The 72,089-nt window shown below is 40.6% G+C and overlaps 2 protein-coding genes and 1 long non-coding RNA gene across 3 annotated transcripts; 1 reads left to right on the top strand and 2 right to left on the bottom strand.

Annotated features, from left to right (window-relative positions):
* Positions 1-13,111: 13,111 nt before the first annotated feature.
* On the top strand, positions 13,112-24,220 carry LOC307006111 (meprin A subunit beta-like; the record flags this gene model as incomplete). Its single annotated transcript, XM_079626750.1, has 6 exons — positions 13,112-13,259; positions 14,412-14,567; positions 14,761-14,982; positions 15,093-15,527; positions 15,654-15,827; positions 24,108-24,220. The coding sequence occupies exons 1-6, from the start codon at positions 13,118-13,120 to the stop codon at positions 24,218-24,220; spliced, it is 1,242 nt and encodes a 413-aa protein (XP_079482876.1). The 5' UTR covers positions 13,112-13,117.
* Positions 24,221-53,878: 29,658 nt separating this feature from the next.
* On the bottom strand, positions 53,879-62,743 carry LOC307006155. The gene is made up of 3 exons (XR_013799409.1): positions 62,299-62,743; positions 61,472-61,524; positions 53,879-53,972 (listed from the first exon to the last, which is right to left on the bottom strand). It is a non-coding gene; the product is annotated as an uncharacterized lncRNA (long non-coding RNA).
* Positions 58,228-60,041, bottom strand: LOC307005669 (uncharacterized protein; the record flags this gene model as incomplete). Its single annotated transcript, XM_079626039.1, has 2 exons — positions 58,228-58,977; positions 59,718-60,041. 2 exons carry the CDS (start codon positions 60,039-60,041, stop codon positions 58,228-58,230), a joined length of 1,074 nt encoding a protein of 357 aa, XP_079482165.1.
* Positions 62,744-72,089: the final 9,346 nt, after the last annotated feature.

Genomic DNA, 72,089 nt, shown 5'->3' with positions numbered 1-72,089 from the left:
GAAAAATTCTATAGAAATCAAATCAATATCTCCAAAGAAAGTCAAATGTCAGAACCCATCAGAACAAAGCACTAGAGACTTTGACAGGGTAGGGGCAGTGAAACCGCAATTAGGCGACGTATGTTTATGTAAATTAGGGACGCAACAAGGGGTAATAATGGCTGGTACAGCACACTGTAAAACCACGATAATCATGAATAATAACAAATGTATAACATATTATTTGAAAATATGCAAAATGTTAGGAATCTCTTGTTGTTTGACTGACGTCTATCAAAATATATCAGACATAATAGAACACATGAAAATGGCCATAGCCACTCCAGATGAAATGTCATCTTCACTAGATAATTGGTTCTTGGGCCTGCAAGGGGTGGACGAAATTGTTAATAAGTACCATTATGCCAAGCGGATGTTTGATTTTGATTTTTCTTTTGATGAATCCATGTTTAATGAATTGTATTTCTAGAATCACTGCTAAGGCAGTGACTGTAACAATGATGAGAATGAATCCAGGGGAATACACAACAGTGATACGTAGGGTACCAGAAGATGAGGTTAATGTTTCAGTGGCTGATGATGATGAGGATTATGAGAACGAGAGCGAACATGAGTTTGACTAGAAAATTAAGTAACCATGGGAAAATTTACCTGTTGTGAATTACTATGATTATGGAAAAGTAAATGTCAAATTTTGTGTATGTTCTTTGAATGAACATATGGGGGATTGTTATGGAAATTTTACATTTAGATGTGTTTCTTTTACTTTTGTATGGGTACAACTTTTATTAGCATTGAAGATGTATTGTTTACTCATGAGAATTTAAAGGAATATAATCATATAAGCAAAAAGCACATTATTAAAGATATAAAACCAAGCTTTTAGAAATGTTAAAAGTTAGGACAAACTTTCAGGAACGAAATGTTCTCCGAGTCATGTGAAGGCTGACAATATGTGTGTGCGCAGTTTCGATCAGCACACGAGATCTGTAGCAGGAAACTTTTGCTGACATGACAAGTTGTTCTGTCTGATATAAATAATGTTGGACATGAGATCATGAGCACATGAGACCATGAGCTAAGAAGTCTGGGTTTAAGGTAACAAAAGGTTTTTTTACACAGGATGTGTTAGGGTATATAACATTGGCGAAAGGGACTAGCCTTCGCCTTCTCATGTCAGATGCTCTCTGCGTGAGAATGCCATGGGCCTTCTCATATCAGACGCTGTCTGTGTGGGAACGTCTTATTTCATGCATGAAATAAAAATACTTTGTTTAATCTTTTGAGAAACGACTTTGTCTCCTTCATCCAGGTTTTTGAATATTGATAATTTTCCACAACACCTTCTGTACATGAGACACCTGCAGTGGTGGCTCAGGACCAAGGGGTTTTCTCCGAGGGGAAATCCGTTTTCGCATGATCAAGGTCACGCGGCTATGCCTACGTGCCTCTGTCATGTGAAAGAACCTTGGTTCCTCGCCCAGGCCCAGTGTTGGGGGCTTCTTGTCTACGCTTATGCTATCGACGGATGCTTCCCTCACAAGTGGGGGGTGATCATGAGTGGTCACTCGGCGAAGGGTCTTTGGCAGGACCATCTCCTTTTGGCACATAGTTGGCTAGAAGTGATGGCGGTATTCCGAGAATCTCAATACTTCCTGTCAGAACCGAGAGGTCACCATGTGCCTGATTCTTCTGGACAGCACACTGATGGTCTCGTATATCAGAGCAGATATCCTGTTGAGGCAGGGCTGAGCCCCGGGGAATGGAGACTTCACCCAGAGGTGGTGGAGCTTCTTTGGGAGAACTTCGGTTAAAACTTTGCCCTTGTGGTTATCCCTAATAATGTATTAGGTGTGGTCGAGGCTAAACCTGTACGCATTTCCCAATATCTTTGCTCCCGGGAGTTACCCTCATCTGGAGTTATGGATACTGTGGGCTCGGCCTCTGAGGGGGCCCAGCTCATAAATTCAGGTCTTTCGACTGAGGTCGTGGTTGTATTCCTTGGTCCATACTCAATTTGCGGGTCATTTGTGCTGCAGGCCTTCTGTCCTCCACCTAATCAGGAAAAGCTAAAGACAGATAATGAGCAAGCGAGTAGTTGAGGCTATCTCACTTGCTTATTTAGCGGCTGGACAGCCTTCACCTTTGACTGTCCAGGCCCACTCTACTGGGAGTATGGCTGCCTCTGGCTTTAGTTTCAGGAGTTTCTCTCCACGACATTTGTAAGGCGGCAGGCTGGTCCTCACCCCATACATTTGTCCATTTTTATGACTTGGACCTAGACTCCACTCCAGGGTCTAGGGGACTTGTTTCTTAGTGTGCGCATGGTCTTCATACAGAACAGGCATTTGTCATATGGCGTTGTGGGTATAGGGTTCCCACCGCGTCTTGACGCAGCTCGAGTTCCCTTGAAAGGGAACGTCTCATGTAGCCCTGGTTCCCTGAGAGGGAACGAGACGCTGTGATCGACTTGCTTCAGGCTTTTCCAAGCTAATGTTGTATGATCGCAAGGGTGCTTTATAGCTTCCTGGTCGATGACGTCACCCGCCTATGACGTCTCATTTTTCCATTGGACTGATTTTACACGTGCTTCATGACGCAATCACGCAAGACGTTCCCACCGCGTCTCGACGCAGCGTCTCGTTCCCTCTCAGGGAACCAGGGTTACATACGTAACATGAGACGTTCACAACACAACGAAATGAATCCACAACATAACGGAAACGAGCCACAACACAACAGAAAATGTACAACACAACGGAAATGGTTAGCTACATACTGTTACTTAAAACTAATCTTGGTGTTTATATATTTTTTAGACTGCTGACTCTCTAGGCCTATTGAACAAAGGCTAGGAAAACTAACTTTACCGCGCCCAGAGAGCCCTCTAGTGGTCGGGAGCATTTCCGTTGTGTTGCGGCTTTATTTCGTTGTGTTGTGGCTTATTTCCATTGTGTTGTACATTTTCCGTTGTGTTGTGGCTTATTTCCGTTGTGTTGTGGATTATTTCCGTTGTGTTGTAGATTTTCCATTGTGTTGTGGGCTCATTTCCGTTGTGTTGTGGCTTAATTTCGTTGTGTTGTGAACTCATGTTTGCTTTTTAAATTTTGTTTTGTTGTGCACTACTGGGCCGTAAAAAAAGGACCACTGTCAAATAAAAATAAAGAAAATAAGAACAAATAATCTAAACAAAATCAACAGCAAATACAATAGAGCAAAGATACAAATAAAATAAACAGTGCTTTTCAGGTTATTTAGGTATCTAACAGTATAGTGTTCAGGTCCAGAATTTGAAGAAAGTAATTAACCCTCTAAGTAATACACAGAGGTCACTTACAAAGTTAGGTTAAAGAAACAAACAAAGAGGGATTCAAACAAACAACATATAATAAGGTAGAATTTACAGACTGTGAGCTGAAGAGTAATATTCAGATTGTAATTGTTTTTAGGAGGTTTTTGAATGAGAGAACGGCTTGACGGATGTCCTGATGAAGAGCCACAACGTTAAAAGACCTGATGGCACCTATGGTTACCAGTATATTAAAACTGACTGAATATGGCACAGCCCCACCTAATATATTTTTCACCAGCCGCCACTGCGTATACGCAAACAGCCCTGGGCAAATAAGCATACGGCGTATACGTGCGTATGGCCCCGACTACACCACTGCTAATGGTCAATCACCTGTCAGATGATGTAACCCACATTTTTGTAAGACTGGAGAAACTGGAAGAACTGGAAGCTACTCTCTCTGAGAAAACAAAGGAAATGAACATTTGAACACTCTTGCATAAGTAACAACACCATCCGAGACGCACCACACCGAGCAGTTCACTCCTCACCCTTACAGTCTCATCATCACCCCCTCTTTCCCCATCTTTTCTCTCTCTCATGAGATTACCTAAAATTCACCAAAAATTTTGACATTTGATCATTTTCGTGATTCATAGCCTAGCCCTAGATCCAGTGAGTTTTTTAAACTCAGTTTAGGTATTGACTGCTTTCGAATGCTCCTGTGCGCAAATTTGTCTACACGTTTTTTATGAGAGGATTTGCAAGTATGTAGAACCCAATCAGTAAAGTTTCTAAATAACTTAAACACCTCTGATTGGGCAATGCTTTTCACAGACATACTACAATAGCTTACTCAATGCTGCAAAAACACATTGTAAATGGACATCAGAGCGTGCACACAAATTTGCGCACAGGAGCTTTCGAAAGCAGTCGAGTTCAGCGGGTAGCTATACCTAAACTGAGTTAATACTATTTTTACTACTTTCTACTCACAATTTCAAAAAGTCACTGGATCTAGGGCTAGGCTACATGAATCACGCAAATGATAAAATTATATTTTGGATTCAACATTTTTGGAACAAAATACCATGACCAGTTTAATTCTGGAGTATTATCGCTTTGTAACTTATATTAGCCTACCTATAGTTTGCTTTTAGACCTCTTTGTGTAGGCCTATTTGAGTGTACATGCATTTAGTCTTTTATAAAACATGCTCTAAAGATGTATTTGTAACTATATTTTGTATACATAATAAAGCAATGATAACTGAATGTGATGTGTTTAATAAATGATTAGCCTAACTTTAAATTAAATTAACCTACAGGCTAATTTATCTATTAATATCCGTTTCAATGTTATGTAAATAGGTCGATTTTATGTTGAATATGGATTGACTCTCTCTCCCTGTCATGATTCAGCCATCATGTCCTTGTTTTTCCTGGTCTTGAGGCAGGATCATGGCAGACCCATGTTTTGTGTACAAGCGCATGGCCTGTTGTTTGGGCCATGTGCTTGTGTTGTCTCGTTACGTAACCCCGCCCCCTTGTTATTCTCGTCTTGTCATTATTACCTAGTCAGTGTCACCTGTTCCCGTCATTAGTTTCTCCCTTTTTAATCCCCTTGTGTTTGCTGTCCTGTGCAGGTTCATTGTGTGTTAATTTCTCTGTCAGTCTTGTGAGTACTTTGTCTGAATCCTGTTTAATGAGAATTGTGAGTTTGTGTTGCTGTTTGTTTCCTGTCTAGACATCGTCAAGTCAGTATCTAGTCTTTATTTATCATCTGCCCCAGGGTGAGTGGATCCTGAAGAATTATGCCCAACTCTGGGATAATTTCTCCCGGAAGGAGCCGCTGGCTTCCACGTGGTCTTCACCTTCTGCCTGGCTGCCAGTTATTCCTGAGGGTCGTTTGATAGGCGTTGCGAAGTTTGGGAACCAGGTTAGCTCCTCCACGACACCTGAGACTCCATCGGCTTCCTTCGGTCTTCGTGGGAAACGAGGTAGACGGGCCTCGTGGGAGTCTCCTTCTGAGTCCTCAGCGACAGAGTCGACTCAGCCAGAGAAAGCCCCTCCTCCGCCTGTCACGGTTCCTAATGTGCTTCCCCAACCGGTCACAGATCCGGTCATGGCCTCTGCTTCCCGCCCCAGGAGAAAAAGGAGAAAGAAGGGGGCTTCCCGTTCTCCGTCTCTTCCTTCCCCTGAGCCCGCGATGGTCCCTGGACCAGCTGCTGAGGGCGCTGCTACAGCCAGCGCGGTTCCCGAGCCAGTCTCTGCCAGCGCGGTTCCCGAGCCAGTCTCTGCCAGCGCGGTTCCCGAGCCAGTCTCTGCCAGCGCGGTTCCCGAGCCAGTCTCTGCCAGCGCGGTTCCCGAGCCAGTCTCTGCCAGCGCGGTTCCCGAGCCAGTCTCTGCCAGCGCGGTTCCCGAGCCAGTCTCTGCCAGCGCGGTTCCCGAGCCAGTCTCTGCCAGCGCGGTTCCCGAGCCAGTCTCTGCCAGCGCGGTTCCCGAGCCAGTCTCTGCCAGCGCGGTTCCCGAGCCAGTCTCTGCCAGCGCGGTTCCCGAGCCAGTCTCTGCCAGCGCGGTTCCCGAGCCAGTCTCTGCCAGCGCGGTTCCCGAGCCAGTCTCTGCCAGCGCGGTTCCCGAGCCAGTCTCTGCCAGCGCGGTTCCCGAGCCAGTCTCTGCCAGCGCGGTTCCCGAGCCAGTCTCTGCCAGCGCGGTTCCCGAGCCAGTCTCTGCCAGCGCGGTTCCCGAGCCAGTCTCTGCCAGCGCGGTTCCCGAGCCAGTCTCTGCCAGCGCGGTTCCCGAGCCAGTCTCTGCCAGCGCGGTTCCCGAGCCAGTTACAGACAACGTTTCTGGATCGGTTTCCGTCAGTTCGGTTCCAGAGTCTGCTGCGGACATCGCGGATTCAGACTCTGATATGGGGAGCGCCACTTCTGAGTCCAGTCTAATGAGTGGCGTTACTGGTTCAGCTACAGAGTACACTGACCCCTTTCCTTCTCCGCGGCCAGCCATAGTGTTGCCCATCTCCACCCCACAGTCGCCTACGTCTCTCCCTGTCTTTTGTCCTGTACCGTCACCTACCCCGTCCCAGTCTGGTTTCCCCAGTGCTTCTCCATGTGTCACCACGTCCCAGTCTGGTTTCCCCAAGGCTTCTCCGCGTGTCTCCCTGTCCAAGTCTGCTCAGATTGTATGCCCTTGTTGTTATTTGTCATGTTTTGTTGGTTCATGTCTGTCTCAGTTAGTCTTGTCCCTTGTCTCCTTGTGGAGCGTCTGGTACCCGCTCCTTAAGGTGGGGGTTCTGTCATGATTCTGCCATGTCCTTGTTTTTCCTGGTCTTGTGGCATACCCATGTTTTGTGTACAAGTGCATGGCCTGTTGTTTGGGCCATGTGCTTTACGTAACCCTGCCCCCTTCTTATCCTTGTCATTATTACCTAGTCGGTGTCACCTGTTCCCCTCATTAGTTTCTCCCTTTTTAATCCCCTTGTGTTTGCTGTCCTGTGCCGGTTCATTGTCAATCATTGCGTGTTAATCTCTGTGACAGTCTTAGTACTTTGTCTGAATCCTGTTTAATGAGAATTGTGAGTTTGTGTTGCTGTTTGTTTCCTGTCTAGACATCAGGTAAGTATCTAGTCTTTATTTATCATCTTGTCTTAGGCAAGGTGTACTCTCCTCCTGTCCTGTTTTGCCCCCTCGTGGGTTTTGTTTTCTGTTTTGTGTCGTAATAAACCTTGAGTGTCTGCATATCGTTTGGCTTCTCTCCATAAACCTCATGACACTCCCAACTAAAATCTACAGTTTATTTTCAGTTAGTTTTGAAAGCTGTATATAACGTTGGTTTAATATTACTTCGAAGAGAAAAAACGATGCTGGATCGAAGTTGGAAATCAACGTTAACCATTCCGATGCCACAAAGTTGATTCTATGCAAGTTTGCTGTCTGGGATAAGGATTCATGAAGCGCAGCAGCCATAGCATGTAGGCCTACATGTTTGATAGTCAAGCATTAAATAACATTTAGGGGTAAACTAAATTATATATGATGTTCAACCGCACACCGGTTACATCACTTGCCCACCACAGCACCGTCGTTTTGATTTTCTTATAGTAGGCTAATAAAAATAGAGTTCAGTTAGAGAACAGACACTACAAATAAAAACTGAACGAGTCTGCTCAATTCAGCATGGACCGAACAAGAGTCACAGCACAGATCAACAGCAGGAGTCAGATTTCACCTCACTTCGCCCATTTCACCCCACCCTGTCTTGACTGACAATGCGATGGCGGAAGATTTGGTTTTAAAGCGAAGTGAAAAAACGCCTACACAAGAACCGTAAGTGATTTAAAAGCAGGTGGCAAAAACTCCAACAACCTTTTAGGTTTAATTAGTGTATTTAGTATTTTCTACATTTGATAAGGAGCATCAGTGAAAAAAAATGACAAGCTAATCCTGTACCATTAGTTTATGACAAAGCTGCTGATGTCAGTTGTTTAAATGACAATGATAAATTGTTTAAATTTATTTCAGTCAAAATATTTCTTATTCCTTCTTATTGATAGATTGATTTAGTTTAGGCTTCTCCTAAATGTTAATTACTGTGTGTCACACTAAGGTGTGTTGAATGAAGCACACGACAGGAATAGTCCAAAGAAATAGTATTTAAATAAACAATCCAAACACAGGAGAACACAACCACTTTAATCATAGATGAGACCAGACAAAGGACTTACACTCTGGATATGAATAGACAGGAACTAATGATATAATTAATGAGACAACAGGTGAATTAATAAAGCTGTTAATAATCTAAAATTAATAGTTTTAATTCAGATATTAGTACATGATTATTCATGGCTGTGAACTTGAGACAATTTTACCAATCATATGTACATTTAAAATGATACCAAACATGAAATGGGAAAAACAATATATTCACAATATACATCATAGTTGGTTGTTGTTTTTAGGACTTGAGTCAGGGTGAGAGCACTGGTTTTCCAGAGTTTTACAGCAATAAAAAAAAAAAAACCTGTAATATGTATGCATGCACAATTGATGAACTTTAGAGTTATTAAACTGAACTGAATCAACACTAAATTGACTTCAGCTGTATAATGAAACTATTGGCTTATTAGAGCTGATTTACAGCAGAATTTGAAATTGTTACTATTGTAAAGCTCATTTGAAACAATCTGTATTGTATAAAGCACTATAGAAATAAAGACAGCTTATATGTATATTCAAAAATGCAAGAGTAAAAATTTTCTTTGTTTCTCAAAACATTGAGTTTTGATTTCTAAGTGAACAAATGATGTAGCCTATTAGCTTTTTAATAGGCTCCATGATCATCGTGTGTCTGTAAATTAATAAATGGCAGTGTTTCCCAAATGAAACAAAAGAGCTGTTCGTTTTAAATGATCTGTCTAGGAACTGTGTTTAATGTTTTTCAAATTGCTTCTTTTTAAATTGCAAATTGTCTTAAATTGCAATATGTGTCTATGTGCTTGCAGTTTTTCAGACTTAATTGGTCTGAAGATAATAGGTAGGCCTACACAAGTGAATGGTTTTACTGAGTGGACATCAAGTAGGCTACCACTGGAAGCAATTAAAAAACGAATAATAATAATGCACTGTTCTGACATTTTGTAACGTGTGTGTGTGTGTGTGTGCGTGTGTGCGTGCGTGTGTGTGTGTGAGGCGTGCATGTGTGTGTGTGTGTGTGTGTGTGTGTGTGTGTGTGTGTGTGTGTGTGTGAGTTGTGCGCGTGGCGTGTGTGTGTGTGTGTGTGTGTGAGTTGTGCGCGTTGCGTGTGTGTGTGTGTGTGTGCGTGCGTGCGTACGTGCGTGCGTGTGCGTGCGTCTCGCTTCCAATGGGAGCTCAGTGCAAGGAAGAACAAAATAAAACTGCATGTTTAAATAACCTGTCAGACTTCAAGGGACTCTCACTTGATATTTACCTGCCAAGCTCAGTGGTCAAGCAGTTTTATGTTTTAACTTTAGTCGTTAATGACTGAAAACTGGTATGTATTTTTACTTTTATTTTTTAATTACATATTTGCATGGTCTTTAATGTAATTTAGATGTATTCAACGTTATTAAATACTTTGGATATCCCTTGCATTTTGCTTGCAATTTTTAAAGCAAATAATAAAACATCATTCATAATGTGATCATTATGATTCACAGTAAAAATGCAGCTATGTGCTTTTCTTCTGCTGAGTTTGGCTTTGGCACTTTGTCTTGCATCACCAATGGTAAGTTGGATAGTAGAAGGCTTATATTATAATGCATTGTCGCTGTATACTTTTCTTGATGTCTGAGTATTGTTTACATATCTCATGTTTTCAGCCACAACCTGATATAAATGGTAAGTACAGCACACTGACATGAATGTTGTAATGTTATTGTAATATGTCTCACTTGTGCAGTGTAAAATATCCTGTTGTGAATACGGTCTGAAATTTTGATTGCTCTTTTTTTCTCATATAACTTAAAATTATGTTTTTGTCTAGCACTCAATTCTATTTTCTGACTTCCTCTCTGTCTTCTTGTTTTCTTCATTATATTTTTATCCAAGGAACTCAGAAATGGAAGGACATTCCAGATATAAACAAAGGTAAAACTACAATATGAACTAAAGTACATTTATATTAGCGGTAAGCTAACATATTATCTGTTTTTGTTCATAAATCATTATTCTAAATTGAATGCTATTTACTGTAAACTGAACGCAAGCATATTTACTTTAAACTTAATGCTAGGTTTAAATCTCAGAGAAGGAGACATCATGGTGGTGAGTTCTGTTCTAAGGAATTCTTAAAGTACATTGAATATTAGATAATTCAGGAATGAGTCAATATAATATTTCTCAGGATACTTAAAAAATCTGCTTTAAAGCCTAATCAAAGGAGTGCCGTTCTTGAGAATGAGTTCCGGTGGGATATTCCAGTCCCCTATGAGCTGAGTGTGAATCTCAGTAAGAAAACATGGATTTCTCACTTACAGTTTAACAAATCAGCTTTTAAATTAGTTTTACTTTTATGTTTTTTCATCCATCATGTATTTTTGATTGTGTAGGTATGAACTATAAAGGAGTAATTTTGAGAGCTTTTGAGCAGTTCAGACTGAAATCATGTATTGACTTTAAACCCAGAGCAGAAGAATATTTTTACATCTCTGTGGAGAGTCTTGAAGGGTAAAGTATGCTTCCAGTCAGTAATACACTATTTTTTACGTTTTTATTACAGTAATTTCAATGGATGGTACCTGAAATCTTTGATAGTAAAGACAATCCACAATTGAATATATTGGCTGAAAAAAAGGAGAAACAGAAATTACATCTATAATAGTAGTAAAAATATTATACGAAAAAACGACAAAAGACTAAATTGTGGTAACAATACAATATGTTGCAAAGTAATGTTAGCTATTACAGTAATTCAGCCTTTTTTTGTAATTCAACAAACTTATATAACAATAAAACATATAGTGGTATATGTATTAATCCATCCATCAGTTTTGGCTTCTTATATTTTTTTATTAATTTTTTTATTATGTGATATTATACAGGCATGGTCAGAATTAATGGCACCCCTGGTAAATATGATCAAAACTGGCTGTAAAAAAATAAATCTGAATTGTTTATCCTTTTGATCTTTCATTCAAAAAATGGCCAAAATTCTAACCTTGCATTGAAGCAAGAGAATTGAAAGTGGGGATAAATCACATTATGAAATAAATGTTTTTCTAACAGATAACAGCTCTGAGTTTTCTCCTATAAAGCCTGATGAGTTTGGAGAACACCTGACAAGAGATCAGAGACCATTCCTCCATACAGAATCTCTCCAGATCCTTCAGATTCCCAGATCCATGTTGGTACTTTTCTTCAGTTCAGTCCACTCATTTTCTATAGGGTTCAGGCCAGGGACTGGGATGGCCATTGCAGATCTTGGTTTTGTGCTCAGTGACCCATTTTTGTTTTGATTTTGATATTTCGTCCCCTTGGAATTACAAGGTTCTATCTGCATTCTGACTGGTTTTGAGATATTGAGCTTTAAAGTTTTTGCATTCCATTCGACTGTGTAGAATGAACCTTTTTATTTTCTAAATAAAAAGTTCCAAAATGTACACAACTTAAAAAACAACATCACATAATGTAAATAAATTGTCACAGAATAAGAATATGTGATTAACTCAATTTTGACAAAAATGTCAGATAGAACCTTATAATTCCAAGGGGACGATTTGTTTTTGGATCACTGTCCTGTTGGAAGATCCAAACATGGCCCGTTATAAGATTTCTAGCACAGTCTGTTAGGTTTCGATTTTTTATCTGTTGGTATTTGATCCAATCCATGATGCCATGTATCTGAACAAGATGTCCAGGACCTCTGGCAGAAAATTAACCACAAATGTTTTGGTTCCTCTGTCCATAGAACGTTTGAAAAGTACCTGACACTACTGGAACTTCAAACGGGACGGGTTCTATGGTCAGATGAAACAAAAAAAATAGCTTTCTTGGCAGCAAACACTTAAGATGGGTTTGGTGCACACAGGGATAAAAAAAGTTCCACATGTGTAAAATGAAATACTCTGCTGTATATTTAATGCTGTGGGCCTCATTTTCTGCCAGAGGTCCTGGACATCTTGTTCAGATACATGGCATCATGGATTGGATCAAATACCAACAGATAAAAAATCGAAACCTAAGAGACTGTACTAGAAATCTTATAACGGGCCATGTTTGGATCTTCCAACAGGACAGTGATCCAAAAACAAATATCAAAATCAAAACAAAAATGGGTCACTGAGCACAAAACCAAGATCTGCAATGGCCATCCCAGTCCCTGGCCGGAACCCTATAGAAAATGAGTGGGCTGAACTGAAGAGAAGAAGCACCAACATGGATCTGGGAATCTGAAGGATCTGGAGAGATTCTGTATGGAGGAATGGTCTCTGATCTCTTGTCAGGTGTTCTCCAAACTCATCAGGCATTATAGGAGAAAACTCAGAGCTGTTATCTTGGCAAAAGGAGGTTGCAAAAAGTATTTAATAAAAGGGTGACAATAATTGTGGCCAACGTGTTTTGGAGAAACACATATATTTCATAATGTGATTTAGCCCCACTTTCAATTCTCTTGCTTCAATGAAAGGTTAGAATTTTGGCAATTTTTTGAATGAAAGATCAAAATGATAAACAATGCAGATTTATTTTTTTACAGCCAGTTTTGATCATATTTACCAGGGGTGCCATTAATTCTGACCATGCCTGTAGACTGTTCTCTGATACAGCCTAAACTATACTGAATTTATAGTATAAAACATTCATGAGTTAATGAACTCTTTTACACTACCAGCCAAAATATTAATGCACCTATGTGCATTAATGTGCTGTTATCTCTCGCTTATTTTGCAGGTGTTGGTCATATGTCGGCCGTGATCGTGCTGGAGGCCAGACTCTTTCCATTGGAAATAACTGTGGAAAAAAAGCCATTGTCGAGCATGAGTTTCTCCATGCACTAGGATTTTGGCATGAGCAGTCAAGAAATGACAGAGATGATTATGTGACCATCAACTTTAAAAACATCATAAAAGGTTGAAATGTATTTTTTTTTTTTTTTTACTTTATTTGTTTTTAAGGAAAATAGTAAAACAGTTATATATACTGTAGACATACACTAACATATTGATTGCAGTGCCCAATTAACTAATCAGCATTTACATGAACAATTACATTAATAACTCGATTAGTCTTTATTTTCAGGGCATGTATTTAATTTCAATAAATACAGTGAGAATGTGACCGCCTCCCCATATGATTATTACTCTGTGATGCATTATGATAAAAATGCCTTCAGTAACGGTAATGGATCCACGATCATCACCAAGCTTCCTGAGTTCCAAAATGTGATTGGTCAACGCCTGGACATCAGTGAATATGATGCGATTGAGCTCAACAAACTCTATAAATGCAGTGAGTATTTTACACACGTTGTTTTCATTTTGCAGTTTGTGGTTGTTAACCCCTTATCGCGCCCCCCTTTTTTTAATAGACATGAAAATGCACATTCCGAACTTAAATGGTTGTAATTCAAGAATGCTTTGGAATATAGATGTAAGATTGATCTTGTTTTTAAGAAGACATTTGGCAGATTTTTGTAGAAGTGAAATAAATTAAGAAAGTTAAACAGAAAAAAAGTTATATAAGTTTGAGTTTATGAAAATGTACAACGTTAAAAATTTAATTATTCATATTTTATATAAAATATATATTTTCAAAACCTGGTGGGACTCTAAAACTGCAAAAAAAAATCAAAGGCAAAAATCTGAACAAGTTGTGTTTCAAATTTTAGGTTGATATCTCAAAAAATAAGCTTTCAGTGAGATTTTGTTTGGGCGCAGTACCAAACTTTTTCACTAGTTGACATTACTGCCCACATAAGGGCGCCTCCATTTCCATATGTTGTTTGAGTGATCTGAACCAATATTTTCAAAAAAGTTTCATACAATTTATGAAGTAGACATCCTATTCAGAAGTAGTATTGGAAGTTTGACAGATTTTGAAATGAATTCAACCTCTAAGAAACATAAAAAGAACACGTATGTGTATTATAGCTCGCTGCCACGAATGGTGAATCCCAAATGGTGAATCTATATATTTTTTTCTTTATATTTAAAACATTTTCGGACCTTTTTTTCTAAAACAATTGAATGGATGCTATCTTTTGAATTCTTGGCTGAGGTTTCTACCATTCTTTCATGATTTTTCATGTTCATCACTATTTCAAAATAAAGGTCTGAACACGCCTTAGGAGTATAAAAATATTCTTGTTGCAAATTGATAAATTACGGCTCCTCTGTACTGTATTTTAAAAATCAGTCACCAAAAATGAAAACTAGAGATTGTAAGCTTTCAAATGATATATAGTTTGTCAAGATTGGTTTATGTTTAGTATAGGATATTACTGTTTTAAATATATATTGGCCAGGCCAATACAAGGGGTTGAATATTTCAGTAGAACTTGAAGTCTTATGTAAGGGAGACTAGGGAAACATGTCATCATTGGGAACATGGGAAGTTGTAAGGAATTGAATTTGCTTCAGTGTTTGTCTGTTTGGATTACAGATTCCTCCATCTCTTTCCTTGACCACTGCAGTTTTGATGATGAATCTCTGTGTCAGATGAGTGTCTGTTCTGCTGTGGTTTATGGCTGGCAGAGAGTGGAGTCAGTGAGTGGCATCGATGTGACTGACCACACCTACTTGAGCAAAGAACAAAATGGTGAGATCCGTTACAGTCAGTCAGTCAATAAATGAAAAATGTCGGTTTTGACATTATAGGAAGAGACTTTACTACTATATTTTACTATTTACTATACTAATTGCCCAAAAAGAAATGCTTCACTTCCATCCACAGTTGCAGTAACTGTACCATCCAGTTCCACACAACTATACACTTGTTTTCATGTCTGCAGGGACGTCTTTTTTCATGCACTTCAGCACTGAGGGGAGAAAGGAAGGGGACACAGCCAGAATGGAGAGCAAGACAATGACCCCTAAAAGAGACTGCAAAGTCCAGTGCCTGCAGTTCTACTACTATCACAGTGGTAGTGAGTCTGACCAGCTCAACATCTGGATCCGAGAGTACAGGAATGAGGCAGACAACAGAGGAACTCTCAGACTTATGGATCGGATACGTATGTCTCTTCCTCAAGTACTGTAATATTACAGGGGAAAAAACACATGTCAGCCTATGCTTTTAAAATGTTCCTAAAATGTTTAATTTTACTTACTTAATTTATTGCAGAACTCCCTGGTAATTACTGGAAACTGCATCATGTGCCACTGAATGCAAATGAAACCTTCCAAGTTGTATTTGAAGCCCGTAAAGGAGCTGGAAACTCCCGTGGAGGCTTCTCACTGGATGATATCAATATTTCAGAGACTGAGTGTCCTCACACATGGCAGATAAGGGACTCTGAAAAGGTTTTGAACAATGGGATTTTGGCGAGTCCATTGTATTACTCCAGTGATGGTTATCGCTTTCAGGCTGCATTAGAGGTGGATCAGAATTACCTTTATATGTATGTTCGTCTGGTATCTGGTGCATATGATGACAAGTTGCAGTGGCCTTGTCCATGGAGACAAATAACCTTTCAGATGCTTGACCAGAATCCACACATGCAGAAGCGCATGTCCTTAGAACAAAGCATCACCACTGACCCTGCTTTGACATCTCCCAGTGAGAATCTGATTATTTTTCTGTCACATCATGTGTTTATATGCAGAATTTTACTTAGCTAAAGATCAAATACATTGTTATCTTTAACTTTAAATGGCTTTTAAAAGACACATTTTGTTGTAACAGATGGCAGATATTACTGGGACAATCCTCGAAAAAATGGAACTCGAGTCACCATTGGCAGTGAGACTGTATATGTGGGTATTTTTTCGGAATATCCATATGTCATTATGAAAGATGATCTGACTCAAAGAGAGTTTATCAAGGATGGTGACATCATATTTCTCTTCAGCATGCAAGGTAGGTTTTAAGTAACTATAGAGAAACCTTGTTTTTAGTACAAAATGGGCCTGACACTTTTTTAAATGGAAACGTGCTAGACAAATGACTGTGACCGCTGCATCTCACTGCTTTTTCCACACCTCGTGCATTAATGCCATGCTAAGTCAACTCAAAAGATATTCAACATCTTTAAACAGGTCTTTCCCATTTCTTTTGCATTTCATGAACACGTTCTTTGTGAGGCTATGATGACAAGAATTCGAATGGTTGGCTGTGATATTCTACAGCTGAAATATTCTGCTATATTAAATTATAATGACATTTTTCGTCGAGGTGAAAGCTGTCTCGCGATATTAGCATGAAGGAGTTGAGTCAGAGATGGGCTACATCCGAAATCACATACTTCCCTAGTATATAGTAGGCGAAAAACAATATTTGACAAAAAAGTTTCTCCGAATTCACAGTACTCATAAAAGAGCAAGCAAAAAGTACACGGCTGACCTATTTCTTCCGGCAAGATTCTGAAGTGTGCATACTATAGAGACAGAGCGTATTTAGGCCAAGCCCACACCCAGGTGCCTAAAATGCCTAAAAGCTGCTGTGTGACAAAGTGTACAGCAAACAAGCTAAGAAACACAGAAATACGTTTTTATAAGCTGTCGACCACAAAAAACGAGTGTTTAAGGACTTAAAAGTGGATCAGGCAGTTGAGACAGAGCGTAATGTGTCTCATTACTCTGAGAACTAACGTACGCCCGCTGGAGGAACGTAATCGGCAACACAGGATAGCTTATCTTACAGAAATATAATATATAAAACTGACATTTGGATATTTGACTCACCAGTGACCAAATGTTTAACTTACTGCACACGTAACTGTATTTTTAGTGCATACTGAGTGTCAGGATCCCACTATTTAACCATTCGTTCCAGCCTGTATCCACTTTTAAGTCCTTAAACACTCGTTTTTTGGGGTCGACAGCTTATAAAAACGTATTTCTGTGTTTCTTAGCTTGTTTGCTGTACACTTTGTCACACAGCAGCTTTTAGGCATTTTTCTGTCTTTAGTTAGAAGCAAGAAATGACAAGGAGGCAGCCTCTCGCAATGCAAAGTCAATGGAGACGGTTGGATTGTTTCATGTAGTTTTATGTACATTTGCTCACCTGTCTAATAAAGTACATACAAGAGTGGGATCTTAGTCAATTCAAAGTTAGTCGCGAACTTGGAGCTCTCGGCATCTCGAAAACGCCACACTGATATTGATCCTCGTTTTAGTTCTCCTTTTGTCCCAAAGTCTGCTTGCTAGGTCCATAATGTTTGAACGAAACAACAACAGCGTGAGCGTGCCACTAGACGTAAAAGTGAACAGGGAGTCAGGGACGAGCCATTATTTAAAATTGGAATTTCTCTGAAATTAAAAATCTTTGGGAATTTTGGGGATATTGTAAGTACACAACTGCAGCAAATATATCACACTGTGCAAGTGATTTTTGGATATTTTATTACAAAAATCTTACATATGGTAGCTTTAACAACTCGTTTGTGTTTCGATTCCTACTGCTTTACGGTTCTACGTCACTAGAAAATACATTTGCATAATGCCCACCGATGTTGTACGTTGTCCGCCCGGGTCATTTTACTGAAGACTGCTTCTCAAATCTCGCGAGAGGGATTCACAAAATGTTGCTCTTGAAAGATAGGTCAGTACTCAGTTTATTTGGACCAGCTTGCTCCTCAGAATCACAACCTGTAAGTATGGATAATCATTGATGTATATATTGTCTACCTGGTGTTTAAAATGCAACATCTCATAATATATCTCAAACTGAGTAGCATATAGAGTAAGTTGTCCTTGTATTTATTAAATATAAATATATTCGTATATAATATCAATATATATATATTAGGGCTGGGAATCAATTAAAATCTTTTTACTAATTAATCACACAATTTGCTGTGATTAATCACATTTCCCTCAAGCTTGTAATCATCAATATTTAAACGTTAAAAAAAGGAGAAAAGAAGAAATGACCACAAAAATTGGACAGAAAATAGCCCTATATTAAAATAATATTGAACATCAATATATTATTAATCATTTAGTTATATGCAACATACTCAGATTTAACAGATTTATTTTTTTGACTAATTATCAAAATAAATAAAAATGATCAAAATTTCACGTTATTTGAGCAGACTTTGTTTTTCCAGTGCGTGATCGGTACATGATTGGATATGGCGTTATTTTCCTGTCAAATGTCGAGAGCGCATTATTGTAGCGCGAAAGTACATTAATATAATGCGCGAGCGCGAATCTCTCTGCTCGCGCGCGGAATATAATGCGCGAGCGCGAATCTCTCCCGCGCGCGCTCTCAGATACACGCTGCTCTTGTAAGAGTTTTCTCTGGGCTCGCTCAGAGAATATGCCTGCACTTAAAACCTGTTCAGTGCCATCGCGAATCTCTCCTCTTCGCTTAAAGTAAGCGTGTATGTGCTTAGACTGTGACCCGTGCATTCGCGCATGCCTTCTCTTCCATTTCTTTCTCTTTGCTCTTGGCATAAACGCTGTCAAAACGGCAACAACCAATCAGAAATAGGCTTCAACGACTGACCAATGAAAACGCGACATCGTACATGGAATCTTATTGGTTGATATTGAACCGCTAGACGAGCCGAGATGGATCCGCCGAATCGACGAGTTTTATTTGTTTTGATGTTAAATATGTCAAATGTATCTTAGAAATGTCTGGGAAGAGGGCGAATGGATTATTTTACAAATAAATGACCTAGACTGTCTATCTGCACAATATGTTTTGTAAAAATTGGTACTCCAGAGTCTAAAGTTATCTGAAAGGAAATGTTACAGGGCTGGATTTCCCGAAACCTTCTTTAAATTATACCTTAAGCTAAAGCTATATCTAACGTTAATACGTGTTTCCCGAAATGTTCTTATTTAATTATAACTTCTGTAAGTCATTCGTTAGTAAGGTTGGTCTGGACCACTAGCTATAGGCTACCTTATCACTGTGATATAATTCTGAAGCTGTAAGTTGTAACACACCCAGTGTTCAATTAGGATTATGGCAAAGAATAAATGCAAAGATTCACTGCTAAATTCAAATGTGCTTTTGCACTGAACCAGAGACAAAGGCGCTCAACTCTTGTCATATTTCATACACATATCTATTTTTTTCTATTCTACTAGTAGTAGGCTACGTGGTGGTGGGTTACGTTAGTTACTTACATTCTTATATGTATAAATATATTCCTTTGTGTTCAACAGATCAAATAAATTCATACTGGTTTGAAACTACTTGAGTGGGAGTAAATTATGACTTTAATCATTTTAATTTTGGGTTTAATTTAAAGTTTTCCCTTTAAGCAACAATAAGGTATAGTTCGGGGAACGCGTCTAGTAAAGGTATCTTCATATAGGCCTACCTTTAGAGTCTTTAGATTCCCTCCATATATTTGTTGAATTTAGCAGTTGATCTCGCTACGTACTTAATGGTTAATAACTGGTGTGATTGCACGAGACAATGTGTTAATTATCAGACGTAAAATATTATTTTTGCCTTTTGGAATCGGCTTTCAAATCTATTTGGCTCAAATATCTCACTTTCAATGGGCATGGCACCTGTAGTGTGAACAATGTGGTTGACAGTCTAGGGCCCCGTTTACACGATGGGAAAACGCAGGTATTTCTCTGCGTTTTGGCCTGTCATTTACACGAAAACGCCGTTTTTATCCCAGAAAACGATTATTTCTAAAAACTCCGGCCAAAGTGGAGATTTCTGAAAACGCCGGTTATATGTTGTCGTGTCAACTGGGAGAAACGGGGTTTTAGGTTCTCTCTTGTTGATTCTGAGGATTCTGATTGGCTTGCATGGCTTTATCCTTCTCCCTACACTGCCGCCCATAGGTTTAGCATAGTTATAAAGGCGCTCGACGGCGTATTTATGCGGGTTGTGTGCACGATGTTATTATTGAAAACGGAGGGGGAGAAATATTCGTTTCTCTAAATACCCGGCTATGTGTAAATGTGGCCTAGGTCATTTATATGTAAAATAATCCATTCGCCCTCTTCCCAGACATTTCTAAGATACATTTGACATATTTAACATCAAAACAAATAAAACTCGTCGATTCGGCGGATCCATCTCGGCTCGTCTAGATTGAACTTATTCCATGTGCGGTTCAATATCAACCAATAAGATTCCATGTACGATGTCGCGTTTTCATTGGTCAGTCGTTGAAGCCTATTTCTGATTGGTTGTTGCCGTTTTGACAGCGTTTATGCCAAGAGCAAAGAGAAAGAAATGGAAGAGAAGGCATGCGCGAACGCACGGGTCACAGTCTAAGCACATACACGCTTACTTTAAGCGAAGAGGAGAGATTCGCGATGGCACTGAACAGGTTTTAAGTGCAGGCATATTCTCTGAGCGAGCCCAGAGAAAATTCTTACAAGAGCAGCGTGTATCTGAGAGCGCGCGCGCGGGATTCGCGCTCGGTACATTATATTCCGCGCGCGAGCAGAGAGATTCGCGCTCGCGCATTATATTAATGTACTTTCGCGCTACAATAATGCGCTCTCGACATTTGACAGGAAAATAACGCCATAATTGGAGCGTTTGGGATGTGAATGATAGCACAAACACCTCCAAACATTGAGCAGAAAGCGCAGCGCGCCGACACACACACACGGAATGGAGAGTGCGGCGCACACAAGGAGTGGAAAAGACCCGCTCGTGAAATTACTAAACAAGCTGCGCGAGAATGAAACCTGATGCATCCAGCTTCTATGGTATTTGAATTCAGCTTTGCTAATTGTACACAGCATCTTTGTTTTGTCAAACGCGCCATCAGGCAACTTTTTAAATGCAAACATTCCTCCTAAAACTCCATCCTTGTCCTTCTCCATCATGACAGGGTGATTTGGTTAATCACACTCGCAATAGAAGCCGCAATGAAGTCATTAAAACGAGGCAAAAAAAGTGCTGTGTCAATTGCATTATCAAACTTTCATAACAAACTTTAAAGGGGAAAAAAACTATAAATAATAAATCAACTCCTGTCATGATTACTGTCTTGTGTTTCCCTTGTCTTGCGTGGCCTTTTATGATATTTCTTGTTCTGTGCCCAGATTTGTAGTCCTTTGTAGTTTATCTTATTGATTAGTTCCTGATTGGTCCCAGGTGTGTCTTATTTGCGAATCTCCCCTTGAGTGTATTTATACCCAAGTAGTTCATGTTCTTTGACTGGTGTTGTCCGTTGTTGGATGTATGATTGTTCGTTCACTGTCTGTTGGATGATGATGATGATGATGATGATGATGATGATGATGATGATGATGATGATGATGATGATGATGATGATCTGTCTGTTGGGGGGTGATGCTTTGTCTGTTGGGTGGTGATGCTCTGTCTGTTGGGGGGTGATTCTCTGTCTGTTGGATGATGATGGTGATGCTCTGTCTGTTGGGTGATGATACTCTGTCTGTTGGGTGGTGATACTCTGTCTGTTGGGTGATGATACTCTGTCTGTTGGGTGATGATACTCTGTCTGTTGGGTGGTGATGCTCTGTCTGTTGGGTGATGATACTCTGTCTGTTGGGGGGTGATGCTCTGTCTGTTGGGTGATGATGGTGATGCTCTGTCTGTTGGGGGGTGATGCTCTGTCTGTTGGGTGATGATACTCTGTCTGTTGGGGGGTGATTCTCTGTCTGTTGGGTGATGATGGTGATGCTCTGTCTGTTGGGTGATGATTCTCTGTCTGTTGGGTGGTGATACTCTGTTGGGTGGTGATGCTCTGTCTGTTGGGTGGTGATACTCTGTCTGTTGGGTGATGATTCTCTGTCTGTTGGGGGGTGATGCTCTGTCTGTTGGGGGGTGATGCTCTGTCTGTTGGGTGATGATGCTCTGTCTGTTGGGTGATGATGCTCTGTCTGTTGGGTGATGATACTCTGTCTGTTGGGGGGTGATGATACTCTGTCTGTTGGGGGGTGATGATACTCTGTCTGTTGGGGGGTGATTCTCTGTCTGTTGGGGGTGATGCTCTGTCTGTTGGGTGATGATTCTCTGTCTGTTGGGGGGTGATGATACTCTGTCTGTTGGGGGGTGATGATACTCTGTCTGTTGGGGGGTGATGATACTCTGTCTGTTGGGGGGTGATGATACTCTGTCTGTTGGGGGGTGATGATACTCTGTCTGTTGGGGGGTGATTCTCTGTCTGTTGGGGGGTGATGCTCTGTCTGTTGGGTGGTGATACTCTGTCTGTTGGGTGGTGATGCTCTGTCTGTTGGATGATGATGCTCTGTCTGTTGGGTGGTGATGCTCTGTCTGTTGGATGATGATGCTCTGTCTGTTGGGGGGTGATTCTCTGTCTGTTGGGTGATGATGATGATACTCTGTCTGTTGGGTGATGATACGCTGTCTGTTGGGGGGTGATGCTCTGTCTGTTGGGTGATGATGCTCTGTCTGTTGGGTGATGATGGTGATGCTCTGTCTGTTGGGTGATGATACTCTGTCTGTTGGGTGATGATACTCTGTCTGTTGGGTGATGATACTCTGTCTGTTGGGTGGTGATGCTCTGTCTGTTGGATGATGATGCTCTGTCTGTTGGGGGGTGATTCTCTGTCTGTTGGGTGATGATGATGATACTCTGTCTGTTGGGTGATGATACGCTGTCTGTTGGGGGGTGATGCTCTGTCTGTTGGGTGATGATGCTCTGTCTGTTGGGTGATGATGGTGATGCTCTGTCTGTTGGGTGATGATACTCTGTCTGTTGGGTGATGATACTCTGTCTGTTGGGTGATGATGCTCTGTCTGTTGGGTGGTGATGATCTGTCTGTTGGGGGGTGATGCTCTGTCTGTTGGGGGGTGATGATCTGTCTGTTGGGGGGTGATGCTCTGTCTGTTGGGGGGTGATGCTCTGTCTGTTGTTGTCCGTTATCTGGTCGCAGTGGTTTTGGTATGTTTATTTTGTTATTAAACTATTTCTGCATTTGGATCCAATTCTTCTTTTTGAGTTCACCCAGTGTTACAGCTCTATATCGGATTCCAAGTGATCAAGGGCTTAGGGTGTTCTATTTAAACACATTTCAAGGGGTTCTGCCAGTAGTGGGCACTCGTGCAAATGACATATATCTGATTGAATGAAACGGAGGGAAGTTAGCGAAGGAAGGGCATAACATTTTGAATTAAATGCAGCCTATATTACATTCATAAACTGATAAATTATTATGTGGTGAAGTAAATTTCATTCTGTCAGGACCACTATTGGCAAATTCGATTGATATTTATTATACAGTTTGGATTGACGGTATAGTTCTGTTCTGGGCAAGAACTTCCTTTGCATCCATGCAGCCTAGCATAGATAAGAACAAGGAAAGCAGCCCCCCTTAAATACTGTAACCCCCCTTAGGGTAAACAGACCAGAACCAACATGAATGTATTCCAGATAACATTATTTCAATATTTTAATGAAAATTTAGCCTGATTCAGAGGGGAATCAGAATGCCATATCCTGACTGACGAGAGGAGCTGGGGATTGAGAAGGGTAGTTAGCTTCCGAGAAACGCGATAGTTGCTGATAATACTGAAGGAGCTTATATATGGGCGTCGTATTGCTATAGGTAAACGTGGATCAGGTCACATTAGTCAAGCTAGCATCAGCCAACTCTCAGTTGGCTAATGCTAGCTTGACTAATGTGACCTGCCAGAACTAATGCTACACTTGATTATTATTCAGAATATAAGACAATGTGTTTTTTAAAATGGAAGTACATCTGAAAAAATGGGGTCATCTTATATTCAGGGTCGCCTTATATTTGGAACAATATTGTACTACAGAAAAACAAATGTAATGTCTACCTTAAGTTAGTTCAGACGAGAATTTATATTTAAAATTATTTATTTATTTATATATATATATATATATATATATATATATATATATATATATATGCCTATTTTAAATATTTTCGAAGGCTATTGTCCACGTAGCTCTATTTATTACCACAAAAAAATATTATCCGATTACTCGATTACCAAAATAATCATTCATGATAGCCATAGATTAATTCAAACATTTCAAAATACACCTGCATGCATTGCTTTTTTAGTTTTTTTCTGACTTTCAGTCAGATATTTTGTCATTGGAGATTTCTTTAAAAAAATAGTCTTAAAATATTGTTTCGTCTTGTTCTCGTGAACCCAATAAAGTGTATCGTCTTGTGTGCTAAGTTTATCGTCTCACTCCTACTAAATGTGGTACTAATCCGGAATACTTTTTCATAGATATCTCAGGGCTCCTTCAGAATGATTCTCTACCCTGCTCTAAAGTGACAGTGAAGAACTTCAACATTTTTCCTCATGCAAGTGCCCAGCAGGGACCATGTGCTACAAGGTGAATAACCATTTAACTGTTGTTGTTTTTAAAGACTTTATCAAAAATTAAACACCATATTTAAGAAATGAGGTATGAGAGAATGTGCTATATTTGTGTGAATAATCATGATCACGATGTGCAGAAACTGCTGTGACTATATTCATAATACAGTAAAGTACAGCAACTGACTAATAGCTTTTATAAAATGGTTAATGTTTAAATGGTTAAACATTAAAGCTACACTATGTAACTTTCTGCCCTTCAGCAAGAATAAAACTGCAGAAGAACAGGGTTTTGTAGTATGGAGGGACATGGTGGTTGAAAAATAAAATGAGATGGGAGGAAAAATAATACAAATATTAATCAAAAGGAAAATGCTTTTGCGTTCTTTCACATATGTTTTGCGAGGGAACATGAAGTTTCTCGGGAGAACGCAAAGGTTTTTGCAAAGGAAAGTCTCTCACGAGAACACACATTTTGCGAGAGAACACAACAGGCTTTGTGAGAGAATGCAGAAGTTTTGCAAGCGAAAAATATCTTATTTTTGATTTCCCCCATTCAATTTCAATGGGTAGTCATTTTTGACCAATAAGCTCAGATCAATGTGGCCTACAATCAGTCAGTTTAAAAAATAAATACAAAACCTTTCCTAATTGAAAGAAAACAAGTTGACAAAAAGAGAGAATCCAATATTTGGGGATAATATAGCATAACAAGAGATTTTTTTTATCTAATTTGTGTAGGCCGGGAAAATGACCGGGAACACCACAAATTTTACTTGCCATTTTGTACATGATGAAAGCATTTCAAAACAAACTTCCTGGTTAAACATTAAAGTGCGATGAATTGAACAGAATAGTTTAAAATTGTATTTAATATTGCCACGATTACAACATTTTTTTTATTTATTTGGTCAAAAAATTATGTGCATGAGCTCAGATAAAAGAGGATCAATCAGAACCAATAAGAAATACAAAACCTCTGCTAATTGAAAGAAAACAAAATGACAAAAAGAATGAATCCGATATTTGGTGATGACATAGCATAGTGATAACATTTTGACAAAAAAATTGAAGTTGGGGGAAGTTGTCTCATTTGATTATGGGTGAGTAAAGACAGTATGTTTTACTCCAATGCGGTAACGTTAACTAGCATTTTTGAACACAACTTTGGGTTAAGTATGAACTGTACAGTATCAAATATATATGCAATGAAATTAATACTTTCCATTGAGGGGCTATTGTGTAGGCAGAGAGTGTTTTGAATTTATCGTATCTATCATCACATCTGTATTTCTCTCCTCTTTTAGAGAATTTCGCAATTTCAGTGCCAAGACTGTTTCTTCTCTGATCCTCTTAGTGTTTTGTTTACTTTTGCTGGTGAATTAAACAGGAGAAGCCACTATTAATCACTGCCCAGCATCTGACTACACAAGAGTAGTAGTCATTGTCAAAGCACTGCATCTATTGTTAGAATGGATTTCCACTAAGACTGAACTTGAGAATCCTAACCTGTAATAAAACAATAGAGCTCATTAATCTGGAGAGATCTCAAAGAAAGAGTATAGGACACCGCCTTCCCCAGACTCAAGTCACTGAAAGTTCACCAAAAATGGCGATATAAAACATGATGTATCTTGTGAATATTTGATTGTTTGGTATCATTTTAAATGTCTTAGTGCGATTAGTAAAATGGTCTCAATTTCACCACAGTCACTTACTGTATATTATGTGAAAGATTGAAAGATTCTGTTCTCCTTTTTGGGTGGTGTCTCCTCAAGATATCTGATAATCATTGCTCATTTGGGGCATGAGAGAAGGTTCAACAAATCTATATATGTAATATTGGTGTAGTACATTTGTATAACTCTTTTGTTCTGGTCTGGGTATTTAAGGGAAATTGGCCGAACAGTCATTGAGAAATCTGTAACCAGAAAACCCCCACACAGTGCGGTGAAGTTTCTTGAGTCCTTAAAATCACATTCTGTGTCTCCCTGCTGTATGCATTTCTTTGTATTTTCAAATGTGTAATTGTTAAACACATTGTGGTCATAGGACACACATTATAGTTGTTTGTGCTACTACATGTACACATAGAGTAGTTGAGTTTATTCTTTAAAACACACCACTGCTTTACTGTAAGTGTTGTATGCAATATATAGGTTAAAGGTTGTTGATGCTATGCATTCTAGACCATGTTTCTTGTGTAAATTGGAATAAATGTAAAGGCCAATTCACACCGCACACACAAATGACAACAAACACGTTTGTTGGGGTTTTGTCGGATCAGTGTGTTACCCTGTTGGCCTTTGTTAGCGTTGGTCGGAGTTGGGTTTCACCCGACTAAACATTTTCAATCAGCGTCTGTTGCCGTTTGTCTGTGGGGTGTGAATTGGCCTTAACATTGGAATTGCCCATCAATTTCAAGTTACATGAGTGACTATGTTGAATTTGTTTCTCTCTTATGTGGAACACTGCTATTTCCCATATAGCTGCAGTAAAACCATGTACATGAGCATAAAATTGCCAGGTGGCTACAATGTGATTCACAATTGCATTATCATTTTTGAATTGCCTTCTAATTGTTTATTTAATTGTGTAATTGGCATGATCAATTTTTACCTGACAAATAAAATTTTATATTTGATTTAATCTGTATTCTTCTGAAATCATTATGACCAGTATAGATTAAGTGGAGTCTAGTGTTTCCACAAATCTGCATCAAGGATAGATCAAACTGAAGGCCTACATGAATGGCACTTGTCCTTTTCAGGATTGCATGGCCTATCCCTTTGTGTAGCTCATCCCATAGCATATCAGGTCATAAGCAGGGAAACACCCTGGATGGATGGCCAGTCCATCACAGGGCTAACACACACATTCGCTCTTTCACCCATGCCTATGGACTTTATTGTCTCCCATTCATGTATGCTATAGATGTCCTGTGGAGGAAACCCATGCTAATATTGGAAGAACAAGTTCCTGTGTTTGAAACGACTGAATGTGCATTAATTAAGCTCTTTAAACAGATTGCATCTATATTCACTTGCCTGCGATAAAGCATGTTACTCTTAACTCTAAATCCAATGATTACATGTGAATATCTATTTAATGTTACACTTTCTTTAAAGGTTTAATTAAATTTTTTGCAATATCTGTGCCAAACGATTGAAATATTTTGATGACATCTAGTGGTATCATATGGTAGTGCTGCCACTTATCTAGAGACAAAACAACTGATTAGGCTACATGTAACAGAGAAAATCAATTGGGCAGCATGATGATTTAACTGAGCAATAGCTTTTTAATAACATGGAGTTTACATGCTGTGTTGGATAAGTAACCTTATTGAGTCTACTTAAATCCAAGTTCTCCTACGTAGAGTTCTCTCCTACTGCGTCGAAAGACGCTACGGGAAAGATATTTATTTTTCGAGATTGAAGCCTAAAAATGAATCCTTAATTTTGTAAAATATTGTAAAACGCTTTTCTGTAGCATACAACCTTAGGCGGAGCAAATCGCGCGCCCATTGGCTGCTCCGCCAGAAAAGCACAGCCTATGCGAGGCCAGTGACGCTGACCAATGAGGACGCTTCGCGCCCTTCTGCGTCATCTCCCGCCGAAACGGGCGTGGTCTAGGCCTATAAATACAAGCATAGCTGTCTCCCACTCTGATTTTCTATTCTTCACGAAGCTACACGCATCGTAGGACTGGATTCGAGCCGCCACAGCCGTTTGGAACAAGCACCTCAGCAGGACGAGCCCTTTATCTGAAGCCGCCGTCTTCGCCGCCTTCAGCCGCCGTTCCCTGCTGCGCTTCTCCGGCGTGGAATATCCTTTTCACTTGTGTGTGTTTTGTGTGTGTGTTCGCCCCGGCGTCACACATTTTTTCTACACAGAGTAACGAGTGTCTTTTTAAAGATGCCTCGTGATTCCTGCGGCTCCTGCCGAGCCGTGCTCATCGACGGGGACCACCACGTGCTGTGTGTTTCCTGCTTGGGCGAGGAACATCCAGCTATCGCTCTCGGTGATGGCGGCTGCCATCACTGTGATATGATGCCCATCGCGACTCTGCGGACTCGCCTTGCATCATTCACGGAAGCTGCTCTACCACCCCCTGTAGCGCCGCGCCGTAAAAGCGCCGCGCTCAGCGGGTCCCGGAACCTCTCTCCACGAGGAGCTCGCCGCCGCCGCTAGCTCCTCTCACCGCTTTGTTGGAATCGCTCACCGACGGACAACGGCCGCAGCCCGCCGCCTTGTCCGTCATGGACGACGACCAGCAAGCCGTATCTGAGGGGGACGACGACTGCTGTTCTCTCCTCGCTTCGCGCGCCCACTACCGCGCCCACTCCTCGCTTCGCCCGCTACCACGCGCCCACATTTATTCACAAATATAACGAGCCCTATGGGGCTCGCCCCGCGCGCTCTCTCTCAACTCAGGGAGTCGAGCGCGCGCGGGATGCACACTGTGTTAAACATGCCCCCCGCCTCAGACGCCAAGGCGTCCATGTTACAGCACACGGTTGCTCTCGTGTCACCGCCATTTCGCGACCAGGGCCCAGATTACATTCAACCCCTAGTCACGCGTGCAGATGCATGGGAAAGACTTCCCGGGGTCTCAGAATGGGTGCTAGAGACTATAAAAAGAGGCTATTCGCTACAGTTTTATCGACGCCCTCCCCGTTGCACGGAGAGAGTCGAAACCACGGTAAAAGCAGAAGTAGCACATCTACTTCGAGCCGAAATAGCGAAGCTATTGAGCAAAGGGGCCATAGAGCCTTTATCTCAAGCTCAGAGCGAAGGGGGTCTGTACAGCAGATATTTCCTGGTACCGCAAAAAGACGGGGGTCTCAGACCCATTTTAGATCTGAGGCATCTGAACAAAGCGCTATCAAAGCGAAAGTTCAGAATGCTCACGACCAGAAAAATCCTCGCGCAGATTCGCCGAGGAGACTGGTTTATGGCAATAGATCTGAAAGACGCGTATTTTCACATACAAATTGCGTCACGTCACAGGCGATTTTTGAGATTCGCCTTCAAGGGCCGGGCATATCAGTACACAGTCCTGCCATTCGGCCTGTCTCTAGCACCTCGTACATTTACAGTGTGCATGGACGCGGCGCTGGCACCCCTGAGACTCCGGGGCATTCGAATTCTGAATTATTTGGACGATTGGCTGATTCTGGCTCAATCGCCTTCAGAACTCACTCGCCACAAGACCATAATACTCAATCACCTCGAGTACTTAGGTCTGAGAGTCAATTGGGAGAAAAGTTTACTGTTTCCCAGTCAAAGGATCTCCTTTTAGGACTGGATCTGAACTCACTGTCTATGACAGCACGGCTGTCATCACAGCGCAGGCGAAACACCCTGCAAGTGGCGAAATACTTCCGCAGCGGTCATATAGTGCCGCTCAGGAGATTTCAAAAAAGGCTAGGCCTCATGGCCTCAGCCTCGGCAGTACTACAGTTGGGCCTGCTGCGCATGCGCCCACTGCAGTTCTGGCTGAGAGCGCGCGTACCGCGCCGAGCATGGGTTCACGGTCGTTATCGCCTCAAGGTCAATCAGGAATGCATTTCAGCCCTGACACCATGGAGAGCGTCAGACTGGTACCGGTCAGGTGTAAGCCTGGGGACTTCCTCGAGCCTGAAGGTGGTGTCCACGGATGCGTCCACCTCAGGCTGGGGAGCGCTGCTCGAGGGCAGACCGTTCTTTGGCGCAGAACGAGTCGAACTACCGCACATAAACTGCCTGGAAATGATGGCGGTGGACTTTGCGCTGAGGCGCTTTCGTCCTCGGATAAAAGGGCACCACGTCCTGGTCCGTTCGGACAACATGTCGGTAGTAGCCTATATAAACCGCCAGGGTGGCGTGAGATCCCGAAACCTCTTCAGGTTGACGGAACGCATCCTGGCATGGGCCCAGCACAACCTGCGCTCGCTGAGAGCAATGCATGTGCCAGGTCACCTGAACGTAGGCCCAGACAGACTCTCACGGAACAACATTCCGACAGGAGAGTGGTCTCTACACACACAGACAGTGCGCCTGTTGTGGAAAACGTTCGGCAGAGCGTAAATAGACCTGTTCGCAGACCAGGAAAACAATCACTGCCCGGAATTCTTTTCGAAGAGCACGAACGTGCTGGCCAGTGTCTGGCCCCGCCGTCCGCTCTATGCTTTTCCTCCTGTCTCACTCCTGCCTCAGGTGCTGGAGCGAATCAGGAAAGGCGGATGCTCAGTGCTTCTTGTCGCACCATACTGGACGAATCAACCTTGGTTCCCAGTTTTGATGCGGCTGAAGAGTACTGCCCCGTGGCCGATCCCAGTGAGGAGGAACCTCCTCTCGCAGGCCAAGGGCTCGATTTTGCATCCTCGCCCGGATCTCTGGTCCCTACATGTGTGGGCCATAAACGGGTACCCGCTAATCTCCCAAAGGGAGTATTAGACACGATCGAGCAGGCTAGGGCCCCGTCTCCTAGGCGGCTCTACGCTTCCAAATGGTCGGTGTTTTCTGGTTGGTGTTCAGACCAAGGTCTGTCACCCCTTCAGTGCGGGGAAACAGAGATTCTCTCCTTCCTACAGGAGCTGTTGGAGAAGGGTAGGACCCCATCCACGCTCAAAGTCTATGTGGCAGCCATATCAGCGTTCGTTAATCCAACGCTTGGTCGTTCACTGGGCAGAAACGACCTGGTGGTCCGTTTCCTCAGAGGAGCCAGGAGGTTAAATCCTCCAAGGCCTCCTTCAGTCCCCGTTTGGGACCTTTCTACGGTGTTGAACGCTATGAAAGGGGCCCCTTTCGAGCCTATTCACTCAGTTGACATGAAGCACCTGTCTTTCAAGACCGTGTTTCTTTTGGTTCTCGCTTCAGTGAAGCGTGTGGGGGATTTGCAAGCGCTCTCAGTCAGAGCCTCTTGTATGGAGTTCGGGCCTAACGACTCTGTAGTCGTGTTGAAACCGAAGCATGGGTACGTACCTAAGTCCCGCAACACACCGTTCAGGGCTCAGGTCATCTCCCTGTCGGCTCTGCCGGCCTCTGAGGACGGAAATAGCTCCCTTTGCCCGGTCAGGGCATTAAGAGCTTATGTGTCCCACTGCGCTGTTTTTCGACAGTCGGAGCAGCTCTTTGTTTCGTTCAGTGGGCGCTCTAAAGGGCGAGCTGCGACGAAACAGAGTCTATCTCGATGGGTAGTGGACGCCATTGCGCTAGCCTACGCATCTGGAGGTTTGGAATGCCCTCTGGGCATCAGAGCACATTCTACGAGAGGCATGGCCTCTTCGTGGGCTTGGTATAGCGGAATCTCGTTACAAGATATCTGTATGGCGGCAGGCTGGGCCTCCCCGTCTACATTTATAAGGTTCTATAACCTAGAGGTTCCTGCGTTGCAGGCTAAACTGCTCTCGGTCTAGAAGACTATGTATTGTGTCCCTGCCCCGCGCTGCGGCCCAGGTCACTCCAATGTTTTAAGCATCACTCACTGACAATGTGTCCCATGAGCATGCTATTACCCCTCATATATATCTAATATTTCATATATATGTTATTATGCCCTTAGGGGCACTACTATAAAGGGATGATGCTAATTTTTAGCCGCTCTCCCTATACATTCTTGGTGTAGGCGCTTGTATACCAGGGCGTGCGCGCCCTCGGGTGTCTGTGTCGGTCCAAGAGCACGCACGGCGTGTTACAGGGGTTCCCGTAGCGTCTTTCGACGAAGTAGGAGAGAACTCTACGTAAGAGAACGTACTCGGTTACTAACGTAACCTCGGTTCTCTCTAGGAGAGGGAACGAGTACTGCGTCTCAGGCCGTGCGTGCCCACGCTGCGTCGCTTCTGTGACGAAAATCAGAGTGGGAGACAGCTATGCTTGTATTTATAGGCCTAGACCACGCCCGTTTCGGCGGGAGATGACGCAGAAGGGCGCGAAGCGTCCTCATTGGTCAGCGTCACTGGCCTCGCATAGGCTGTGCTTTTCTGGCGGAGCAGCCAATGGGCGCGCGATTTGCTCCGCCTAAGGTTGTATGCTACAGAAAAGCGTTTTACAATATTTTACAAAATGAAGGATTAATTTTTAGGCTTCAATCTCGAAAAAGAAATATCTTTCCGGTAGCGTCTTTCGACGCAGTACTCGTTCCCTCTCCTAGAGAGAACCGAGGTTACGTTAGTAACCGAGTACGTTTTCTTATGGATACCCTTATGAAAAAGAAGTATACTTGAAGTTCATTTTATGAAGTATACTTAAGTAATGTTCAAGTATATTTTTAAGTATACATTATGTAGTAAGTATACTAATGTCAATATGTACTAGTAGTAAACTTGTACGTGTACTATTTTAATACCGCTTGGGACTAAATTGGCCCACTTGTATATATGTAACAAGTATATAAAAGTATATGTTTAAGTGTACTATAAGTGTAACAGTAGTAAACTTTAAGTGTACAACTAGTTCATAATTGCATTTCTCATTTGTACTCCAAGTGAACTTATAGGTATGCTAGTAGTTTACTATTTTAATACTTGTAGCAAATTTTTAGTTTATGAAAGTACACTTTGAAGTACACTCTCAGTAAACTACTAGTTTAGTAGATTTATACAAGTTTTCTTTAAGTGATCTTAACATCATACTTGTAGTTTACTAATTATATATTATTTTTGCTCTGTTAGTGTACTCTCAGTAAACTGCTAGTTTAGTATTTTTATACTGCAAGTATACTTGCAAGTTTTCTTTTAGTGTACTCTCAGTAAACTAGGCCTACTAGTTTAGTAGTTTTATACTACAAGTTTTCTTTAAGTGAACATAACATGTTCATGAACATGAACATAATAGTATTATTTTTGCACTTGCAGTAGGCCTATAGGTTACTACTAGTTCAAATGTATTTTTGTATAGCTACTTGAAAAATACCTTTAACTGTTCTTTACTTTTAAAAACATTTTATTAGCTTCATGCATCCTTTTTTATCAACACTTGAATGTTGGTAAGTTTCATAAAGAAAGGCAACATTTTAAACAAAAATGTTGAGAAAATCAAATTTTGGTCAAAGACTACGCCTTGATAAGATTCAGAACGATGATCAAAACACAGATGGAGTAGATCGAGTCCAACAACCCCAAAGCTTCACAGTCGTTTTCTCTTCATGTGTTACGCTTCATTTCATTTGGAAACATTAAGCAGTTTTGATTTACACGCTGTTTAATGTTTGATGATCACGCTATTTTACATTTGCGTGAGCAATCTTTTATCACTTGTTTCAGCTTCTTCTTCTTCTGTTTTGATCCGGAGATTCTGTACTAAGATGTGTCATAGCGCCCCCTACCGTATAACAGTGAAAAAATGGATAGCTGAAAATTTCAGTCAATAGTGGGGAAAGAGTAAAGTAGAATTAAAGTAAATTCCTATGTACACTACCAGTGGACTAGCCTACACAAAAATTCAGATATGCAGAATTAGAAACATATCTGTTTTATTTAAAATATTTTATCAATATTTTCAAACAAGGTAAGTTTCATAAGACTGTATATGAAAATCTATGTTAAAAAAAGTATATTTAATATGCTACTCGATCAAAAGAGTTAAACCAACTACAAGCCAAGTATACTTTGAATACTTAAATATCCTTTTAAGTAGCCTATATCTCGATCAAAAGATTGAGTACAAGTACAGGCCAATTATAGGCCTACTTGGACTTTTCTCTCAGTATAAGTCAAGTACACTTAAGTGTAATTTTAAGTATATTTCTGAGAAGTATATAAAATGTAGACTCAAAGTATGCTTTCTTATTTTTAGTTGAAAAGAACAAAGTATACTAATAGAACACTTGAATAAACTTATTCTTTGTAAGAGTAATTATTATCGCTGTGTACAAGATCAGGTTCAGTTCCAAGCTTATTTTATTTACTCTATAAGCTATTCCACCATGAAAGCTTGTTACTATATAAACTTGAACATGTAGTTTATAAGACACTGTGTAATATGTTTTTTTTTTAATAAGCTACTCAATCATAATAGTAAACACAAGTACAAGCCAAGAATACTTAGAATACTTAATTATACTTTTAAGTAGCCTACATCTCGATCAACAAGTATAGGCCAAATATACTTAGACGTTTCTGTTAGTATAAGTCAAGTATACTTAAGTGCAATTTGAAGTATATTTCTGAGAAGTACATAAAGTATATTTCTGAGAAGTACATAAAAAGTAGACTGAAAGTATACTTTCTTATTTTTAGTTTAAAAGAAGTACTGTATACTAATTGCACACTTGAATAAACTTCTTTTTCGTAAGGGTATCTAAAGTGTGCCTATATGACTATATGTAGGCTACTCGTCGTCACTGCCTGCGTGCGAAAATCAGACTTTTAAATTTCAATCGCCCGTTGGGCTCATTGTGTTGTCTCATTCTTCATCGAGCAAGGATATACGTGAGTATAGCGTTACATTGAACCTATACCTGCAGCTAAATAAGATACGTAATTATTCAAATACAACCTACAACTTCATTTTCTAATGTAGCCTCGCTCGCACTGTTTAGTTTTCATTTGATTTGTCTGCTATTTAGTCTCATTCGTTGCTTTGCTCCTCTGGATTTGTGGATGTTTCCTCCTGGACTGATTCCGGTTACCGACTTTTATCGCCCGGCTTTCGACTTATGTCTGCCATGTACAGAACCTGGTTTTGTTAAATGGTCTGATCTTTGCTTTTTATGTTTTGTTTTGTTTATACTTAAAATAAATTTGTATTACTTGTTATTCGTTTATTTAGTTTTTTTCTTTTTTCACAATGTATGACTTTTGGAAGTGCAATTTGATTAGCCTACCATGCAGTTTTAATAAAGTTGAATTAACGTAACCATCTTTTATTTTTAACATCTGTTTACTCTTCAAAGTGTTCACTTGCGGGTGTTGATTATTAGGCAAAAGTACTGATAGCCCCATTAAATAATAATAAGGATAAACAATATTTATATAATTATCTAACATCTGACTAATTAAAAATTAACCTTAAAACATAAAATGGGGGATATATATAGGCCTATCATTAAAAAGGGAAATTGTCAGAACGTCGTCTTTCAGTTGCTGAATTCTGAATGTAAGTTACTACAGCCCTGTCGCATCTTACAATTCTACATTGTTACAATGTTGTGAGCACGTAGACAGCGACGTTGCCATAGCAGAAATGCAACGTGCCACAGACGTTGCCACAATGTGAATGTGTTTGCTGGGCTGAAGCACAAACCGTATTGAATGATTTTGAGAGAAAGAATATCTGTCTGAACTTTAGGCTACACATCAGAAATCACTGATCCCAGAGCAGGCATTTGAATTAACATGGTTACTAAGGCTACATGTTTGTGGCGTTGCTGGCACATCCATATCGTAAAAGACTGTTTGCAGACCCTGCGTCGAAACTACGACTGAATTACCAAATAATCCTCTGTGAAATGCACAGAATACTACTCAGGACTGCTGAGACATTCACATTGTTGATAAGATAAAATAAAATAAAACTACTATCCTAGCATTTGGAAGTTAATGGTATTGATCCTGTGTCGATCTTTTCTCGTTCTTATGTCACTATTCACTAACTCTCCAGTGGGTGGCACCAAAGACGCGGTGATGTAGACGTAGCCGTTGATATAGGCCTATGTCACACTTCCTGCTTCCGGAATGCGGAGTAGGGATTCAGAACTTCCGGTCAACAGTATTTCTCGATAAGGATTTAGATTATCAGCCATAATGTCTAAACCATCCGAGGTAGACTGACCACGAGCTATGAGGTTGTGAAACAAAGGTTTTTGCTCCTGTAGAAGCTGTAAGTTTGTATGAAATCAACCTTGGTTTAAGAAAAACATGTTTTATCCGCTATCTTATGAAAAAAAAAACGACTCTATCCACAATCCTAAGTGTAGCAGCAACGTATGCTGATTGATCCAACTCGCTGTTACCATAGAAACGTTTACCTTACTGGCGAACTGCTAGAGCTATAACAACAATGGCAGGCTACACCCGCACCTGTTGTTGTAGTGTACCGGGTTGCTCTGCATCAGGACGTAGACAGTCAGCCATATATTAATTTTATCACAGATACACGACACTGAAATTATCCCGACAACGCTTTATCTGTAGAGTGGTAAAGGGATCCTCCATAGGGAGAGGCTAGTTGGCACTTCAGCACTGCGTTTCCTTCTCCTGGTTACTGTATAAAAGTTACATAAAAGTTAATCCTTCTCCTGCGCTTACGAGGGCGAGGTGATGTGGGGACAACCACCTGGGGAAACTGCAGCATCTTTAAACACACCTGGGGGGGCTGCAGCGATCACGGGCGCCTCAGGATAGGTGGCAGATGAGGTGGACCCGATCTTCCTCCTCCCTCTCCCCGAAGGGGTCATCGGAGGACTGGGAACGTGGCAGTATGTGAGGTGAATGGGAGGTGGGCCAAGAGGTGGAAGGCCACCCTCCTCTCCATGGTTGTATACAAACCCCAGAAACTGCCAGAAAGACAGTATCCCCAGCATTTTCATCTCCCAGGCGCGGACAGGCTCGTTCAGGCCGCTGTTAAACATGTCTTTAAGCGCCGTGTTGTTAAGGTCAAGCCCCTCTGCAGTGATGACAAACTGGTGGGCAAACTCTTTCACTGTAGACTCCCCTTGGCGAAGAGAAAAGAGCTTACCATAGCGCTCCATCGTCTTACGAGTGGAGGGGCAAGGGCTGGGAGATAGAAACAAGAAGATGCCCATTCTCTGCTCAGTCCTCTGATGGCTGTTTCGTTCTGTCAGGGGTTGGGGTTGAGGAGATAAAGCGAGGACTCAATTGCAGGAGAATGGGTTTTATTAATAATAAAAATAAACAAAGCACTAGGGATGGCTGACGCGAAACAGTCGTTCCGAAGCTTTGCGAGATCCCGAAGCGCAGATGTTTCGAAACACTGATCCGAAGCGTGATTCAAAACACCCATGTCACGTGACTATGGCCAAACGAAGCCTCGAAGTGTTTCACAAGTGTTTCATCAGGTGTGATCCGCCGAATCAGCGTTTGATTGACACGGTCGGGAACAGACCACACAATCGCACATCTGTATAAAAGTGAAATCAGCGCATATTGGTTTTTGTGAGAGGAGTTTGATTTTGAGATAGCGGCTATACATAATATATCAAACCCAGATGATACACAATGCTACAGCTGATGCCACAGTGGAAGTGAAAAAATACATCAACGATGTGTATTTGCCCAGAACTCATGATCCACTAACTTACTGGAAAGAGAGAGCAGTAATCTTTCCTCATTTGTAGGCTATGTCCTGGGTAAAAAATATATTTGTATGCCAGCAACAAGTGTCCCTTGTGAGAGGATTTTTTCAAAGGCTGGAGAAATTATCTGTAAATAAGAAGTAGGCTAAGTCCTTCCACAGCAGAGAAATTCATATTTTTCAATAAAAATCTCTAAAAAAGTGAGACATTGTGGCTTGATTTCCTTTATTAATATTCATTTTGCAGGGCCAAAATATCATTATGCACACTGAGGAGCCTAGGTTACAAGCTTCACATATTTGAAAAATACAATAATAAAAAAGCAACACATTTTTTTAATGGCTCGTCAAGGTTGTTTCAGATCAACACATGCAAGTGACCACTAGGTGTCACCGTTGAGACGGGTGTCAGATTGATTCGAAGCACTAATTTTTATTCATATCTTTCACATCTACTGCAGTCAGATTCACTCGTGTTCACTCTGAAGGAATCACTCAACATGGCTGGGCACTTGTAATGACACATCAAGGATGTTAAGAGGATAAACGCAGGTTTAAAAGTAGACCCCATTCAAGTCAATAGGGTGCAAATTTTAAAAAGAGGATAACACGGTGTAGGCAAAACCGATTTTTGTCGTTGTTCTCTGTATTGACAGCACTCCAAATTTACTAAAAAACCGGAGTTCTCCTTTAAGGAAGGTTATCCATAAACTGAGCTCGCCTCGTTGCAACATGAAGTAGTTAGGGAGATTTAGTCCTCTAGCGCGCGAACTGATGATGCGAGGAAGAGGAGATGTGAGCTGAAAGGGCGGCCTTGCGGGATGATGCGCATCGCAATGTTTAAGTGGCCGGGCATAGATAGTAGCTCTCGTTTAGAACAATTTGGATTTTCTAGGAGGGTGGATGTGACCAGAATGATCCTGTCGATTTTTTTTTCCTTGGGTAGTGAGGCCTGGAAGTTAACTGTGTCCAAATTAATGCCCAGAAATTCGATGGATGCAGCTGGACCCAAGGTTTTGTCTTGGGCGATTGGAATCCCGAGTTCAGCGAATACTTTTTGAACTGTGAGAAGCTGGGACGGTGTCGGGCGGTGAGATGATTAGAAAATCATCTAACAGGTGGATTAAGTAGGGTATTGAGTAGTTATTGGAAAGAATCCAACAAATGGCTTCTGATAGCATGTCAAAAATCTTGGGGCTGCTTTTGCAGCCAAAGGTGAAACGGACAGCAAAGTAAAATTTTCCTTGCCAGCATAAGCCAAACAAATGCCATGAATCTGGGTGAATGGGCATCACTTTTAAAAGCAGAGGTGATGTCGACTTTAGCGAGCCAAACGCCGTAACCTGCGTCTTTAATCAAGGTTATAGCTTGGTCGATGGTGTGGTAATTAAGAGAAAATTGTTCAAACGAAATAAGGCTGTTTATGCTTGGAAACGGGGATTTGTGTGGGGCTGAGAGATCAATTATTAAGCGTTTTTTGCCTGAAAATTTCCTGGTAGCCACTCCAATGGGACGGATGTGGAAACACTCGAAAGGAGGACTGTTGAAAGGACCAATCAAAAAGCCTGATTCGATTTCTTTTTTAATCAGGATGTCGACTGTGTCGGGTTCAGCGAGCTCAGACTGGAGATTATCACATATGATACTTTGAGTGGGGAGGCTTTCAACGCCGGGTTTGAAGCCGCGCTCGAGACCAGACAGTAAATAGTCGGTAAAGTCAGTGTTAGGGTGGTGGGACAATTCAGTAGACAGAGTCGACAAGTAATTTTTTTTAATCTTTATTTGTGGACCTTTTTACAGGGCATATAGTGTGGGCGTGAGCGCCGCCACAATAGCTGCAAATGTGTAAATAACGACAACGTTGCCGTGAGCAACGTCCTGAGTTGAAGTTATTGCAAACTTGGCTGTTGGATGGGAAATTTCTTCTTTTGGAATCTGAGTCGTTGAAATTTATGTTTGCTGGCCATGGGGCGTAACTGGTTGATTTTTCAGCTGATGATGAATCTGGGCGGGGAGGATCTGGAGGGTTAATCAAGGGACAAGCTGTTGTGGAGTGAGAAATGGATCTGCAAACAGCGGCAGGATATGTTATGGCAGCCTAGGAACACTCTATTGTGTAGTTCTGTGTCCAGGGCACCCCAGTAAGGGCACTGGTTCCACTGAGCTACGCGGACGGCACATTTTGCTGAGAACAATTTATGATAAGTATAGAAATGGGTTCCTCCATATGATAGCGCGAGTTCTGCGATTATCGCGAGATAATCGTTTAGCTCTCTTCTCCTGTGGGGTAGTGCGGCGCAAATTATTTTGCTATACCGGCTGAAAGCAATAGCAAATTCAGAGAACGAAAGAATGCGGGATTAATTATTAACTGGGTTTTTGAGGGTGACTTCAAAATCACCGCAGTCAATTTGACGGTTTGAGACAGAGGGAGGAAGTAAAGAGAGAAGGGAAGATAAATCGATGTCCACACCTGTGAGGATCTGGGCTCTGATGTTACTGGCAAGAGGGGGCGGTTCCATAGCTGTAGCGTTCGGCGGGATGGGCACCGGTGTTGAGGAAAACAGTGTGAAAGGAGAACGATTTTGGGAAAAAAATGTTAGGAGGAAAAACCCCCGGAGCTTGTGGAGGAACAAGAAAAGTGGGAAAGGAAGGGACCTGGGGGGGCGGAAAGGGTGTCTGGGCCTGCTCCTCTAGCTGAGGCAGCCTCGCGCTAGGGTCTGGAGGTGGGGCTGCAGGCCACGGACAGGGGAACGAGTTGGAAAAAGTGACAGGAAAATTATATAGTAGCTGAGCCTGCACCGTTGGTGGAGGCATACTCACGCTGAAAGGGCGGCCTGCTTCGCTTAGAAATGGCATTGAGACGTGAGGTGCGGTGCTGGCGAAAGCTGTGGTCTGTAGCTCGGCGGAGCGGAGAGGAGGCTGGGGCCTGGCGGCAGCGGCGGAATCAGGGACACGGCTCAGGCTAGCTGAAGGCCTGCTGCGGCCTGACGCTTGCGGAAAACTGGGCCCTGCGAGAGAGGAAGTAGGTGTTTTCTGGGAACGTGAGTTTGGGGATCTGTAATTATATGCCTTTTTTGCGGATTTAGCAGGTGGGGTGGATTTTGGAGACGGAAAAGCTAACTGGAGTGAAACGTACAGGTTGTATATAGTTGTGCAAACATTATGTTGGCATTAGTGGAAGTGCACTAGCATGGTTTAAATCATACTTATCTGACCGTTATCAGTTTGTAGCAGTAGATGAAGAGATGTCTTATTAATCACAAGTTCAGTATGGCGTACCACAAGGCTCAGTACTAGGACCGCTGCTGTTCACTCTGTACATGCTGCCATTAGGAGATATCATTAGGAAACATGGAATTAGCTTTCACTGTTATACCGACGATACTCAGCTGTATATTTCTTCAAAACCTAACGAAACCTACCAATTCACAAAATTAACGGAATGCATAGCTGATATAAAAAATACTCACTCACAGAATGTAAAGATAGTGTCAGCCATCTCTCCAGTAGCTAACAGGCTCTTGTTTTTTGGTGAAAGTTAAAATAAAAGGCTAATTACCATGGCGGAAGGTAGTTTTGAAGTTGAAATGGCAGAGGGGGATTTCGAAGATCTGTTGCGGAAGAATCGGATGCTCGCGGCTACCTGTACGAGCCGCAATACAGCGATGAACAGTTGCGGGAGATGGAGGAACAAGAGGCGGCCGGAGCAGCTGCTGCAGCAGAGGAGCGAGACCGCTCGGCTGTCAGGAGGAAGTGCCCGAGCAGACTCGAGCTGGGGCGGACTGGTGGTGTCAGTGCTCTCGCTGTGCAGTGCTCTCGCTGTCGCCAATGGAAACTGATAGAGAGTCCTATTGCTGTCGTGAATTTCACAATGCAATTTAGCACCATTTCGATGGAAATCTATCAACTAACTATTAACTCACAATTTATAGAGTCACGATGTATCAAAGCAAGCCTAGTTGTATCATTTCAACAGTTCGGATACTGCCGTCTGTAACCGGTAGGCGTGGTTTGGGAGTGGCCTCGTAAAGGCAGCAAAGCAAGTGCATTCTGGGAGTTGTTGTCTTTCATCCATATGAGTCAAAAGTACATTTTCTGTCTTTTCTCAGACTAGAATGCTCCAAATTCAAAAATAATTTCACATTTCTACTATATAAATTACCCTTTTTAAATACACTGCAAATAGGCTGCATAGATTAGGTCAGCCGGAACTGGAAACACTTCCCTTAAATCCTGATGTACTCGTTACATCACAAGAAGAATGGCATCTACGCTAATTTTAGTGTCTTTGTTTATCCCGAGGTTTTCCCGCAGCCTGCCGGATCCAGGCCGTATCCAGATCTGACGAAGGACCTTCGCCTGGACCCGATGACAACGCAGTGCTGAAGTGCCAACTAGTCTCTCCCTATGGAGGATCCCTTTATCATTCTACAGATAAAGCATTGTTGAAAATTCGTGTATCTACCCCGTAGTGATAAAATAAAATTCTGTATCAAATTTATAGGCAGGACAAGTAGTTTGTATAGTTTGTAGAGAATTACAAACATGCGCACATATATTCAAACACACATAACTATAGAATTAATTCTTGATGTGCACGTGAGCGCCATCAGTGTTTCTCACAGGTTCGTGTTTAAAGTCTGTGTAGAGAGAACGGTGTCGTCTTAGCGGCCCCTAGTTTAATAACAAATTATCCTTTCGACGGAAGTGAATCAATCAAAACTAACTTTAGCTGGAAAGTAACATTATTCAAGAACCGCTATAAAGCCAAAACAATCTGTTACCTTAAATTATACATTTATCTCTGTAAAGCAGCTTTGAAACAATCTACATTGTTAAAAGCGCTATATAAATGAAGATGACTTGACTTGACTATTCATTCTCCAGGAAAAATGAATGTCAGCACTGATTAGCGCTTGTCTCAACCCCAATACTGTCCATTTTTCTATTGCAGGAATGGTGGGTTGTGCTGAAGTGTAGGAGGATGCTGGAGATGGTGGGGGAAACCTTGATGGTGGAGGTGAGGGCAAGCCACGGCGCCTCGGGGTACAGGAAGCGGCTCAGCTAGGCTGGCGACTTCGTGGTGTTGCTGGAGGTTCAGTTGTGCTGTCCTGTTGAGCATGGGAGCTCGTTGCAGTGCTGGGAAGCTGCGATGGATCCTGGGCAGCAAGGGCGGCGGCGTCATCAGACGGGAAGTGTTCGACTTCAATCTCTGACATTGCAATAAATGGGGAGGGACCAAATGCTGAAAAACTGTCAAGAAATGTTAGGTGAGTTGACAGAGTGGATATATATATATATATACAATTACATCTTCCCTAATCAGCATGACAAGAAGTATATATATATATATATATATATATATATATATATATATATATATATATATATATATATATATATATATATATACTTCTTGTCATGCTGATTAGGGAAGATGTAATTGTTTGATGACAAGTAGATTGGATTGGTTATCTGAACGTGCTCCTCCCGAACTTTGTTTATAAAACATAATTTCCAGAAAGGGAGGCCATGGAGAAATACATTTCTGATTTTCTAGCCTCCGGGTTCATCCGTCCTTCCTCTTCTCCAGCGGGGGCGGGGTTCTTTTTTGTGGGGAAGAAGGATGGCTCTCTGCGACCGTGTATTGATTACCGAGGGTTGAACAACATCACGGTAAAGAATGCTTACCCTTTGCCATTGATGTCTTCAGCTTTCGAGCGGTTGCAGGGAGCCTCTATCTTCACAAAGCTGGAATTACGTAATGCCTATCATTTGATTCGCATCAGGAAGAGAGATGAATGGAAAACTGCGTTTAACACCCCAGGGGCCATTTTGAATACTTGGTTATGCCGTTCAGGCTGTCCAACTCCACAGCGGTTTTCCAGGCACTCGTCAATGACGTGCTAAGAGATATGGTAGACCAGTTCATATATGTCTACCTGGATGACATATTGATTTTTTTTCTTCTTCTCTCCAGGAACACGTTCAGCACATCAGACGAATGCTTCAGAGGTTGCTAGAGAATGGGATTTTTGTCAAGGCGGAGAAATGCGCTTTTCATGCACAGTCTGTTCCTTTCCAAGGTTTCATCATCTCCTCTGAGGGAGTGCGTATGGATCCTGACAAGAATAAGGCTGTGGTAGATTGGCCAAGTCCAGATTCCCGTAAGGCCCTACAGAGGTTTCTGGGGTTCGCCAATTTCTATCGCCGATTCATTCGCAACTTCAGCCAACTAGCCGCTCCTCTGACTGCCTTGACCTCCCCCAGAACGACGTTCAGATGGTCCGATACAGCCAAAGCTGTATTCGCCAACCTAAAGAGCCGCTTTGTTTCGGCCCCCATCTTGATCGCCCCTGATTCTTCACGTCAGTTCGTAGTGGAGGTCGACGTGTCAGAGGTGGGGGTAGGTGCAGTTCTCTCCCAACGTTCTTCCACAGACGACAAGATCCACCCTTGCGCGTTTTTGTCCCACCGTTTATCACCTGACGAACGTAACTATGACATTGGTAACAGAGAGTTGTTAGCAGTAAAGTTAGCGTTGGAAGAATGGCGTCATTGGTTAGAAGGGTCGGGGGTACCTTTTATCGTTTGGACTGATCACAAGAACCTGGAATATATTAGATCTGCCAAAAGACTCAACTCCAGGCAAGCTCGTGGGCACTTTTTGGCCGTTTCTCTCTCGTAGACAGCCTTAGAAGGAGTAACGCCTCCGCCCGGTTGTCCACCGAGTCGATTGTTTGAGCCAGAGTTACGGTCCAACGTTATTAGATGGCGTCATTGTTCCAACGTGGCTTGTCATCCAGGAGTAAATCGCACAGTCTTTTGGTAAAGCAACGATTCTGGTTGCCATTAATGGCTTGTGACATTCGCAGTTTTGTCTTGGCTTGCTCGGTTTGTGCCACGGGTAAGACGTCTAATCGACCCCCAGATGGGTTACTTCAATGAATGTTTGGTGTCTAAGAATCATTCCTCCTGGAGCCAGCAACTTTCGCACATAACTCGTTACCAGTGTCATCCACGGGCCTCTCTCCGTTTGAGTGTTGCTTAGGTTACCAGCCACCAATTTTTCCTAGTCTGGAATCCGAAGTCGCGTCCCCTCCGCTCACACCTTCGTCCAGAGGTGTCACCGCACATGGAACAGAGCTCGTGAGACTCTGCTCCAGGTGGGGGCGCGCACTAAGGCTAAGGCCGATGGAAAGGCCTAGGAAAGCGTCTGAGGAAGCCGGCCGTCTTCGCCACCTTCAGCCATCCATGCCTGCTACGCTATCCGGCGTCAATATCCTTTCTATATCTTTGATATAATGTATTATCCTCTTTGTGTGTTTGCCGATGCAACGCACGTGTCTAAAAGAGCACGAGGTGTTTGTATCAAAATGCCTAGTTTTTCCCGCTCATCGACAGAGACCGCCATCTTCTGCGCTCTCCGCCTGGAATGAGACCACGCAGCCCTCGCTCTGTCTTCGGCAGGCTGCGTCCACTACGAAGAACTGCAAATGTCTTGCCGTGTTCGACGCTGAAGCTGTCACTCCGCCTGTCACCGGCGGGCCGCGCAACAAGAAGTGCCGCTCCCAGAGACTTCAGGAGTCCGATGTGGCCCGCGAACGCTCGCCGGAACCCTTCTCTCGAGCTTCACTCTCCCCCCCTCCCCCTGCACACAGACAGCGTTTCCACGGCGACACAGATAAATCTCATAAAGAGTGTGCCCACGTTACAGTGCCCAAACCTACTCACTGCCTGCTCTGTTACACAGTTATTCCAGGGGACGAAAGCTTTAAAGTATACCAGCCGTGTTGTGAACCTAAGCCCTGTGACCGCTCACGAGCACTCACACTTACTGATATACACTGTAACCCCGGCGCCGCTCACGCGCCCCGCTGTTCTCGCCACATAATGTTCTCCGGTATGCGAATTCTGAGAACTGTGCTACTCAGTCATCTGGAAAGCCTGGGTCTCACAGTCAATTGGGCCAAGAGCTCACTGCTGCCCCATCAGTCAACCTCTTTTCTGGGAATAGAGCTCAACTCGGTGGCTATGACGGCCCGCTTGTCAACACGGTGCACGCGCCGTGTTCAGCGTCTGGCCGCGTCTTTCCAGAAAGGCAGTGTTTTTCCCCTGAAAACGTTTCAGAGAATGCTGGGCTTTATGGCTCCGGCTGGGTCTATTGCGTATATGCCCTCTGGCTGAACGCTCGTGTGCCTCACCGAGCCTGGGCCGCCGGCGGTTCGCGATTCAGAGTGACTCAGAGCTGCGTTTCAGCTCTGCAGCCCTGGATAGCGGCCGACTGGTATCAGCGGGGAGTGACTATGGGAGTTGTCTCGTAGCTTTTTGTTACAGCTTTTTGTTTTGTTTGGTGTGTGCACCAAGGGTCTCGCCACCTCGAAACACAGTCTATCCAGATGGATAGTGGATGCTATTGCTGCGGCTTTCTGCGTCTAAAGACCTGCAATGCCCTCTGGGCGTCAGGGCTCATTCCACCAGAGGCATTGCCTCTTCGTGGGCTTGGTCCAGCGAGATTTCTATTCATGACATTTGTATGGCGGCAGGCTGGGCCTCCCCCTCTACATTTGTTAGGTTTTATAACCTGGATGTTCCCGCCCTGCAGGCTAGACTCCTTTCAGTCTAAAGTCTCTTACAATTGCCCTGGTTGAGCTGCGCTATAAGGGTCGATGAGTTCAGTATAGACCGGGGGTGCCGCTCTTTATGTATATCCCCTTCGGTGTGCTTATGTACATGTGCGAGCCCACTCTGTTGGCCACCTGTTTCTCACTTATCTGTGTACCCCGGGGCGTTCCCCCCCTGAGATTCATGTAGTGAATGCTTGGCACGCATGGCGTTGACAAGGGGTTCCCGGTGTGTAATTTCATTACGCAATACGAGAGAACCTCTCGTAAGAGAACGTACTCGGTTACCTAACGTAACCTCGGTTCTCTCTAGAAGAGGGCTCACTTCGCTTCAGGCGATGAAAAACCAGTGTAAGCAGCCTCTGAGCCTTTCTTTTATACGCTTAGCCACGCCCATTCTGGTGGGCTATGACGCGTGAGGGCGCGAAGCGACGGCTCAGTGGTAGGCTGCTGCAGTTGCCGCGAGGCAGCCAATGAGCACGCAAGACAGCCTGCTCTAGGTCTGCCTGCTGCTGCACTGCATCGTTGACAATATACACAAATTTAAGGATACATTTTTGGCTTCATATCTCGAGCAAAGATGACTTTACACGGTGCGTAATTTCATTACGCAGTACTCGTTCCCTCTTCTAGAGAGAACCGAGATTACGTTAGGTAACCGAGTACGTTATGTACTTCCTCATACTGAGCTCCTCTTGGAAATAATGACACACACAGGTATACACGTGAGATTCTTTTGAAGTTTGACAAGTTAGGCTATTTAAATATGCATATTTTAGAAACGTTAGAAACGACTCTTTGAGGATGCTCCCTAAGCGTACGTCTCTGAAGTATGAATGAAACTATTTTTTTGAGTGTGAAGCATCAGAGTGAGTGTTGTTCACTTTAATTGATTCCCAAAAAGTGTTTATTAGTCATGTTTTCCAAATATTAAGGCAAAGTTGTGTATTATTTATTTTACTGTCTGCAGAGGAAAATCGAGGTTTTTCATTCGCTGTGAAACTGTGTACATGTTACAGAGTGGCGACAAACAGTAAGTTTCAATAATTTAATTTTCGAAGTTGTACACGTGTTTATTCACTGATGTAAGACAGAGGGCCATATTTTAACGATCTGAAACGCAAGTATCAAAGCGCAAGTAACTTTGTGGGCGGATCCCGGTGCTGTTGCTATTTTCCCGGCGGGATAAACGACTCTTGCGCCTGGCGCAAATTTAAAAGGGGTTGGTCTGAAGTAGCTTCATTATTCATAGGTGTGGTTTGGCGTAACGTGAAATAAACCAGTCAGAGCGTCCTCTCACATTCCCTTTAAGAGCAGGCACGCTTGTTCCATGGCGGATCGCTATTATAACGGCGGATTTGCCAGCGCGTGCCAGGAGCAGTTCACAGCCGAGGAGGCCGACGTTCTCGTCAGGACCGTAAAACACAGAGAAGTGACAATGGGGATGATGGGAGAAACCCACCCAAATTAGCTTCGGTTAAACAGGCTTATAATGTCTAAATGTGTAGCCTAATCTAGATTTTTTATTTTTTTTAAAATCTAGATAGATCTTTTTCACATCTTCACGGACACAACAATGATTTCCCTCGTGTGTTAATATTTTTCCTTGTAATAATGTATGATTTGCAAAAATGAAAACTGCTGCGTCTGTTTATATTAGAGAATCAAAGTGGATGCGCGTTAACACACTACATTATGGCCAAGCACGCGCCCTTAAAATACCATATCACTAACGCGCAACGCGCCACTGTCTTTAGACTGTTTTTTTTCCTGGTCAGTGGCGCAATTGCTTTCTAAAACTGGAAAATAGCACCAGGGAAGTTTTGCGCCAGAACACACCTCCTCTTTGCGCTGAACCGCCCCCGCGAGCGCAAGTTCATTCCCTAATTTACCGACGTGCGTCTGTGGAGGGAAAAGTCCGCTGTGCGCGGGTGCAAAATAGGAATGATACATGCGTCGGTGTTCAAAGTCAATTGCGCTGGGTGCAAGATAGGGCCCAGTGTGTTAAATTGTGTAATAATTTTTGGAAAGTATTGCTCATACTCAAAAATGTAACTTCTAATTTCATTTCCCTGTATTTTTCATGTAACATAAGCAGCCTTATTTGGTCTTCTGTGCTGACAAAAAAAAATGTGTTTTCCAGAATGAGAGGCTGCTACCGTTGTCTTTGTTAGCCAGTTTTTGTATTTGATTTGTTCAATGTTGTGACTGAGAACAAGAGAGATAGAAGGACTCATTTTGATGTGAGAAACAAACTTTATTAATTTCAAACACTGTACACAAGTTTTTAACGCTGCACTGTGAAGAATAACAAATTTATTAAATGTTTAATTTAGGAAACTGCAAAAGTGAAGAGACTAAATGTTTAGATCAGCTGCGAAACTTCCAGCAAGAGAGTCCGGTCAGTCCTGTTTTCTGTATTTGTTAGATTACTGAAAACTGGCTCTTGGAGCTCCTGTTTCAAGCAAGAGAATCCTGCCAGCCCTGTTCTCGCGTCTCAGTGTTTGAATGGTTATGCTAACTGGGTCTAGGGCAGGTTGCAAAACCGGTAATACTTCATTTCTCATCACAATGTAAATCCTTGCCCCTAAATGTACATAAATTGAAAGTACACTGTTACAGTTCAGACTGATTTTGGAAGAATTTTGGAAGCAGCTGCGCTCAATAAAGAAGAACTTCTAATTTGAACGTGATCCAAACTGTCTCCTGATCCCTGCTTCGATGAAAGAAAACTTTACAACAACTGCTTCAATTGCAGTCTGGAATAAAAGATCCCCTTATAAATGTTTCATCCTGTGTCCGGTGTTGTCACTAACTCTCATACCGGGCCACACCTACATGTATGGAGCATGGCACTTGTCCTTTTCAGGAATGCATGGCCGATCCCTTTGTAGCTCAGGTCATAAGCAGGGAAACACCCTGGATGGATGGCCAGTCCATTACAGGGCTAACACACACATTCACTCTTTCACCCATGCCTATGGACTTTATTGTCTCCCATTCATGTATGCTATAGATATATATAGTCTTGTGGAAGAAACCTATGCTAAGATGGGGAGAACAAGTTCCTGGGCTTGAAACCACTGAATGTGCATTTTAATGAAGCTCTTTACACAGATTGCATCTATATTCACTTGTCTGCGATAAAGCAATCAACATGTTAATCTTAACTCTAAATCCAAAGGATACATGTGAATATCTATTTAATGTTACACACACTCTCTTTAAAGGTTTGATTTAAAATTTTGCAATATCTGTGGCAAGTTTAGAAATATTTTGATGACATCCAGTGGTATCATATGGTAGTACTACCACTTATCTAGAGAAAAAACGTCTCAGGTTATGTAACCCTGGTTCCCTGATACCCCTTTTCCACCAGCAAGAACCAGGTGCTGGTTCAGAGCTAGAGCTAGAGCCAGTTCGGAGTTGGTTCTACTGACGGGTCTTCTAGGAACCGGTTTGCCTTTCCACAGGCTAGAGAGCCAAAACAGAGCCAGATCTTACGTCACTGTGTATACATCTCATGTTGCCCAGCAACGCTAGCGCGGCAGCGCCAAACAAAAACACACCAGGCTTGTTCGAGATGGTTCGGCTTCTCGCAGACCGCGGCTTTGCGAACCTACATCGGCATCCAAACACGGCGAATCAAACGCGTTCGTGAAGCTCGCCGTAACTTGCATAGACGGAGATTACAATCGAGCAGCTATTAGCTCGATTAGCAGCTATTTCAAAAATGGCGGTCACAAGTTTATTTTTGTCTTGTTGGTCACGGTAACCCCGCCCCCAGCCCCTGACGCAAGCGGTTCTTACTTCTAGCCCAGTAATGTTTTGGTGCTACTTAAGAACCACTTTTACTGGTTCGGAGCTGGTGCTTTGGTGTTCGAAAAACAAAGAACCGATTTAAAACTAGGCTCTGGCTCCGAACCAGCACCTGCTCTGCCTTGGTGGAAAAGGGGTATGAGAGGAAACAGGACACGGTGGGAACTGCGGAAGTAACGGCTGTAAACCCCTGACTCCCTGCTGGGAGGAGGAACCCTTTCTATAGCCTCCTTTCGCAGAAGAGTCTGTACTTCTTACTCCATAACCAGAGCCTGCTCGGGGTCCACCACCATAGGGAGGACCCCTAAAAATCTGGGCGGAAGAACCAAACTGAATTCTGTAACCCTTTCTATAGTGACCAGGTCCCAATGAGATATATTTGGCAGTAGCTTACTGTGATGGCTCAGGCCACACTGAATGACCATTTCATTTGAATGGTTCTAATTTACTTTACTTTATATGTTATTTAATTTTTGTATGCGAAATTGATATTTCGTTTGATCTAAGGGATTTTTTTTAGGTCTATTTATGAATTTCTATGTAATTATTTTGTTTCTTTAAATATAATTTACCCAAACATTGGAACTGGAGAAGCTACGTTTTCTCTTTAGCGTTTTAAACCTCAAAGAGCAACAAAGTCAATAACCATTTACCGGTATTTATAGAGTGCACGCTAGAGTAAATGAAACCATAACCAAAATATGGGTTTGACGTTTTATTTAAGTTTGTTTGAAGGTGTACATCTTACCCGTGGTTCCGCCGGGATCCATGACTGCAGCATGGAACAAAGGCTTGGAATTAAAAGAGTGCGGCCTTTCCTGGTGTTCTTTATATATTCGGTTGGAAATTATGGGAACCCAGGTGAAAAGGAAATATATTTAAAGTGTACTTATTTTGATATACTTAATGTATTTTAAGTGTATTGTATTAATTATGTATTAAATGTGTTATTTTGGAACAACTTCAAGTATACTAAATGTACTTTTATATGTATTTAAGTTCAATTTTAATGTAATAGTAATATATTTTAATATACTTAATTGTGTTAAAATGGAACTATTTTAAGTACATTTAGTGTAATTTAATAGCACTTCTTTAAATTGTACTTTTAATACATTTTAAATGTACTTTCGAAATACAACTTAAATATATTTTTAACATAATATTAATGTGTTCCCAGTATATTTTAAATATAATATCAGGTTATTAATAATGTATTAGTAGAACACTATAAGACCCACTATTAGTATATTAAAAATATATTTTTGAACAAAACCATTCAGTATGAAAAAAATATATTTTAATGTATTAAAAATACAGTTAAAAATTATAATTCAGTTAAACTGTCACGGTGTGGAAGGGAGGTTGAACCCAATTGCAGACAGTAGTCAGCAGTAGCACCTCAATGCAGTACATAAGATCCAAGGGGCGGAGTTGGATCCAGATCCAAGGGGCGGAGTTAGATCCAGATCCGATGGGCGGAGTTGGATCCAGATCCGAGGGGCGGAGTTGGATTTCCTCCCACTGCATTCTGATTGGTCGACAGGTTCCTAGCGTTTCTCACAGGTTCGCGTTTAAAGTCTGTGTAGAGAGAATGGTGTCGTCTAATTTAAGAACCTAATTTAATAACAAATGATCGTTGCGACGCAAGCGAATCAATCAAAACTAACTTTAGCTGGAAAATAATTGTATTAAAGAACCGCTATAAAGCCAAAACCATCTCCATTTCCTTAAATTATAAGTTTATCTCTGTAAAGCTGCTTTGTAACAACACTGTTAAAAGCGCTATATAAATTAAGATGATTTGACTTTTGACAGAAAAACAAACTTGCTGAAAACAAATCTTATTTAATGAAGTTTAAAAAGTTACAACATTGTAGTTTGTACATTGTGTGAATGTGATTTTTTTTTCATTTGGAAAAAGCGTTTAATTATAATCCAAAACAAAAAGATTGATTAAAAATTCTTACATTTCATCTTCCCTGAAAAGCATGTAGTTCCTTGTTACATGCAAGAATAAATATCTCTTAAAAAGAAATGTATTCTTTGATTGGCTGATCTTTTACCCCTCTCAGTAGTCCACATGCACTGATTTCAAATATTAAATCAAATATTATAATATTAATAAGTAGGCGCGTCTACTTTTGAGTAATATTAAATCAAGTTTAAATTCATGTAGAAAATATGTGTGCTTTTCCACTGATTATGCAACTGTAAGTGACTAAATTATAGCAGCACTAATTTTAAACTTATAAATGACTTCACAAGGGAATCTGACTTAATTTACATAACATAAGAGCATCTCACTTACATAAATGCATGAACAATTCATTACCAGCACAATTAAATAGGAAAAAAACACGTTTATTAACACACTAGGTAAAACAGACATTTTGAAAACAGTAGGGAAACTTTGAAGGCAAAACATAAGGAAACTACATTGGGAGCACACGCAGAAATGACACAACATTACAGGGAAACATTCACAATTAACTATTCATCCTTTCAGGTCAGCACAGATCTGGCAGAACTCGCTGCAGAAGTCTGGGTGGGTGTCTTCACATATTATTTTAAAAAGTTCCCCCTTTCTTCCTCGACCTCCATATCCTGTGGGTTAGCAAAAAAAGCAAATATTTAAATGTTCATTATTTTTTTAAATGTTTTAATTCATCATTGAAAGTAAAACACTCCATGGCAACAACTAACAATGCATACCTGGAGTGCAGTGTTTGCCTAACCTGGCTAGTGGGTAGCGTGGCTAACCTGGCTAACTAGATACCTGACAGACAACACCACATGTTAGCTTACCCTATAAACATATGAACATACCAACAGTATTATCCAAAGCTAATTAGTTTAGCTAAATAGATAGGCCACACGTGCGTGCTAACGTTAACGCTACAAACGACCTAACTTACCATTAATGGATGCCAGTTTAGCGGACTAGTTAAACATGCCTTGGTGTTATCAAAAAGTATGGACACTGTCAAAACTTTAACATATATTTAAGTGTGATCATTACTTAAAGACGCACACTAAATTATTAATCTATCTCGACTATATTAGTAATCAAAATGTAGACTTACATTGATGAGAGCAATCAATGGTGATCACCGATATGCTGGTTCATCTGGTGGTGGGGCTGGGGCGTGGGGGCGAAGTATATATAGTGGGAGGAGTTGGATCTGGATCCAACTCCTCCCAGTGGATTTCATGTTCTGCAGTGAGGACCTTCTCGTAGTCAGGGCAACACGATTTATTATACAAATAACAGGGAAAACAAAGCCCACGAGGGGGCAAAACAAGATATGGAGAACAAGATATGACAATGGAGACTAACTAGACTGAGACAGATAACTACAAGAAAACAAATAACTAATACTGGTAATAGCGTAACAGGACAACAGCTCTTGACAAGATACTCACAGACTGACATAGGTTTGACAAGGATTAACAATGAACCGACACAGGACAGCAAACACAAGGGGATTAAATAGGGAGACTAATGATAACAAAACAGGTGAGACAGGTAAAGCAATAATGACTAAATGAGGATAACATACAGGTGACACAGGTAAAGCAATAATGACAAAACGAGGCTAACAAGGAGGGCGGGGCTAGATGACGGGACAACAAGCACATGGCCCAACAAGGCCATGTGTTTGCACATAAAACATGGGTCTGTCATGATCCTGCCACAAGACTTAAAGAAAGACAAGGACTAGATGGCAGAATCATGACATAAACACAGTAAAAACAATATTTGTATAAAACACACAAACACTTTTTGAAAGATAGTAAACTTTAATGCACTACATTAGTACAGCAACATATGAAAATTAAACAAAATACATTAACATAAAATGCATTGATCTGCAGAAGTATTAAACAGAACAAAAAAAAAAGAACTTAAAGGAATAAGTTCAACAAAGTCAAACAAAGTGAAATACAATAGCTGCAAACAGTCCTTCATCCTTCAAGTGAATTGAAATGATTGGTCTTGGAGTTTGCCTCATTGTTGCATTTTCTTCTGATCAGTGCTCGCACCTCAGACACTGGCGTGGTCGGAAACTGTTTGATCACAGTATCTATGAAAAGGGAAAAATATTATTATTATTTTTTTAAATATTAAAGCAAAATTAACATCTGTTAAAAAAGTCACTGTTCCCTGAACTTGCACTGCGTATCTAGGCGCCCCTTTTATAGAGCTCGGGATCGTGACGTCGGCGGATCACAGTAGCGCAAGGCATTGTGGGACTTTAGGTCACGGAGATTGTGGGAGAAACGTAGAGTGGCGGTAATAATAGTATTTGCGGTAGTTGGTATATTTAGAAGTAACTTAGGCTAATTCAGTTTAAAAAAACGACAGAATGGTGAACTCATGTTGCATTATACACTGTCATAATCGTTCTCACGATCGGCGTGGAAAACGTACAACAAATGGTGTACGATTTTTCAGCTTTCCCGCTTGGAAAAAAACCAAAGGAAATCAAGTCGCAGAGCTAACAAAGAGGCGTCGCATGGCATGGGTAGCAGCTGTAAGACGGACAAACATCACCTTTAGCAACATTTCCCGACACATGTTCGTGTGTTCACGGCATTTTCACACAGGTAAGTTATCATTACAACACCTTTAACTGTTATGTGGTTACCGCTAGCTGCCCATAAACACTTTTGTTTCAAAATTTTGTAGCTAACGTTATGCAGCCAGCACTCGGTTGTGCAAAGTTAGCTAGTTAAACAAGTTGCAACCCAACAACCGTACAAGGTAACGTTAGGGCTGTAAAGGCTGTAACTAGTTAAGCTTAGTTGAGTTTAATTGTATAGTTAATATGCAGCCAGCTAACTTTTAAATTTAGCTAACAGTAACGTTAGTTAAAACTAGTAACAACACAACAACCGTAACATTAACTTCAATTACGGAAGAGTACTAGATAACTTCGCAAAACTAAGTTAGCTGGCTGCATAGCTATAAAATTAAGCTATAAAGGAAGGGGTCTCTATAACGTATGTAACTGTTACATTATGTATCTGTAACCGTTCATCCGATCAACTTTACACTTGAGTGTGAAGTTATTTGGATGAGCAGGTATCCAGACAACTGCAAGCACAGACTAATAAATCCTGTTTTGTTTTATCAGGCAAACCAGCCTATGAAATGCTGGAGTGTCATCCCGACTGGGTACCGTCATTACACCTTGGCCACACAGAAGTTAAAACAACACACACACAGCGTTTTAACCGGAGGACGAAGAGACAGCAAGCTGTACAGAGTTCACAGTTGGATGATGCTGCACCTCCAGATGAAGCTGCACAGAGGTCACAGTTGGATGATGCTGCACCTCCAGATGAAGCTGCACAGAGGTCACAGTTGGATGATGCTGCACCTCCAGATGAAGCTGCACAGAGGTCACAGTTGGATGATGCTGCACCTCCAGATGAAGCTGCACAGAGGTCACCGGTGGATGAAGCTGCACAGAGTTTACAAGTGGATGACACTGCACCGGAGGATAACGGAGAACAGCAGGAATGCAGTTTTTGTAGCCACAGGCGTGCTGAAATTAACCGCTTGATGGAGGAGAACAGGATACTGAAGGAAGAGCTCTCCCAAAAGAAGATGGATGAGCATTTCTTTAAAGATGATGATGTGAAGGTAAAATACTACACTGGGCTTCCATGTTTTGCTGTTTTGATGGGTGTGCTGCAGCAGCTTCTTCTTTGCCTGCCACAGACTGTCCGAAAACTTTCGCCTTTTCAGATGCTCGTCCTAACTCTGATGCGCCTGAGGCTGAATCTGCCAATCCAGCACATTGCTCACATCTTCTGCATAGACCGTAAGACTGTTTCCACCACTTTCAGAGACACTATAGCTATAATGTTTACACACCTTAGCCCTTTGGTGCACTGGCCTGAGCGACATTGCTTGCAAGGTAGCATGCCACATCAGTTTGTTGAGGCTTTCGGCAATCGTGTTTCAGTTATTGTAGACTGCTTTGAAATTTACATTGAGAGAGCATCAAATCTGAAAGCTAGAGCAGACTTTTTCTCACTACAAACACAGGCACACCCTCAAGTATCTTATTGGCATTACACCACAGGGAGCTATCTCTTTCATTTCCAAAGGGTGGGGAGGTCGTGTCAGTGACAAGCATGTGACTGAGAACAGTGGCCTTCTAAATAAATTATTACCCGGAGACTTGGTGTTGGCGGATCGGGGATTTGACATCAGGGACAGCGTCGGATTTATGTGTGCAGAAGTGAAAGTCCCTGCATTCACAAGAGGACGCTGCCAGTTGGATGCAAAAGATGTGGAGGAGACAAGGCAGATAGCTCACCTCAGGGTCCATGTGGAGAGGGTGATTGGATGTGTACGGAACAAGTACACCATACTAAGTGAGACGATACCTGTGAGCATGGTGCTCCCATGTGAAGACGAGGACATGATTTTCCTTGACAAGATTGTGTCTGTGTGCTGTGCCTTGACTAATATGTGCCCTAGTGTTGTCATGAAACCATCAAACATGCCATAAACCTTATGAGCGGCATGTTACATACCATGAGTTCATAACCTAACTTTACCTTTAAACGTCTTCATGTTTAACTGCTTCTTTTTTTCTCTCTTTTTTTTTTATTCTTTACATTGTGTCTTGTTTTTTTTATTTTTTTATTGTATTGCCTCCTTGAAATGTATTTTAACTGTTTTAATCTGTAAGGTGTCTTTAAATAAAATGTATTACAAAATGTATCACAAATAAAATGTATTATTATTATAAATGATGGAAAACTGTCAATTCTAAATCTTTTTATTTGTGTCACATAACATGAACTTAGTGCAATGCTGAGGTAAATATGGTAAGTAAATTAGTAATTATAACAGGACCTGCACAGTAACAATGTAGTGCAAATATAACAAGTACAATAAATAACAACTTGAACAGTGCAATGCTGAGGTAAATATGGTAAGTAAATTAGTAATTATAACAGGACCTGCACAGTAACAATGTAGTGCAAATATAACAAGTACAATAAATAACTGGCACTTATAACAGGACCTGCACAGTAACAATGTAGTGCAAATATAACAAGTACAATAAATAACAACTTGAACAGTGCAATGCTGAGGTAAATATGGTATGTAAATTAGTAATTATAACAGGACCTGCACAGTAACAATGTAGTGCAAATATAACAAGTACAATAAATAACAACTTGAACAGTGCAATGCTGAGGTAAATATGGTAAGTAAATTAGTAATTATAACAGGACCTGCACAGTAACAATGTAGTGCAAATATAACAAGTACAATAAATAACAACTTGAACAGTGCAATGCTGAGGTAAATATGGTAAGTAAATTAGTAATTATAACAGGACCTGCACAGTAACAATGTAGTGCAAATATAACAAGTAAAATAACTAACAGGCACATATAACAGGACCTGCACAGTAACAATGTAGTGCAAATATAACAGTATATAACAAATAACTTCAAGAACTGACAACATGTCATAATAAAAAAGGCACTATGTACAAAGTTTTCACAATCTATTGAACAAAGTGTTTGTTCAGTATTCAACACTGGAGATATAAATGCCAAAACCTGCTTGTGCTCCACTGTTTCAGTTCTGTGTGCATGAGGCACAGAGCCACGGCTCACTAGCTGAAGGGGCCTGACTGAGTCCGACACAGCTGAGGTGGAACCACTTTATTGCACAGTTTTCATTGTCGCAAGCCACCATGTCGTCCTGGTCTTCAGGGCCTCTGCAAACGCACCAGAGTTGGTTTGTCTTCTGCAGTGTCTGTGTTCTTGGCCTTTTTGTGTACGCTTGCTGTAACACGGTTAAAGGATGTGGAGTTGTGGCGGCTGCTCGGGTGTAGTGGCAAGCCACAAGCTCAGGTAGAGAAACCTTGAGGAAAAACTCCTGTGCCTTTGTCAGAAGTGTTGTCCAGAACTCCACATCTGGTGAGATCCGAACCACAGCACAGTCTCGCGGCGTCCACATAACAAAGTCACAAAACCCTGAACCGGTGACAAAGATCTGAGTTTGTACCTGGCTGTAGTACTTGTGTGTCTTCTTCAAGTTTAACTTCCCATCAATTAGCTGAAGACAAAAGTCGCTGTCATCTGTACAGGCCTGCAGGATAGAGTTGTTTTGGTGCTTATATGTGCATTTGATTTCCAAACAGCCTTTCCCACAACACGTGCAGTTAATGAGCCCATCAGGTGATGCCCCAACCTCCGGAAATGATGGATTTATGATAAACCCACATTGCTCCACTTTCAGGTTATCGTGCTGGGAAGCTGTCAGTGTGACATAGGTCTGCCTTGCTTCTTCCTCGTGGTCTATCCCCCATCTGATGGCAGCTGTGGTCTGGCAACACTGGTGGACACAACGGCATGGATGTTGGAAGCTGTTATTCTTCCTGCTCTTGATGTGTACCAGGCAGGGGATCGATGCTGCTGTCTTGTCTGAGCTTCCACCGCAACCACCTGTGCCTCTGTTACCGCTACCATGTGTGTGAGGCCCTCACAATGCTGCTGCAGGACAGACAGTTCACATCCATCCTTCCCCGGGTCACGAAGGTGCTGTAGGGACTTTGGGATTACACGTGGCTTAACAGGGTCTGCATAATTTTGGTAGTAGCCCTCCATTCCAGAAAGGCAAACAGCCTTACTGTGAGTATGCAAAATTTCAAGTAGGGGTGACAAGTTTGAAAGTGTCGTTGTGTGTCCACACGGACTTGTGCAGCCAATACGAGTCCGTATCCCTGACATCGTGCTCTCTCCGCTGATGCACTTGTCGAGCGCCCTCTTCTTAGCTGCACCAGAGGAGAAGTCAATCTTGTAGCCCACCTCTGCTTGGACCTTGTCCACACTACTCGGTATCATCCAGTAGGCTGGAACATCAGTGACTGTCTTGGTACCCCGTATCCGCACTGCTACTTCAATTTTAAACAGGAGGGCCCCGACATGTGTGCAAGACTCCGCTATGCCAGCCATGCATGTGCAGTGTGCACACTCCACTTGCCCACTGGTATTGAGGATCACCCATGGCTTGAGTGGAGGTTCATTGAGGCGTTGAGAGTGCAAAACCTAAGACATAAATAACACTGATAAGCATAAAATGAATTATATGTATGTATGTATGTATATATATATATATATTCAAATAGCCTTCACTTCCTCAAATTCATAGTCAAATCTCCAGTGTATTTTTTGTAGACATGTATTTTTGATCTCTTTATAAGTTCTTTATTTGTGTTTATATAATAAACCTGATTCTGATTTAGTACATAAACTAGTCTAGAACAGTGCAAAAACAACAACAACAGCGTTTCGCCTGGAAATTACATTTAATAAAAGTAAACAACTTAACCAAAATGTTTCCTAAGTAAAAAAAGAAAATATATAAGCGATCTCGGTTGGCGTAACCTCTTGTTGATGTTTTGAATTATTATCAAACAAAACGGAGGCTAGCTAGACCCTCCCTCCTCCTCATCCACGCAATAACCCCCCAAACCCCACCCCACATCATTCTTGTCGGTTATTGGCTGGAACAGTTTGTTATGTTTCCTGCTGCGGGTTGCTCTGTTTATTGCTCAGTTTGTTTTTGCTGCTGTTTGTGGAGCTTGGGCTCTCTGCAGAGACCGCGTTTTTTTACAGTGTGTTCAGGGGACAGGCAGCTAGCGGATAGTGAGGAGATGTTTGAGGTATGTGAAAAAAAATGTTTTGACTTAAAAAACGCGCGAGATCGCTTAGAGCACCTTTAACTTGCAGTGTTGTTGTTACGTTTAGTATGAGAGAGGTGTGTCTGGTGCGTGGTGATTACCTACCTTTGTGCGAACGACGATTTTCTGGTCGTTGAGGTTGTAAATCTCCAGGTCCTGAACCCAACCATTAGTAAACTGGTGATGGGCCTCAAGAGATTTATAATTCCGAAACTGCTCAAACGTGTATGCGCTCACACCACAAACAAGGTAAGAAAACACGTCAGGAAATGTTGTTTGAGGTAGGTTGTTCAGATCAGTCGACCACTCTTTATGTTCGTACGGATCGAGCCCGTTAATTGCCTTTATTTTGACCAAGTAGCGCTCCTTTGCTTCCTTGTTCAGTTTCTCTCGGTAGATAACCTTGAGCTTTATCTTCGCACGGTCCATGTGTGTTTGTTTACGTTTTTCTTCTTCTCTACACAATCTCGTTTGGCAAACAAAGAATTATCGCCACCAGCTGCCTCTTTGAGTTACAACAGCCGTGACCTAAAAGATGGCCGCCGCTACCCAGAATGCTTTGCGTCGTGACGTAGTTGCCCATTCTCTATACTTCTGGGTCGCACTAATAGTGTCATAGGTTGTCGCCAAATTCATTTGCCGTGATTTTATAGCTTTTTAGACACCGGTTCACATGGAGGGCATTCCCCAAAGCGTCAGGGAACAGTCGTAACCACAATTTTTTTATATGGCATGTAATGCTTAGTTCATATTTTAACAGAAGACATTCAATATAAAATGTTAATATAATGCAAAAAAGGAGTTAATAAAATATCTACATCAAATAGAACAAACATTAAGTCTTGCTGAACAACAGTGAGGTCTACATGTTATGACACTGTATCACAGAAAAAAAAAAAAAAACAGACAAGTATAATAATGTATAACAAATGCTAATCTTTATTTTTAGCATTATTATTTGTTTTAGTCAGCCCCCTTTGACTTCGAGAGCAAAAAAAAGTGATGTACAGAAACACATACGTCATGACCGAATTCAAAAATCTCCATAAATGAGGTGATATGAGATTAAACCATACTTACTACTAGAGATGCACCGATTACAATTTTATAGGCCGATTCCGATTTTTCACTAAGTTTGATCTGCCGATACCGATTTTAGCCGATTCCGATTAAATTTTCTTCTAAAATTATCATTTTTATCAAGCTCATATATTTAAGTTCAGTAATTTCACTTAAATGACAAAAAGGTAATTTTCATTGCCATTTAAGATAAATTACTGAACTTAAATATTCAAGCTTGATAAAAATGATCATTCTAGAAGAAAATTTCAGATGGCACTTAGAGGCTTAAATTGCATCTGAACTCTTCATTTATTATTATTATTTTTTTTATTAAATAAAACACCATATACTTTTACCCAAACTGAATAATTAAAACAAGTTTAAATGGGTACATTTTCTACAAATATTTGTGTGTTCATTTTCTAGCCTACTCCAGTTCTTGTTAAACACACTAGACATGCACATTCTGTCCATTTTGGGCATTTTTTGTGTGAAATCATATTTATTTTGTCCATCAAAAGTGTGTTTTCACTTTAACGCACTCCTGCTCCGCGTATTTTTTCGGGCGTGAATGTCAATCAATGAGAGCATTCACACACAAAAAATAAAACCCGCTGCTCACGCTTGCGGTGTGAAACGGCCGTAATTCACGAGGTTTCCTACATGTGCGGTCCGTGTGCATGTCTGATTGCTGATGTTGTGCGATGTTAATCATATGGCGCCCGAGGTCATGGCCGATCACGTGAAAATCTGCCAATTCCGGTCACCAGCCGATCAATCGGTGCATCACTACTTACTACTCTCTTCTTCGCTTGTCTCTGCACTCAGTTTTTCTTCTATAGCAGCTAGTCTGAAAAATAACAAATAAAAAAAAGAGAGATTTATAAATATATATATATACATACACACAAATATATAAGGCAGGCAAATTATGAAGAATGATTTGTTTTGTTTTTAAGAATGACATTATGCTGAGTACAATGTACTTGGTGGGTAATTTAATCAAAACCCTTCACAGACTCGGCAGTTTAGATACGCTCTCTTATAAGCATCCCTTTTAACAATTTAATCTTTGTACTTATTTGTAATTAGAAATATATATTAGAAAGTAATCAAAAAGGCAATAAGGTTGTCAAGCTTGAACAAATATAAACACCAATCAACACACACTACCATAATTGGCTGGTCAGCTCAAGACAAAGGTAACTATATTCATAACATGTTTTTTCAAACTTTTTAAAGATAATTTACATCATAACAATGAAGCCAAATTCTTCAGGAAATCAGAAATAAATACACAGCTTCAGCAAATAAAAATTATATTAATATAATGATGTACATATTATAATAACTAATTCATTTTTTTGAAGATGCATTGGACAATGTTTTATAGTTGTTTTAAGACAGATAAATGTCTCCACATAGATTTTAAACAGATTTATCAAAGACTTTAGACTTTGACAGTGCAGAAGTTGCTAGAATTCAGTGTCAGTATCGTGTTACAGCGGTTAATGTCAGTATCCCACGTGCAAGTCATATTAGCAAATGCATAGCAGACCTTTCCACCTAGGAAAACAACTAAACAGTGAGCTATTTATTTATGCAAACAGCAACTAAAACTTACCAGTAACTTCTGAGGCAGTATCTTCATCTCTTCGAGTCTGCTTCGACTTTGACTTGAAAATCTTGGCTCTGATTGGGCAAATTGAATGTAACTTAACTGAAAAAGACGTGATGTTACACTTTGTGCCAAAAATACGAAATGCTGTCATGATCACTCACCCTTAAGTAGTTCCAAACCATTTAAGACTTTCGTTAATCTTCGAAAGAAAAACTGACATTCATATCCCTCCGATGAACGATTCACCAGATCTGTTCACGTTTCAAAAAGTGAATCGCAAAAAACATCACCCAATCCATATCAATCGCGTGGTTTCCTCCAAGTCCTCTAAAGAAACACGATCGCTATAAATATTTTAACAGTTTAAATTTAAACGTCTAAATCTAATCACATTCAAAGACCGCATGCACAGCAACTGAAGCTCCGAGTGAGATGCATGCGAGCGCATTATCATAAGAACCAATCACAGCCGTTCAACGCCTCTGGAACCAATCAGGACTAGTCACGTGTGTTATGCGCATTGTTCAAATTTAAACAAGAACAACACCTTTTTGGAAATTAACATTTCTTTGGAAAATGTATCTATGATGCATTTCAAAAAATATGATGCTGAAATTATTGTGGGAATTTCAGTAGTACAAAATATCATGTAATAGACAACAGCCTTAAGTAGCCTTTTACAACAAACAAGTAAAAGTGAAAAAAATAATAATTTTAAGCTTATTGCAATGCTAATAGTTGACAAATGTTTCTAATACATTATAAGTTGGTATATATTGTAAATGTATTTTTTTTTTATATTAAAATGATAAAAACATAAATAATTAAACTATATTGCAGTAGGCCTAAGTGTTTATAAAGTACATACATTTTAAACACACTAAAAGCTTAATCATTTTGCTGTTCTTACACAAAGTACACATAAAATGTAGGCTACTTTAAGTAAGAGCAACATATGCATGTTTTCTTTAAATACACTAAAACTTCACTAAAAGTATGGTTGCATTTAGCATATTTCTTAAAAGTGTAACTAAGCATATATTTATTACCAAATACTTCTAGTACACTTTTAAGAAATATATTTAAAGTATGCTTGTAATTAGCATATTTATTAAAAGTATAATTAAATATATATTTATTACCAATGTACTACTAGTATACTGTTTATAAATATATTTAAAGTATGCTTGTAATTAGCATATTTATTAAAAGTATAATTAAATATATATTTATTACCAATACTACTAGTATACTGTTTAGAAATATATTTAAAGTATGCTTGTAATTAGCATATTTATTAAAAGTATACTTAAATATATATTTATTACCAATGTACTACTAGTATAATGTTTATAAATATATTTAAAGTATGCTTGTAATTAGCATATTTATTAAAAGTATACTTAAATATATATTTATTACCAATGTACTATTAGTATACTGTTTATAAATATATTTAAAGTATGCTTGTAATTAGCATATTTATTAAAAGTATAATTAAATATATATTTATTACCAATGTACTACTAGTATACTGTTTATAAATATATTTAAAGTATGTTTTTAATTAGCATATTTATTAAAAGTATACTTAAAGGTATTGCAGAGGATCTTTCCTACTTTTAGAAAAGACCCGCCCTCTCCAATTTCTATTTGCTCCCGACCGAGAGGGAACGCCTACTAGCAGTGATTTTAAATGTATTTCTCCAAATAGCATGACAAACTTTACCTGTCTAGTAGAATCTTCGCGACTGTGGCATCAGTGGGAAGCCCAACATGTGCTTTTAGCGCACGCCAGCGTGTGAACGGCCTTACGTAAAAATATCACCAGAATGATTGACACTTAGGTGGACCAATAGTATACACTACCCACCCGGAAGAAGAAAATCCTCCGCTATACCTTTAAATATATATTTATTACCAATGTACTATTAGTATACTGTTTAGAAATATATTTAAAGTATTCTTTTAATTAGCATATTTATTAAAAGTATACTTAAATATATATTTATTACCAATGTACTATTAGTATACTGTTTAGAAATATATTTAAAGTATGCTTTTAATTAGTATATTTATTAAAAGTATACTTAAATATATATTTATTACCAATGTACTACTAGTATATTTTTTATAAATATATTAAAATGCAATTCAATGTATTTTAAATGCACTTTAAATAAGCATGTTGGAAATACAAATGTATTATAAACATACTATTTGAATTTCAAAAATATTTTTAATACATTTAATACTACGTCTTTTTCACCTGGGAAATGAAAGCTTTAGCGTAAGTTTTGATGGGAAGACTCAATTGTTATCTCACTTATTACCTTCTCATCTATCCAATCACGTTCTAATATTTGAGTATAAAAGATCCATTCTTACACTCGTCTGAGTTCGCAGATGCTGACGCTTCCACTTACCACCATCCTCCCCACCACCACCAAGACGGTTCTTCCCTCCATCCTCCCCACCACCACCAGGATGGTCCCTTCCCATACTTCACGGCGGGTCATCTGCACCCCTGCCTTCATCTTCAGGCAGGAAATGCAGAATCCGTACCCTCGGATTATGGACAGGGCCTACGCCAAAGAACTTTATTGCATATATTGCTTGCTGGGCTGCATAACTGTTACAGTGTCTTTTCTCCCGAGTCTTTGTAGAATTGTACAGAAATGTAGTTTGTGGGACAATATGTGTTGGGGTTGTGTGTTAATTCGAATGTGTTTAAAGGATGTTTTTTTATGTGTATGTATGTTTAAGTGTATTTTCATTATTGCTGTAGGGTAAATGTGATTTCTATGTTCATTTGAGATGTGTGTATACTGTATATATGTTTTTCCTTTTAAGTTTGAGGAGAATTTTTGTGATACCCCTGTAATTATAAAATTAGTTTGGTCTGGTTTGTTAAAAGGGCTTCATTTTCTGTGACTGAGTTAGTTCTGGTGAGGGATCCCTGAGAAACATCTGAGACCCAAAACTCAGCAATGTGCTGATGTCCCATTTATTAGTCAGTGTTTTTTTTCCTTCTTTATTTTTTCTGCACAATGTATGGTCAGTACTTAAGTGTTGCAGGCCTCTGGTATTGGTCGAACAGCCACTTCGGAGCCCTGTAAACCGAAAACCGAACTGACTGATCTACGACCCTCGGAGGAGGATCGTTGGGAAATGCAGGCACCTCAGCGCCCTGCAGCGGCGAACCGGCAGGGAACAACCGAACTTACTGCATTACAACCCTCCTTGGAGGATCGTTCGGGAACGCTGACACCTCGGTGCCCTGAAGCGGCGAACCGGCAGGGAACAACCGAACTGGCGCCGAGGAGACACAGATTCTCGAACCCGTGTCTCCCCAGAGGGGACTGCCCTCAGAAGTCTGACAGCCTCAGCATCAGGACTTCTTCTTAGTCGAAGCCTTCTTCGAGATAACGACTGTCCTCAGATATGTCTTATCCCAAGACGACTACGGCTGAGACTACTAAAGGAACCAGCCTCTCGAGACTGGTCTCTAGTATAGCTTGAGAAACCAATTCAGCGTCCTGAAACGGATGACCGGCAGGAAAAAAACTAACCTAACTGACCCCTCTTAAACACTCCTTCTGCGAGTGGAGGGCACCGAAGGGAGATGTTCACCAAATAATAAGGTGTTATCCATTTCCCCCGGGAATTCACCATTTATTTCATCAGAATAAAAAGATCAGATGGGTACATATTTAATTTTCTCAAAACTGAAATGCAGCCAAATATCAACCAGACAAGTAGAAACGGTCTAGGTGAACGGCTGAAAATAGTGTATTAATATAGACATCTAAAAGATAAGATGAATACATATTAAATTTTCTCAAAAATCAAATGCAGCCAGATATCAACCAGACAAGTAAACACGGTCTGGATGAGAAAGCCGAATAGTATAATAATACAGACATTTACTCCTCAAAGAGATCAGATGAGTACTATATAGACTTCAAATAAGAAGAGTATTTAACATTTAATTTCATCTAAATTAAATGCAGCCAGAACAAGCAGACAAGAATATATGGTCTGAATGACAGGCTAAATTTTCATATTATAATCTCAAACAATAAAGAATACATAATTAGTTTGCAAAAAATCATAAGAGAAAGAGAGAAAAGGAAATTCCCATCTGCTCAATTCCCTGCGCATATTTATACATTGCGGACCCATTATCTGCACATTGCCTCGGCAAACGCGAGATGAGCTAGATTTTTATTGCAGATGTGCAGACCCATATTCTATATTCGTGCTGCCTCTGCAAACACGCAAACTGAGCCATTAGATTCTTAATGTAGAGATGCAGACCCATAATCTACGCACTGCCTCGGCAAACGTGAGATATGAGCCACTAGATTCTTATTGCAGACCCCGTAATCTACACGCAGCCTCAGCACACGCGAGATCCGAGATTCCCTAGTGAAAAAAAAATATGTTAAGTATACTTGAAGCCAGACTAATTATTAGTATACTTCAAGTGTATTAATGATTAGTTAACTTAAAGTGTGCTATTTTGAAACAACTAATTTTGTACTAAGTATATTTTAGTAGTAATTAAGTTGTAGTAAAGCATAACTTTAAATGTATTTAGTGTACTTTTGTGTACTAAATTGGAACAACTTTAAGTATATTTAGTATACTTTAAGTATATGCCTGTGTAAGGACTAGTTACATACTTGATTAGTGTATTAAAGTGTACTTTATTTGTGTTACAAGTACATTACAAATTAATTACAAGTGTCTTCGAAACATACAAGAAATATACCATAAATATATTAAAAATATATAATAAGTATACTTGCAGCCACACTAATTATAAGTATACTTCAAGTGTGTTAAGGATTAGTTAACTTTAAGTGTGCTATTTTGAAACAACTAATTTTGTACTAAGTATATTTTAGTTGTATTTAAATTGTAGTAAAGCATAACTTTAAGTGTATTTAGTGTACTTTTGTGTACTAAATTGGAACAACTTCAAGTATACTTAGTATACTTTAAGTATATGCCTGTGTAGGGACTAGATACATACTTGATTAGTGATAATAAAGTGTACTTTATCTGTGTTACAAGTACATTACAAAATCATTACGAGCAATATACAAGTCTATTATGTTTGAGTAAAAATTATATTCTCCGTAATACCTTTGGCTTAATCCAAATACTACAAATAGCACACTTTGTCTTCAATAACAAATGCACATTAAAAAGTGTATTTAAGCATATATTTATTACAAATGTACTTATAGTGCACTTGTAACCCATTAATAGGATAACACCATAAAATAAAAGGAGGAAAAATATCTACTTAGGGTCTGAGCTCACCAAATACTTATAATCACAACTTAAAGTATATGGAGTCCTGGGTTCGGGGTGTCACACCTTGCATTAATAAAAAAATATATTAAAAAATTATAATGTGTGACTGCACTTATTTAAACTAACTGGTGTCTAAAATCCTAACTAGACAGATAAATAAAAATAAAAATTATTGAACCAAAGGAATGAAATAAAATCAGAAATATGAATTAATGAATAATAATGAAATTAATGAATGAAACAATCAGTTCACTGAACAGTACACTGAAATCTCACTTCGCTGTTCACTTCATAGGCACGCATCACTTTGTACACATCACATGAGATATCTATACCATTCAATCAATGACAATCAAATAAAATGAAAATAAAATAATTAAATTCAACCTTGTAAGTGTGATGAAGTCTGAGTGCAATGCAATTGACTCAGTTCAGTGTGATGGACTCAGTTCAGTTCGTGCGAATATGACTCAGTTCAGTTCATTTGGATAGAAGTGTAATTGACTCAGTTAAATTTGTGTAGATGGAAATGTAATTGACTCAGTTCAATTCAGTTCGTTTGAAGGTGAATGCCTACAGACTTTGCAGGGATGAACGATGAACAAATCGAATCTTTTTCCTCGTGAAAGAGTCGCCAAGATGACTCGATTCTTCCACATAGGAATCCAGCGCGTTTCTGCCTCACTGCGCGAATCCAACACGACCACGGAGCGTTGAAACAAGCCAACTAATGCAATAAAACAGTTCAGACATCAAATCAGAAAAATATTGACGACGATGGATAAGATAAACGATAGCCACACGTGGCTCACATATCTCTCTGTTCAATGAGCTGGCGCGAATGTGACGTCAGCACCCATCACGAAATGCATATAAAACATTCATATAACTCTTAAACTTAATACATTATTCCCATAACATAAATGTGTAAACAGGTTTAACAAGTATACTAATACAGCATAAACACTTTACATGTGTTGTATTGCCCAGTTTATACTCGATTACGAACAGCATTAAAGGTGCCATGTGTAAAAATTGAGGTAAAAATATCCAAAAAATGAGCTACACGCATCAAAAGAATGAGAAGAAATAAGGGCAATGATGTCATTAAAAAAATGTCAAGTTATAGTGCTGCAGAGATATCAACCTTAATTAGCATTAGCATTACTAGCCACGGCCCGACAGGTGTCGTAATACCAGTTTCGGCACTAGGCGGTATGCGGGCAACATAACCACCAGCCAACCCTGCAATACACGAATAACTTGCACGGCTTGTGGGCGTTCTTGAACCTGATGTCAATCGTGTGGAAAGTACCATAGACAGTAGGAAAGTATAGCCCACTACTTCATTTCAATTCAGGGAAGAGAGCGGAAGGATGGCTGAAGCCTTTGGCAAGAGACCCCTACAACCACCGCACTCTGATCAAGCACAAATCAGATCAGATAAGAAAAGGACCGCTCGTCACGGTCCGGGCTCGAAAGCGCGGGGGACGGCGAGCGAACTGCAGCGCATAGCCCTGTTTTACAACGTTCAGCACCCATGCTGACACGCCCGGGATCGCTCCCCATGCTTTCGCACGCATAGCTAGGGGCAGAATGGTCTCCGTGTTCTGACCGCCGCACTGCGCGGGCTCGAGAAACTGAAACGGAGGTATCAACACGGCGCGCGCGCCCTCGTTGTCTGAAGAGTGCTGCTCGCTGACGACAGCAGCCGCTGTTTCACATTCAATGACTCGGTCGCTAAGGACGGAGAACAATTTGTGGCGCGAACAGGTCATTTGTAGCCTACTGTATCTTTCAACAGTGTTCGTGTTTTTTTTACTATAGTAGAGATGATCGGTTCACGTGCGCTGTCTGATGTTTACTGCATCACTCGACATGGAGAGGTTGGGTAAAGTAATAATTACAAGAGCTTCACGGTTATCAGATACAAGCATTCAACGGCCCTGTAGTATATATATATATATATATATAAATATAGGTTATTTGTGTTTGCGCACGTGATATCAGGAAGCAATGTAATAACGTTACCTGTGTAATACACACATGATAGCGATGCGCAAATCGAGTGTGTGTGTGTCACAAATCATTATTGTTTCTTCAACTTATTAAAATATCTTACTTTACTGCAACTATCTGTTTCTGCTTCTTTATCATATTTATAGTGTGTGATTTACAAAATACCATATCCTACATCACATATTTTGATATGTGAGGTATACTGCCCCCATCTGGTATGGAATGTGGAGTATGACTTGATTTTTTTTGCCAGACAATTACACATGGCACCTTTAACCATCCACATTTTCTTATATGAACAAACACAAACTTAAACATTATTTATGAAAATATGAAACAATTGTGACTTACCTAATGCAATAAAACAGTTCAGACATAAAATTAGAAGAATATTGACGACGATGGATAAGATAAACGATAGCCACACATGTGGCTCACATCTCTCTCTGTTCAACGAGCTGGCGCGAATGTGACGTCAGCATCCATCGACGCAATTCTTTATTAGTTTCGGCCCTCAGCAAAAACAAAATAATAAAAGAAATAAATTATAATAAAACATATGTCTGAACATTTCATGCATTAGGCAAGGAAAAATATAAAATCATACATGAAAATACATGAAAACACAGCCTCAATTAATTGGGTGGGTTACACACTTGTTAGGAATATATTAAAAGTATGCTTGTTTTCAGCATATTTCTTAAAAGTGTAATTAAGCATATTTATTACCAATGTACTTATAGTGCACTTGTTAGAAATACATTAAAAGTATGCTTGTTTTCAGCATATTTCTTAAAAGTGTAATTAAGCATATATTTATTACCAATGTACTTATAGTGCACTTGTTAGAAATACATTAAAAGTATGCTTGTTTTTAGCATATTTTTTAAAAGTGTATTTAAGCATAGATTTATTACCAATGTACTTATAGTGCACTTGTTAGAAATATATTAAAAGTATGCTTGTTTTTAGCATATTTTTTAAAAGTGTATTTAAGCATAGATTTATTACCAATGTACTTATAGTGCACTTGTTAGAAATATATTAAAAGTATGCTTGTTTTTAGCATATTTCTTAAAAGTGTATTTAAGCATAGATTTATTACCAATGTACTTATAGTGCACTTGTTAGAAATACATTAAAAGTATGCTTGTTTTTAGCATATTTTTTAAAAGTGTATTTAAGCATATATTTATTACCAATGTACTTATAGTGCACTTGTTAGAAATATGTTAAAAGTGTGCTTGCTTTTAAATATATTTTTAGAAAATATACTAAAGTACTATTATTTTAAAGTGTGTTAAAAGTTGTATTATAAAAATAGATAAAAAGCATGATGCTAATATACTTTTAATATATTTAAAGATAGTATATTTTTTTTGTGTATATTTGCAATGTACTATTGAAAAAGGGAATATATTTCAAATACAATAAAGTATACTTTTTTTTCACTAGGGTTGAGTTATGCCGAGTTCAGACTGCACGATTTTAGGCCCGATTTCCGCTCGCCGACAGGTTTTAAGAATCCGCCGACAAATGCCCGAAATCACAGGCACAGGCGAGTGACAATCACGCAGTGTGAATGAGCAAAGACGCGATCTGAGACAATTGTCAACGAGTCGCCGACGCCCGTGAGATATTTGGCATGCTAAATATCTGGACCTGTTGGCGATTCAAAATCCTGCTGTGTGAAAGTGTTCTGACTGAAAACAACATCGGCGATGACCGAGAGCCAATGAGAGAGCGAGATACAGAGCATCGGGAGTTCGGGGAGGAGTTATAGACTACATAGGGATCTATCAGTATTTTAATATGTATTTACAATTATATCAAACCGAAATAAATCACAAACATTTGCTTGACCAGCAGCAACAGCAATAAAAACTTATTTATTTACCCCAACTATCTTTGCAGAACACACCGTCCTTTCTCCCCGCGTCTCCCCAACCATTTCCTCCTGCATAATCTGTTTTTCTTTTTCTCTTTTTCGTTTCAGATCAGCACACAGACAATTTGGATGGCAAACTTCTTGCAGGCTATAATTTTTAATAACAATTCCAGTCTCACGTGAGAACTCCTGTCTCACGCACATGTGATCTTGTGTTATTTTCTTATCACTTCTCGCGTGTGTTTGTTTGTGAAACGTAGTTTGCGGACCAGACAGAAGTTGTTGGCGATTCTTTCTTTTGTAAAGTCATGCAGTGTGAAACATCCTGTCGCCGATCCATCGTGCAGTGTGAACACAGCAGCAACTGATTGATACCCCAGATAGTCGTGCAGTGTGAAAAGAACAATGACCCGACTACTTTGAAAATCGTGCAGTGTGAACTCGGCTTAACAGAATCTTTATTGCAGACCCGTAATCTACGCGCTGCCTCAGCAAACGCGAGATCCGAGCCAAACAAATCTTTATTGACTTCCCTCAGGAAGAAACCCATCAGGAGCAG

Source organism: Phoxinus phoxinus, assembly GCF_949152265.1.
Source record: "Phoxinus phoxinus genome assembly, chromosome: 10".
NCBI lineage: Eukaryota > Metazoa > Chordata > Actinopteri > Cypriniformes > Leuciscidae > Phoxinus > Phoxinus phoxinus.
Note: the sequence above shows the minus strand (reverse complement) of the source record. Positions and strands in the feature narration are given on the sequence as shown.